Genomic DNA, 72,089 nt, shown 5'->3' with positions numbered 1-72,089 from the left:
ATCTCTGCAAGAGTTTGTAACCAATATAATACAATATCTTTCAACAAGGCCTTCCAAAGAACTTCTGAATGTCCATATTTACTTTTGATCTGAATTGCCAGTTTTATCGCCCACTAAAAGCACCTGCCCTAAGACCTGCCTTCCATTTTAATATTTCCGGGCTTCTCTTGATTCCCTTCTGGTCCAGTTCCACCTATACAAATTCTACACAATCATCAGAGTCCTAATTACATATGATCCTGTTTTAAAAGTCTGTGATACCACTAAAAGAATTAAACCTTTTTGCTCCCATGGGCTCCTTTCCCAACGATGGCACTAATGGACACTGGTGTTTTGTGTTATTCATTATCCTGGATACAGTGAATGTTCTCTGAAGTCTTGTTTATTTTGTATCTTCAAAAACACCTAATTCAGAGCATTGGACAGGATGTCACAGTTATTGATTCAAATCAAATTAGGCTCTCAATTTACTCCAAGCCATCTATTCTCCATGCATTCCATGATGATATAAGGTGAGGAGAAAAGAAGCAAAATAATGACCATCTAATCTTAGCAGCTTTTGTTTTTCAAGCTTTCTCTATTTTTTCTGTTTTCATCTAGCAATATTTTTTCTTTCCTCTGCTTCTTTTTTCCTTGGGCAATGGTAGTGGGGTATAGGCTTTGTTGAATTTCATTACTTTTTCCTATCCTTTGCTACCCTGTATGGAACAACACAATAACTTATTTCATGGAACTTAATGGCAAAATTTTTTTCATTCCTTGAATTCAAAATGTAACTATAAGATTGGACATGTCGTAATTTGGTTTCATAAATTTACTTTCAGAATTTCACCAGATGTAAAAATGCCTCTCTCTATATATATGTATATATGTATTTATATACATATGTGTGTATTTACATATATGAGTATATGTGTGTGTGTGTGTATATATATAATGTGTGTGTACACACACACACACACACACACACACACAGAAAGACAGAGAGGTTCTCACTCATTTGTGGCTTTCCTTGTCATTTTCATGGCCACAAAGGTAACAAAAAATCTCTTCCTTTGAACTATGTATTTTAAATGTATTATCTCTATATTATTGGGCTTTTCTTTCTCTCCAGATTTCAAGGCTATTCTGCAAAAGGTACAGACTCCTAAGTTGGTAATTGTTCACCTATCCCCACCAACACAATCTCTCAGAACCAGCTCCTTCTCAAGCCCCCAGGGAGGACTTCCTCCTTCTCCACACCTTCTTCCACCCCCGATCTCGTTTCTGACAGCTCAAAGTTATTTTATCTACCATCCTCTTCATTGTAGCCTGCTCCCTCTATCTCATAGGAAAGTAGCCTCAGACATTTCATAGAATGATAAACTTCCTTGGCATAACTAATACTTGCCTCTCCCTTAAAATTGATGATATATTACGGATCACTTGAGTCTAGTACCCTAATCCTATGTGTGTCAGGAATATTTTCATTAAGAGGTAGCATTGGTACTCTCCTCATTGCACTGACACTTTTACATCATTAATCTTCCACTTGAGACAGATCATTTCTTCTTTGATATTTACTGTATTTTATTATATTATAAATTGTTATGTTTTCTCTTTTCATTATTTCTCTCTACAAATATTGCAATACTCCCCATGATTCATGAAATATTTGTACACTGAAACTTTGATTCTTTTCTAACCAAACTTCTTCCATTACCATACTTGATTTTGTCTACATGGAGGTCCTCAAGACAATGACTGGGAAATTCCTTGACTTTCATTAATCTCTAGTCCACTTTAATAACCCAGTCTTTTCCAACACTAAGCTTCTATAGTCAGAACACTTACCATAAACTACTATTAAGATCGTGGCCATTTTAGTAAGTCATCACATTTATTTAACTGGGAATAAGCATACTTGCTCTGCTCAAGTTTTAGTACTTGTGGAAGGGTCAAAACACATAATATATGTAAAAATGCCGTAGGCATCATCAAATCTTCATGAATCTAAAGTAATGTGATTTTGAAAACTTCAAAAGCCTTTAGTCCAGTGTTTGTCATTATGGAAGTATAAGATTTTAGGTATTCTATGGAGAGGCATTGATTTTTATTTCAATGGTTGTGAAATTTTCTTGTTGAATTTACAAGCTATACATTTCTTTAATGTAAAAATTAAAGATCTAATATGAAAATAACGGTGTTCCAGTATTGAAATGACACTGTCTGAGAAAATTTGACAAACTCAGAGAACTCTGAAGCTCAAAATTCTAAACCACAAAATCACGTTGACAGTCTTTCTTTTACCTGAGAAAGGAGATACAACCTTTCACAGGAAAAATGATCAATATCACAAAAGTCACACCTAATTTTCACTTGGCTGGTAATAAAATCCAAATTTAACATGGTTAGAAGTGGGAAAAAAAATGCAATTAGAGGAATAAAGGATGTGATTATTTTCTTTAACTATAGAAATATTCTTCCTCATGTTTTCAAAAACATGGTACAAATATATTTATTATTTTATTCATTTATTTAACAAAATATATTCACCATTCCTTGTGGGATGGGGATGTACTAGTTGCTAGAGATAAAATTATATGAATAACCATTAATTATTACAGCCCTTTAGAAACTTTGAATCTAACAAGAAAGAAAAAAAATCAATGAATCACAAAACATGTGAAAACCCACATTTTTGACAAAAGTTAAATAGGAGAACCTATTATAGGATAATTTGACTTGCTTAGGGAGATCCGAGAAGATTTCTTTGAGAAAGCATGCTCCAACTAAGGTGTAAAAGGATAATCATTGACTAGATATAGAGGGGAGAAAAATGTACCAAGTAGAGCTAGTTAGGAAGTACAAAGACCCTGCAGTAAGAGATCTTAGATAATACACAGGATTGAATGACATTTAGTGTTCTTACAAAAGAGAGACGGAAGGAAAACAAAATAAGAGAAGAACTAGGAGTTAACCAACGTATGGATCATGAAAGGTCTTATAAAATTTCACACAGAGGGAAATTGATATAATCATTATCTTAGTTTTTATTTTAAAATTATGTATTGTTTTTATTGAGCATGTGTGTGTATATACATATATATTTATTAATATGGCAACTGATTTGGTTTTCCATTTGTTTCCTCTACTACAATTTACAATAGTGATGTGTACATATATATATTTTTTCTTTTTTGAGACAGGGTCTCACTTTATTGCCCAGGCTGGAGTGTAATGGCATGAAAATGGTTTGCTGCAGCCTCAACCTCCCAGGCTCAAGTGATCTTCCCACCTAAAGTAGCTGGTATTTCAGGCATGTGCCACCAAGCCCGGTTAATTTTTTTTTTTTTTAATTTTTTGCAGAGACGGATGTCTCACCATATTGACCAGGCTGGCCTCAAACTCCCAAGCTCAAATGATCTGCCTGCCTCCCGCTTCCAAGGTATTGGGATTGTAGGTGTTAGCTACCACGCTTGGCCAAATCTTCTCCTTTTGAAATTTTTGAGTGAAAACACTAAGTCAGTTTGAAGAAAAAATAATTTAATAAATAATGATATAGGTGATGCTCAGATATACAAAAACCCATATAGTTGTTACAAGAATGACTAAAGTGTGTGAAACACTGCTTTAGTCTAATATGTGAATTTTTTGAAGAATTGAGACTTTTCAGAGATTGCTTATTATTGTTTGGTATTGTAATACATCAAATTTGTTGAAGGAAAATGTAATGATAACAGTAATGCTGACACCATTTTTAAATATGTTGTGATTATTTGTAAATAGAAATTCTGTATTTTCAGGAACTAATTTTGTCTTATATGAGGTATTGGACCAAACATTGGTCCCTTTATGTTGTTACAGACACTCTGTGACATAACATGTATATTCCTGTGGAAATTTTTGAATGGGTTCTAGACTGAGAGTCCTGTGGCAAAACTAAAGCATAAGTTTGACCATTAAGTATGCTACTTCTAAGGGCTGAAAGTGATCATAGAATCTAGACGTTTTACAGCAATATTGGTTTGGCATAAAATTTTTCAGGCTCATTAAAGATAATCCAGGTAAAGGAAATTAAAATATTGAGAAAATTCTTCTCAAAATTTAACCGTCCATATTGTATTCTCTTAAAGTGTATTTTTAAAAACCAGAATTTAGATTATTCATGCTTGTGGTATCACTTGCTGAGCAGCTGACTAGGTGCCAGGAAATGTACTAAATTCTACAAACTTATTATGTCACCCAATGCAACAAACTGTAATGTTAAGATCTTATTAGCCCAATGTAAAAAATAAAATCATTAAGAATTAGTAAATATCAGTAATTTGGCCAACAGTGCAAGACCGGTAAGTGCCAATGCTAGAACTGGGAATTAAACCCAATAAAATCTAATTCCAAAATGTCTGCTGTTAATCACTGTTTACGATTTCTCTCCTTTCTTTGTCTCTCTTTTTCTAGCACATGCACTCATTTCCATACACTCATGTGCACACGCATATATAAACATGTATAAATATATTCACCTAGGTATTTATAAAATATAAATATCTGGAAATAACATAAACTAATTTCTTGTAAATTCATGACCTTGGATGATTAAATGAAAATTTTAAAGATGGAGCTTGATTGATCATGAATGTGCTTCAGCGATCCTTTACTATTCACTCTCTTGTATCCATTTACTCTGGGATCTACTGCCTACATATTAATTACACAGTATCAAATGTTGTATTTCTACCTGAACAAAACACAAACATGGGCACCAGCAGCCTGAACATTACTAGTTAGTATATAAATCAATGAGAGATTTTAAATTCCTAGTACCTTCAGGTTGTATGTCAGATTCAGGAAGGACAGTTGCCAGAAAGCCACATTGCTTGGAACAATTTCTGAATTACTGGCACTAGATATTGCCATATTGATTTATTGATTAAAACAACAACAATAATCTACAGGCTTAAGTGGCAAATGAAACAAGTGAGTGATTATTCTTGGTATTCATTGTGTCTGTATATTTTTTAAATATAAAATTATTACCATTCACTTAACTTATTTTTATAACAATTATCTTTTAGGGTACTTCTCTGAAAAATCCTAAGGTTTAAAGTGATGCTTTTTCACTGAATCGATTTTTTGAATGAGGATTCTTTAATCAAATTAGCTACAATATCATTATCGCATCTTTAAAATTCCTTGAAATAAACATTTCCTAATTGTTTATCTTTTATTAAGAATGTCTTTGCTTAAGATGTGAATGAAAAGAAGAGCCATATTTTAAGATTAACTGAAATGTCTTTTAATGTCGAGTTTACCACGTACTCTCTGGAACCTTTCTGGAATTTCTTGTTGAAGATCTGTTTTGATTTTTTTTTAACAGAATTTTCTATCCCACATTTTGGGTTTTGCTGATTGCATCCCAGCAGTGTCTTTAGCATGATTTTCTTCCCCTGTATTCCCTGTAATTTGGTAATTAGATCCAGAAGGTTGATTAGATTTGTTTTAGGTGTTTTGGGCAAGTGTACTTTTTAAGTGTGTATTTTCATCAAGAGGCAAATAATGTCTCTAGTTGTCTTCTTGTGATATTATCAGTCATTGATGATTATAGCCTAGATCTTTTATTTCATTACGGATTGAAAAATGATGACATTCAATTTTTAACATTTCTTTTCTTTTGTTGAGTAGAATAATTCTAAAAGGAGGAATGTTCCCATATCAACTCTTTGGTTAACTAGAAGTACAAGTTATTCAGAAAAGGCAGGGTAATTCTTAATTCCTTTCTTTTATGTGCAAGATATATTGTTTCTTGGCATCTTTAAAAGTTGACTAGTAAAATTTTTGGTTTTTATTATCATTATGAATTCATGCAAACACGTTTCATGTATTTTAATACATTGTAGTTATTATTCCTCATAATGCTCAAATGATTTCATCTTTGGCCAGTGAGAGTTTATTCAAGCTTGATCCTGGGTCCTTAAAACATTTTTCTTATAAGTTTCGCTGACATTTTTGCTTTTTGTTATGACAAAATGATACAGATTCATCTTACACATTTCCTGTCTCAGACTTTGAAGCAACTATTTCCCCAAGAACCTTAGATCCTTTCAATGGGAAATGGTATTGAGAGACAACAATTAGGGCACTAAAAGAACTCATTTCTCTTGAGTTGGTCTTTGATTCTAGATCTTTTCAGTGGCAAGAAATAGGAAATATAAGTATAAATCAGTGTGTCTATTTTCTTTTTTATTTTATTTACTTTTCTTTGGCAGAGGGGAGGGACAGAGTCTCCCTCTGTCTCCCAGGCAGGTGTGCAGTGGTGCGATGTCACCTCACTGCAACTTCTGCCTCCCTGGTTCAAGTGAATCTCCTGCCTTGACCTCCCAAGTAGCTAGAATTACAGGCATGTGCCACCGTACCTGGTTAGTTTTTTGTTGTTCGTTTTTTTTTTTTTTTTTTTTTTTTTTTAATAGAGACGGGGTTTCACCATGCTGGCCAGGCTGGCCTCAAACTCCTGACCTCAAGTGATCCACTTGCCTGGGCTTCCCAAAGTGCTGGGATTACAGGCATAAACGATTGTGCCCAGCCCAGTGGATCTATTTTACAAAAATAATATGAATACATTTGTGTTCATTTGTTCCATACAGGGTCACTCTATCACCGAGGCTGGAGTACAGCGGCACGATCACGGCTCACTGCAGCCTCAACCTCCCAGGCACAAGTGGTTCTGTTTTCTCAGCCTCCTGAGTAGCTAAGATGCCTGGCTAATTAGTTTAATTTTTACAGAAATGGAATCCCCCTAGGTTGCCGAGGCTGGTCTTGAACTCCTGGACTCAAGTGATCCTTCCACCTGGGCCTTTCAAAGTGCTGGGATTACAGACATGCACCACCATGCCCTTTCCTCTCCCTTCAAATTTTGATAAACTTAACATTTTTGTGAATATATTTCTGATATTTCCTTTCCCTTCAAATTTTGATATATTTAAAATTTTTGTGAATATATTTCTGATATTTCTTAATATAAACAACTACCTTCACATACCTTCTGAAATTTAATACTTCTTAGATAGTTTGCAATATATTCCATATAATTTTCTCCATCTCAACAGGCACTAGGTGAATGGCTACTCATTCCAGAAACATAATCTTATACAAGAGAGATTTTTAAACATAGTTTATACAAAGTTTACTATTGATGAGTATGTCCATTGTTTCATTTGAAATTTACTTTACTTTTTATAACTATAAATAGCATAATCCATATAATTTATTCTGTATTATTACTATTCAATGACTTGATTTTAATCATAACTATTTTAAGGTAGGTAGTCATTTCATGACACAAAGAAAGACTATTTGTCAGAATATAAAGTGCTATGAAGATTTTAATTGATTGGACCACTGATTGATTAATCTAGCCAAATAACCATAATGCATACTGGTGAAGAAACTTAGAACAGGAGGAAAGTAGCACCTTTTCACATTTAATTTTGTCTGGAAATCAAATCTCAAATCAGCAGCAGAGCCTGTAACAGATGAGAGCAACCTCTCAGCATGGTATCCAGCAGAAGTTTCCCCTAACTAGACTCTTGTCTCGAATTCTCTGATACCATGCCTCTGCTTTTATTGAGCTCATTTATTTTTTCTGTGTTTACCACTTGCCCCTTGCCTTTTTATGTCAATTGTCATCTATAATATACCATTTAAGAGAAAAATTAAAGTTTAATAATTTCAGGACTTGAGCTATAGAGTGAGATATCAATTTCACATTACTCAAGTAACTTGGCACACATTTAAGATACTAAAGAGTCTTCCAGGCACTCCCCCATAGTGATGGGAAAAGAGAAATCTTAACTCTTTAAAACTCTACTTTCTGCCATCCCTCTTCACCTGGTCTCACCTAGATAACTCATCTCCCTTAGAAGATAGCCAAATCTGTTTCCTTCAGAGAACCTCAGCTTTAATGCATGTTTGATAGGGCCATATTACTTCCCAATTTGCCTCAGAGAGTCCTCGTTTATTTAAAGTGTAACATTTGTATTGTGGCTCATTTATCACCATTTTTCTTCACGATTGTTTCTGAATTGTTAGTTCATTTTTCAGTTTGAGTGAAGGTGACCTTTAAATTGAAATCAAAGATGTGATTTTTATGCTGTTAAAATAGTTGAATGGAAACACAAATGTTCATATTAATATATGCATCGGTGAGTCCATACTTCTCCTTGGTCAAGAAGCAACTCATTATTTCTAGAGAATCACCAAAGGCAGGATTTGTTTAAAATTAGTCTTTTTTTAAAATGTTGTAGTAGTTAATAGTTCTAATATAATATAGATATTTTGTTGTATTTGTCCTCCCAATATGCTATCATTTATGTATAATCTTTACATTTGTGTGAATAACACTAATATAAAGGAATGTAAGGTAGAAAGGGATTGACAGGGATGCTTTTTGCACCCTGTCCCTATTTCCCTCAGACACACATTGTCCACTCTCCTTTGCTGCCCTCCAGAAGGTGCTCACGTTTCTTCTCCTTCCATTTTTCTCACCACCACCCCTTTCCTTTATGTGCGTCTTCTACTGCTATACTCCCATCTAGAAAGAGATATAAATACAATTTCCTACCAACCCAGAAACTAGTTTATGTGTTTTAATACTTTATGCATAAGACAGACATCATTTTTCATAGTCAAATTGCTTGTTTTTAGAAAGATTCTAGTGAAGGTCTGGCATGGTGACTTACACCTGTAACCCCAGCACTGTGGGAGGCTGAGGCGGGCAGATCACTTGAGGTCAGGAGTTCGAGACCAGCCTGGCCAACATGGTGAAACCCCGTCTCTACTAACAATACAAAAATGTAGCCAAGCGTGGTAGCTTGTCCCTGTAATCCCAGTTACTCAGGAGGCTGAGGCAGGAGAATCAATTGAACCCGGGAAACAGAGGTTGCAGTGAGCAGAGATTGCGCCACTGCACTCCAGCAAGACTCTTTCCACAAAAAAAAAAAAAAAAAAAAAAAAGGTTCTAGTGAAATAATTCTCAGCCTTGACTGTAGATTACAATCACCTGGGAAACTTTTCAAGATACTCAGGAAGCAAAACAGACCAATGAAGTCAGACTCTCTGGGGGTGGGACCCAGGCATCAGTGTTTTCTAAAGCTCCTCAGATGATTCCAATGTGAAACCATAGGGAAGACCACAAAAAAAAACAAATGCATTTCTCTAAGGATCATACATCTGCTGTTCAGTATCACTACTGATTAAGGGTGAGCCGCTGTTAATTTGAGAGGCAGTCACGACCCTGAGTACAAAAAGTTTTGGGAATCAATGCCATCAGTTCAATAAAACAAGCATTCATCACAAACCTCATTAACCAAACTATCATTTATAATTATGAAATAGTTAAGGTAAAATAATACTTTGAAGAATAAAATAGAACTCTGTATTGACTCTATATTGTGATTAACAAAAAAAAATGTTAAGTGCTAATATTTAAACTACTGATTCAAGTTGCAGAATGAAAATCACTAGGAATGATATTTACCCTACCCAAGGAATTCGAATAGTGTGGCATTCATTACAGCTATCTTCCAAATCCATTTAGACTCTGATATTTCATTTTATAGAATTTTTACTTTTATCTACATACAAACTTCTTTAATGGAAATTGCCTATATGTCATAGAATACATGGTTGACTTATTTTACATTTGCTTAACAGCCTTATTCTTTATTCCATGATTTACAGAGACTTTATAAGGGCAAAACAGTCAAACAATAACTTAATAACATGATGATTTTAAAAGGACACTCAAGGCAAAATGTGAATATGATATTTTAACACTGATTAGTAACATGAGTACAATGCAGATAGTCCGTCTAAAGACTGAATCCAGCACATCAATTTTGTTAGTAATATACATAGATCTTTTTTTCCTTACTAGGTAATGGTAAGATTTTACTCTTTATCAGACAAGTAATTTTTCTAACACATGAAGAATAAGGTAATATGTGTTTACATTTGTATGTGTGATAGAGTTTGAAACTTCAGGTTACTTCTAACTCTCATCATGAAAATATTAAAATTTGTATATTCTTTAATTTATAAGAGGTGATACCAGCTGTTTCATTATGCATTGTATTTGCTCAGGGATTTACTTCATGTGCCTGGGAGCATATGCTTTTTAGAAAACATTTTAGTAAACATTTGGATGTTATCATACTTATAACTCTAGAGAGAAAGTACACTCTATTATTTTAATTATATTTTAGCATGTGGCTGTATGGCATTATATTTCCTGAAAAGTTAAATTTACATATTAAATAAATAATGAAAGTACATATGAATTCACACATATCTATCTATATTAAAACTGATGCATATTAGAATCCTTAGAGAAAATATAGCAAATATCTTTGCTATAAAGGTTATGCCTGATTCTATTTGTTATAGCATAATAGGGAGTAAGTCAAGTACTGAGCTTGACTTGGTCCAAATATCTTGGCTCATTAATGTAGATTTGCTTTGTTTTCGGTACAATTTTAAAAATATTATCTGAGACAACATTGCTAACATGATAAACAAAGATAAACTACAATCTGTTGCTGTTGGAGATCTATTTGTATTAATAATATATATGCTTGCATTCTATTATTTTCAACAACATTCCATGCTATAGACTTCTGCAATAACTGAGATGGAATTTAAGCAGTTGGTATGTGTTTCAGTTTCTATGAAGTTCACATTTTTCGTAATGCATTAAGAACTATTACTAAAAGCTCATTTACGTTATGGACATAGGCAAGTATGACAAGCAAGGTTTAGTTAACAACATGATTGTGCAAAGCCATGAGGAGAGACAGCCTATAAACAAAAGTGTTGCAGGAGCACAGTAAATTCTAGGGGACTCATTCAAAAGCACTGAAAGAAAATCCAATGTGGTGAGTAGAACATTGGAGGATCTGACAGGACACTACAAACCATCACTCAATGAGCAACTTGGCAGCGTAAGATGAGATTACTGGCCCTCTCACGGTAGGTGGTGCAAACAGTGGGGATTCCAGAGGAGATTCCAAAGATAGAGTCAGCATCATGGAATTTCACCAGCTGATGTAAAGACAACAGTCATAAAAGTTTGGAGGAGGATGGAGTAATTTGGAGTTGGAATGGTAGGAGAATAAAACTAGCAAAACCAAACAGTGTCTAAACATCAATTATTGAACTGGGACAGTAGGCAAGGATGATGCATCAGATGTACACAAGTCTAACTAGAGTCACACAGCAGGCCTAGTGTCAGTGTCAACATAAGCATCAATGATTGCAGAGCACCAACATTCATACCTCCTTCCTGACTCAGCCAAAATTGGTTTCGGATATACTGGGGCAGAGTTCAGAACTCTGGGGATGGAAAGGGAAGGGTTCAAGTGGTTTGAGACAGGAAAAAAGAGAAATACGAAGGCTGTGAAAGAGACAGCATTTCATGTGGGTAGCAGAACTCAAGAAACAAATAACAAGATAAATTATATTTGTGTGGATGCAACTTTTAGAAAAATCTGCAATAACACTTCCGCACTGTACGGAGAAGTCAGAATTGGCGTTTTACCATCTTACTGTGCAAGTCTTTGTGAATATTGTAAATAACCAGAGATGTTTATACTAGACTTCTAGCATAATAGAAAATGACTGAGTGTTTTATTCTGTTAAGAAATGTGGGTGTGCACAATTTCTTCAATGGCATGTTATCACTTATATTAAGATAAATACATAAGGAACTCAGATACCCACTTTTATTTTGTCTAGGAAGCCAAAGGACAATGCATTTTCTATAGATTCAAATATACATTACCTATCCTTCCCACAAGAATTATAACTATAACCATTAAAATATTTTTAAATGAAGACTTTTTTTCTCCATCTACATGTTGATGAATTTGAATTATATCACATCCCAAACATTAATTTTATTTTTTCCTGGGATTTATTTGAGAAGATTTGCATTTTGGAGAGAAGCAAAGAATGGTTTATAAATTAGATAATTTAAAACAACCTATATAATCTTAACCAAAATTTTTTTCCTAATGCTATATTAAAAATGTGTACATAGTAATGAAATTTTAGGTTTTGATATATGGCATTCAAAGGAAAAGCAAGATAATCAGTATCAATAAGATCGTTTCCGTTTCTATGAAAATATAAAGCTAAATATATACAAAATTTTCAATAGTGCTATCATAAATATATATTTTTAATTGTAGTCATTGAAGTAAAAGTTTACTTATTTTTCACTACATAATTTTTTTGTAAAAGTACAAATTAATCTTCACAGGTTTCAATATGTAGCACTGCTTTCACAGATTTTAGCAGCCTAATCATTCTTCTGTTGTTCCAAACAAAGAGGCTTTTATTTCATTTGAGCAGACTGTTTCAAATGCTTCTTTTTAAAAATTAAGTTATATCTTTAAGAGAAGCTGCAGTTTTTATATTGCTTATTTAACATCAAGGAAGGAGGTTTTCTTTTAACCTCTTTGTAGCCTACATGTCAATAAATAATAGGTTTCTGCTATTTAACCTAAAAAAACTCATGTATTATCACCTCACTCTTGTCCAACATAAACTTGTTAAAAACTGCAGTTTGTAAATATTTATCATGAGACAAAATGGTTAAAGTATTATACAATTTTAATTTTCAGGTAGCATGCTGGTATTTATGCAATTTAACGTAATTGGACTGCTGAGGTTTAAAGATACAGGCTTTCCTGAATTTGTCATCTTTTGTGAATCTTTCTCTCCTTGCATAGCAAAACACTCTGTTTACTCTCTATGGAAAATTACTCAAAACTCTTTTTTTCAGACAGCTGTAGTTTTGACCAAAGCTTCCACGAGATGCAAAATTGGACCTAGTATCAATGAGGAGAGTAGAAAGAACTATTGTTGTTAATTGATCATAGCTCCTTAAGTGAAAATATTAGAAGACCAAACGTAGGCCTTTGAAATATGAGGTAGTCTTTAAAGATGTGGCTTGTTACTTATAAAATGAAATAAAATTCCACATTCCAGAAACTCAGTTACTTGAAGCTATTGATTTTAGGTCCTTAATCTCTCACACACACACACACACACGCATACACACACACACATATATATATATAATTATTTTTTTTTTTCTCCTTCTCTCTTCATTCCAAAGGCTTTCCTCTGTGTGATCTCTTTCCCCCAAGAAAACTTTCCACTGAGTTGAAAGCTTGGGAACTCTTAAGTTTAGATGAATGATAATGAGCATTGTCAAAGCAGCAGTAAAATTGAGTCCTTGGTTCTGGCTGTTGAGCTGAGAGCTGCAGGAGTTAATTGTGTGAATGGTAATGAGACCAGGGAGGCAGCAGATGCTCGCGTGCCTTTACAATCCAAATCCCACCAACAAATTCCTCCCACAGAAACTTTGAGGGACATCTTGGCACCCTGGAGATGGAGATAGACCCAGCCATAGCCACATGCCACCTGCTAGACCTATTGTTAAAAGAAAAAAAAACACATTACAATAACAAAGTTGTTTGCTGTCTTTTGCAATGACTTTATGGCACCGATTTTACCATACTAGAGGAATGGAACATCTGATTCTTTATGAAGAACTATCTGCACCCTAAACAGTTAATGACTTAACATGGAAAGACTGATGTTCAGTATATCACACATATTCTTCTGATAAGCCATGCCTGCCATTTTCTCTTATATCTTCCCCCGAGGCTGTCTATTCCACAGCAGATTTGCAAAACTATATAGTTTTTGATGACCTTCAGAAAAGGGGACATTTTTGCTCTTACAGAAAAATTTAAAAAAAAAATAGGGCTTAGAGTTATTATAAGTACATATTTTTAAGTAAAAACAACTTTGGAAAAATACTCTGTGAATGACCCATTTTTATTGAGCTTGAGTTGTTACCCACTATCATTTAGTAGTAATAATTTGCTAAATATCTAAGACTAGGAAGGCCAGAATGTCCTCTTTAACAAAACGAATAATCAGAATGAAGGCAAGAAAAATTAAAAGTGGTTCTCACACACTGGCCCTGGAGGTGTGTGTGGCAGTGTTTTCCATATGGCAATTTAGGACTCTCCATGAGGACAGTTAAATGGTGTAAAATTGTAAGAAAGTCTACGATTGATTAGTTACTTTCACTTTTGAGGATGTATATACCTGATTTTTAGAAATCTTGGTATATATTCATTGTATGAAAGAATGGGACCTATTTCCAGTATTAGAAAACAGGGTTCATTTAAATGGCAATGCTGCAGATAGGGCAGATTTGTCCTGTTTACACCACCCCAAGAAAGAGTCTCCCTGTCTCTGCCTAGGTTAAACAAAAGCTGCTTACGTCCTCACTTTTTGTTCAGTTAGTTGACCCTCATTATTATAAAAGCAATTAGTTAGGTTGGAATTTCTGAATTCATTATAGAAAACCTTTGATGACCTGGTGTTAACAGTACAGATTTTAGATTGAAATATTTATATGCTTTGCAAGTTTATATCATTATCATCAATTCAGGTTTTGTCTGCATAAGCGCTGTGATGCTGGATTATTCTGTTTGTAAAGACCCAAGATTCTATAGTAAATAGAAAACTGTGTTCTTTTCATAACAATAAAATATGTGCTTCTGACTTACTGAGAAGTCAGAAATGGAAGCATGTGGGAGCAATATGTAAATGCCAAGCAAGCTGTTTATACTGGGATATGTTCCTGCATAATAATCATAATCCAATCCTAGCAGAAACTTTTTGAATTTAAAACATTGTCGAGCTACAACAAAACAGAAAGAACCACAGCAAGTGTTGTATTTGCTGATTATTTGTGAGAAAGCTAAAATATATTTACTTTTGATTTTTCTTTTTAAATCGGGACTTTCTGTATAAGTTTATCATTCTCCAGTAAGATCATTTTAAATATTTTATTGTGATTTGGTGAACTGCTCTAGAAAAAGAGGGACATTTTGAGATTTGTTTTTATTTGGAAAGTTAAATCCGATACTTTTGGCTTAGCAAGGTAAAGCACATTTGCTTGCCTTTAATTATATTGCCTTCTTTACCAAACATGTTAGAGTCTTTCATTCAGCCTCACAGCCAGAAGCAGAGTTTCTAGAAAAGTCTGTCCAAATAATTAATATAGCCTTGAATACTCAAAGTAAAACTGGGTATCCAGGTGTACTTTTTATGTCTTCCTCTAAAATTTAGGATCCAATTCATTTTTCAAGAAAATATACATGGAGAGTGACTTATCACTGCAAAGACATGATGGTACAATGATAAAACATCAAAGAGCTGCTGAGTGGGAAGTGGGTTTCTTTGATCTCAGCTCAGTATCTCCTGCACTGCATTATGCTCCTCCCTTGTGTCAGTCTCCTGATTGGCTTTTGCTCAAAGTTTGGAGTGTTTCTGATTGTAACATAAATAAGAATTTGAACGCCTACTCTCATTTTTCCAACTTCCCACTTTTTGTTCATACCTTTTAATCTAAAGATGATTCAATTGTATTTCCTTTTGTATGAGCCTAGTCCTAAGGAAGCAGTACATGGTATGTGAAGATATCATACCTAAGGTCTGTGGGGTGTATTTAGAGTCAGTAAAACGACCAATTCTTACCTCCTCAATTTTCTCCCACCTCTGCCTAAAAATCACTTCAATTAAGCCTGTAGCACTGATTATTTTCAATGGTGTCATCCAAAGAAAAAAGTAGATTTTTTTTCTTTCATAGACTGAAATATTATTTCACAAGACAAATCACCTTAATGTATATTGATTGTCTTTATCCCATAGCTTAACAATTTTGGAAAATAAAAGAATTAAAAAATATGATAGCATTTTTCATTTAATGTTTAAAAAACAAGTTGTTATTACTGTATAGAAGTAGATTTTGGAGACAAACGTAAGTATAAAAATTCAATATCTACTATATATTAGCCATGTTTTAGACAAAACTTTGTGAGTCTTAGTTTCCTTAAACATAAAATGATTCTAGGATTAATGTGGCTGACAGAACTTGTTCTCCACTCAATATCCACTCTCTAATCCACTTTGTTAAATGAACACTATATTTTAGCACTTTGCCCTTCAGGAAGTAAGGGAGCTATTCCTGTCCTCCAGGACTGAAACTTTCTAGTCTAGGCCAATTACAACAGCTTTATTCTCTTTGTTAGAGATTGGTTAATAAAGGTCATGTGACACAATTTCGACCAATGAGCTTTAAGAGCATATCAGTAGGAAACTCCTAGAAAACATTTTATTTCTTGATGAAAGACGATTAGGAGATGCTATCTTTTTTGTAACTCTATATTGAGCTAAGTGGAGATATATTTTCTAGAACTGTAGCAGCTGTCTTGGGATCATGAATGAACCCAAGAAAACAGAACAAACCAGCACACTGAATGAATATCAAATAGCAGAAAGATGGGAGAAACCTGGTTTGTGATGGCATTATTGAGCTGCTCAATATTCAGTGTTGAAAATGTCCTATTTCTGTGTACCTCCTGTTTTGAAATAATAAACTTCCTTTTTTTGACAATTTTAGCTGGGTTCTATTACTCATATCCCACATGTTTCTAACAATCATAAACATTTCATTATTAACATTATAGTAAGAATTAAAGGAAATACATGTGTAGCTCACTTGGCACTCAGTATGGTTCAATAACTATTATCTTTATTTTTATTATGTTCCAAGACCCTTACATTCAAATGCTAGGTGAGATGTAACTATTATAGATGGTATTTTGTATATTAGTAACACAGTCTACATATAAACTGTAAATTTGCCCTCTTAACTACATTTTACAATAGGCATATTCTAAAATGCTTCACTGCCTAAATGGGAATCTACTTTGAAGCTTAAATTCTTTTGAATAAAGAATATCAGCTATAATTGATTAGTTTATTGCAATTAAAATAACTTGCCTGAATTAAAAATAAATACTAGATGATAATAAAAGAGGCACTATATTGTTATATATGGTGGCCTGCTATGAGTCTCGAAAGAAATAGGCATTATTTTCAGTGAAGGTCTAACAACTCTCCTCAGTTTTATTCCCTTTGAAATATTTTCTTTTTAATGCATATACATTCTGGTATTTATTATATAAAACCTATATGTGAACTGTTTATTTTCTTTGTAAGTTAGTAAAGAAATGGCAAGCACATGCATTTTCAGAAATCAACTTTATAGCTAAATATCTACTAGATGTTCTAAATCTCTATTTATCATTTATTTCCTTTATTTTATAAAATTTTAGTTATTTCTTGATTAAAGTTGCTTTTGGAGAGAATACTTTGAACTTTTTTCTTTTTCTTGTAAAATTAAGCATCCCTCAATTTTATAACACTGCTCTTAACTATACTACAAATATCCTTGATTGCTCCTTGTTAAAAGTGTTTCAATTGATGGATGATATCCACATAAGATTCACCTAAAGTGAATAACTTCTTACAAATTCTAAGTTAGTAAGAAATTGGACCATGAAGTTGCATGGTATTTACTAATAATTTTTATATATATTTGATACCAGTATTTGTCATTCATTCAAGCTTAACATACTGTATTAAAACCTTTCAAAAAGTTTCAAAACCTTTTGAAAAGTTTTCATCTAACCTAATGTATCCTAAAATATCATTGAGTTTTTTTTTTTTTATTTAAGTGGACGCTCATATTTCTAAGTGATAACAGTTCTCCTTTATATTATGAAAACTTTGTTCTTGAGAGTAGATGCCAGTCTATGAACAGTGTGATACTCCTAGTTGGAACAACAAAAAATGGTTGGATAAATTAGCTATTTATTAAGAGCATCCAGAAGCATCATACAGGAAGCGTATTTTAACATGAACACAATGAGTCAGACATTGGCAGTACACTTTTTGTCACACTTCGATTTGTATTCTTAATTCAGAGATGGAAGTATTTAAGGATAAAATAAACAGTATTCTCAAGATTTGCTTTGCCGCATGGTAAAAGAATGATAAACGAAGGAATGTTGCCATGAAGAAAACATAAAGCAAACTTGTGATTTATATGTACTTGACAGATACAAAACACTCAACCAGAGATTCCTAAACACATGCATATGTACAAGTATACAAATAAATATTATAACATTGGAGATATTTTCACCTTCAGAAATAGCTCTTCTGAAGGTATTATTAGATCTCTTTCTCTAAAAAGCATTTTCCTTGCTGATAGAAACTGTACTACCTAATGGATAAACTGGGTGATAGCTGCTATAAAACCCTAGATCCAGAGGGAAGCTTAATTTTCCTTCTCTTTCTGTGAATTTAACTAAACAGATAAGTTTTCTTATATCACTTCTACTTATATTCTTGAATTAATGAGGTCTAAGCTTTGGCCCTTTTTCTGGTAATCTTCTTCATGTGCCAATTGTCTCTAAACTCCCTGGAGTAGAAAAATATCACAGCACAGAAGATTTAAGTACCATCATGTCAGAAGTTTCACCACTTCACTCAGTAGATTACTCTTAGCAATATCGCAAAATTTAACGTGCATAGGAATCACCACAGGACCTTATTAAAATGCAGAATTTGTTGATGGACATTTGGGATGGTTCTCCATTATTAGTATTAAAATTCTGCATTTTAATAAGGCCCTCTGGTGATTTCTATGCACATTAAATTTTGAGATATTGCTAAATTTTGAGACATTGCTAAGAAGAGTAATCTACTGAGTGGTGAAACTTCTGACATGATGCTACTTAAATCTTATGGATTAAGAAAATGTGGCACATATACACCATGGAATACTATGCAGCCATAAAAAAGGCTGAGTTCATGTCCTTTGTAGGGACATGGATGAAGCTGGAAACCATCATTCTGAGCAAACTGTCGCGAGGACAGAAAACCAAGCACTGCATGTTCTCACTCATAGGTGGGAATTGAACAATGAGAACACTTGGACACAGGGTGGGGAACATCACACACCAGGGCCTGTTGTGGGGTAGGGGGAGGGGGGAAGGGTAGCATTAGGAGATATACCTAATGTAAATGACTAGTTAATGCGTGCAGCACAGCAACAGGGCACATGTATACACATGTAACAAACCTGCAGGTTGTACACATGTACCCTAGAACTTAAAGTATAATAAAAAATAAAAATTAAAAAGAAAATTGCAGAATTTGTTTAAGTAAGTCTGGGGTGCGGTCTGAGGTTCTACATTTCTAACAAGCTTCCAGCTAATGCCCATGCTGCTGCTTTAGTGCCCATACATTGAATGGCAAAGCTTAAACTAAAAATTGAGACTCAACTTGCTTAAGGGTTTAGTCTTCCCACCACCCATTTCCACAAATCTTCTCAGATGCAACTATAGGAAGACGATTTGTAGGCTTAGTTTTTTGCCTCCAGGTACTATCCTGAAAAGAAGGAATTTAAGGAATTCAGATGAATAATCCTAAAAGTCAATTTTGCTGACATCTAGTTTAACTTTGCAATCTGGTCTCCAACTTTGAGGAGAAAGCTTTTGGTATGTGCCTATTTGCAAAACACCGAACCTCTAGGTGCCTGTTTGTTCTCCCCATTTTAATCCTGAATTTCATAACCTGCCTTGTTTGGAAGTCCTGAAGGAAGTCCTATTGTTTGGAATAGAAGCTCACCTACATGTCTTTTATTTGGACTCAATAGATTGCCTTTTGCCAGACCCTAAGTCACCTGTTGGAACTTGGCATATTACCTTTGGCAGAACACCCTAAATACTGATTGCCCACTCAGACAAAATTGACCTAGCACCTGTCACTGTATTTCATGGACTCCAACTCTTCTTGGCCCCTGGTTTGTGTTGCTTCCCGGCCCTAGCACAGCTATGCCTCCAGGTGTGTGGGCCTCCTATGGGTGCTTAGCACATTCAGTTTTGATCAGAATTCGACTAAAGTCTATTTCTGTTACACACATCTAAAGATAGTTTGGGATGTATTTTCATTTCCCAACCTTTTATCTTATGTTGACAAATTTGGTCTCATAAAGAGTTCATATTGTTCAGTGACTTTTCATTATTACATTCTTAAATCTATTAGTAAATGGAATAAAGGAAGAACAACATAGAGAGATGTAATGTGATTGATAAAAGGCCTAACATTGATTTTTAAATACAAATCTTATTTGAAAAATTTTATATTTCCTTGTCCCTGCCAAAATACCTCAAATCATATCCTTTTGTCTTCCTGCTATAGTTTCACATGATATTTAAAGGAACAACTGTTTAGTGCAAAAGGCTTGAGAACAGGCAAACAGTAGATGTGTATACTATCAAATATAAAAGATAAATAAGCACCTGGTAGACTTCTAATTGTATTTTTAGATATGTTTCTATGGTTTAGGGCCTGGAGGTAGAGTTGAGTATAGTTGGTAGGTCTTGGAATTTTCTTCAGGAAAGCAGCAAGTTTTCAAGACCATCACAGTTCAATACTATTAGTTTTGTCAATTATGTTTCACAGGTGACCTTTATAAGTCAAGATGAAGAGAGCTTTATCTTTTCAACAAAAAATTTTGTATGCATCTAAACCAAAAGTCTGAGATGCACCAAGTTCTGTGGCTATAATCCACATTTTGTTTTTTTTCTTCAATGAGTGTTAGGAGGAAAACAGACACACACAAGTTAAGAAAAGGAAACTAACCTTTGTTGTATGTTTACTGGGCCAGCCTTTGTGGAAAGCCTCAGTCACTGAAATTCTTAAAAGAATTTTTTAGAGTAAATTACTACTCCCATCTCACAGAGGATTATACATTTACAGAGAAGTTAAATAATTTGTCCAGGATTATATAACGGCTAACAGGTGGTACCCACAGTTGTTGGGCTCATACAAAAAGCCAAGCAAGCTCTTTATCTTAAGCAGGTCTGAAGTCTTGGAATTCCGTAACTGTACTAACCTTTGTCTGGTAAAACCTTTGTCCCTAATTTCCCAGGATGCAGTGTAATTATTTAGGCTTGTTACAGCCATATGTTGTCAAGCAGGACCATAATTTTCTTCTGTAAGATGTTTCACAACAAACACTATGAGGAAAGATTGTAAACTATATCAATCAACCAGAAGATTGTAAGTCTCATGTCATTGTTTTGATGGAGGGAAAGACATATAGTGAGATAAAAGTGAATATTTATTACCCTATCTTTTATCTCATGTACTCTAATAAAATATAAATTAAGAGCAAAAAATCAAAAAACAAAATACATATCTGCTTGTAAGCAAGAAATTTTAGTGACTTTCATCTTGTATTCCAGTACCAAAAGAGACATTTTTCTTTATGTAATGCAGATAAATTTGAGTCTTACAATTGAGTTCTAGGTTTTCCTTCCTCTTGAATAGGAAGAAAATCATTCAAAATTTAGAATTATAAAGCTTAATTTTCCTTAGAACAAAAGTAATAAAAGTAAATGGCATGGTGAAAGTGTTATTAGAGGTGAAAGGATGTATTGTAAATGCTGGTTGATATCCTTTATCTAGGTTTAGCAGTTTTCAGCTCAATTAAACTGAAGTGGTAAAAGGAGCTTCATAGATAAAATATGCACAACAGGGTGAATGTATCTGCGATTTGCCTGTAGGAGCTTAGAAGCACTTGGCTGTTGTGCTTAACATCACTCAAGAGGGCACAGTCTTCAAGAGGAACCACTTCCTTTCTTTGTCAACAAAGACTGCCATATCAAAAGAGGATGGACTCTAAGAAACATTCAATCAACTCTCCCTTACTGGTTCTCTGAGAAGTAATTTTAGAGGGTCTACCACTTTTTCATGACTTCATGAAATTCCAGAAGGATGAAGTTCAATCAGGTCATCATTATATAACAACTAACAGAAGTTTATCTGTTTTTCTCCCCTGATATACACCCTTTTATGGATAGTAAATAGTTTGGGAGATAGTTTTTTGTTATCTTTTCAGGGATACTAAATGAGGAAAATTTAAATTGTTACAACTAGAGATACAATATGACAAAGAAAAGATTTATTTGTAATTCTGTACTTTTGGGGAAAAAAGTGTAAAGAACAGATCAGTGCATAGCAAGGATAAATCAAAAGCACATCACTTTCAAGTAGATACATGTGACTTCTCAGAAAGAGACTGGCAAGCTGAAAATGAAATAATATGTGGTAAGGATGATATTACAAGTGAAAAAAACCATTGTTGGTGAAAGAATGCCAAGTTCTTTAAATACTTACTTGTAAAAACATATCATTTTGGAGGATATATTAATTTACAACTTATTTCATATTTCAGTACGTTACACTGAAGCTCTTTTTCACAATTATTATTTCTGTTCAAGCCCACTGTCAGAAATAAAAGAAGGACTCTTTTTTATTATTATTTTTATTTTTTAAGCATAGGAAAAAAAATCTGTATCAAGGTAATCAAATCCATTGCTCTTGGAGTTTTTTGGGGGGTAGACTTATCAAATTCTCAAAGAAAATTTTTCTAGAACTAATGGAATTAGGTTACCTTTGAATTCTCACCCCAACTTTGAATAGTGACTAATTCCTTTCTTTGCTCTTTTGGTGTTTGCAAAGGGGTTGGCAAAAGCCTGAATTGATATAATTATTGGCTAGATTGTTAGAGATCTAGGCCAGATGGCTATGGGTTTCTAAAGTCCCCCTTGCTTGTGGTAGTTTTCCTAGTTTGCCTATAGGGTTTGGGGATCAGCAATTTGAAAGGGCTACAAACTTGTAAAACAGTATTATTCATGGGGGCAGAATGTTCATCAGCGTGACCCAGTACTAAATACATTCATTATAGGCATTTCTATTCTGCACAATTTGCCACACAGCACTGGTTTCAGGAGGGGGAAAAAAAGACAATGGCTTATAAAATGCTTTCGAATGCCTAAGAAGAAGGAGAATTCACACTGAGACTCCTCTGCTTTCTTTTTTGGAAAGAGCCTTCTTAGTGACTTTAGCTGAGCTCTGCTGAGAGTAAGCAAAGTGGAAAAATCAGAAAATTACTTTTTTTATATGTTTCTGGGGGGCAAAATAGAGTGGGGAAAAAAATGGTAAAAAGTGACAATGAGATTATGTGAAACAGCAACTATGCGAGCGGATGAAGACAGCTGAGGAATAATGCAAAAGGTATGAAAAAAAAACAGCAAGAATGGAGCCACGATGATACACTTAAAAGGAATTGCAGAGCAGAAAGAACATCATAAATAATCTTATTTTCAAATAAGAATATCATATCAGTTTCTGTGACCTGGATAGAGCACAAGCCTCCCATGATACTTCCTAGCATTTTGATGCACACAAAATGCAATTTTCAGCTCAGGCATTTGATTTGTCAGTGTAAACAAGCTTTGGGGTTTTTAAAATACGTATCTGAAGTGTTTTCATAAATAATGCATATATTATAAAAATTTGACTTGTAAACTATTGAGTCCATGTCCCCCCAGTATTCACTGCGAAGACTAGCCATGTATAGGCAGTGCCTTTTGGTAGAAATTGGCATGCTAAAGCTTGCAGTGTCTTTTACCCAAGATAAATAGGATTTTTTCGGAAGTACAGGACAAAGAAATATTACAAACAGTTTTGCCCAAACTCAAGGAAAGAAGTCATTCAAGGTAGAGCTATATTGTTAATTAGTTCCAAATTCTGAAGTGCTCCTTTAAGTCTTGCCAATTAAGAGAAATCAAGAGTGCAAGATAGCCCTTTTCTTATCTTCAAAGAATAAAGATGAAAGAAAACAGAAAATGAAACCTCTTTACTCGTTCTCTTCTTTAAAAACAGAGCCCCAAGACAATCTGCTTGTGCTCCTAGAAGGAGCAAGGCCCAAGTATTTACAGAGGGAGTGGGGAAGGAGGCGGTCTGAGAAGCATAATTAGAAGCAAGTTTTCAAATTGTATTAAATTCCTCCACCAACAAAACGCACTTAGAGGTATTTTAAGTTAAACTAGCACTTAAGGACTATGAAAAGCAAGATGATTACACGTCTGTGGCAGAAGAAAGAGCAATTAAGAAAACAAGAACAATTTAACGTGCCATATAAATAAAGGCGACCAGAAGTTGACTTAAAGTTTTTCTTCTGTAATTTGTCTCCCCTTTGTCATGGCACGCTCAGAGAAAGTGAATGCAGTAGATTGAAAGGCGGAGGGGGAGTGGGGAGGAAGAAGGAAGGAGCAGGGAAGGACTGGCTCCCATCTCCTCCCCCAGCCCCCACCAGCCCGTCTCCCCTTCTCTCCTTTGCGCCCCCGCCCCCTCCTTCCTCCTTCTCAGTCTCTTTCTGTCTCCCACCCTCCGCTCTCGCCCTCCCTCCTTGGGTGACTCCATCAGTTTTTGATTTGGAAGCACGCTGATTGGCTGGAAGCGATTCAACACACGCTGGGCAAGAGCTTTGTCTGAGTTGAAGTGAAGTTGTACAGATTTTAGACTGGAGTCAGCAATCACGGGTGTTTAGTCTGCAGCCGAGCAGCGAAAGGGAGAAAGAATCTCTCAGGAAAGACACACTGCAGACTCCGCCGGCACCCTGCAATAGATGGATTCCGACTACACAACGGCGAAAACGCGGAGGTGACACTCTTCTGCCTGGAAAGAGGACGAACGACCAAACAAACGCAAGGACTGGACTCCATGCCGAAGGTATCTGGAAGTCGTGACACGGTGTGTATAAAACAAAAGTTTGCGAGCTGTTAATTGCTGTGCTGTGTTATTAAGAGACGCTTTCAAGTATCAAGTACCAAATGTAGCTTTAAGTTGCCAAAGGAAGTTGAGGGGATTGCTTTGCTGTTTTAACTTGCTCTGTGAGGGAAATCTCATAAACTGACCAATGCACCAAATGAATGCTAAAATGCACTTTAGGTTTGTTTTTGCACTCCTGATAGTATCTTTCAACCGCGATGTACTGGGCAAGAATTTGAAATACAGGATTTATGAGGAACAGAGGGTTGGATCAGTAATTGCAAGACTATCGGAGGATGTGGCTGATGTTTTATTGAAGCTACCTAATCCTTCTACTGTTCGATTTCGAGCCATGCAGAGGGGAAATTCTCCTCTACTTGTAGTAAATGAGGATAATGGGGAAATCAGCATTGGGGCTACAATTGACCGTGAACAACTATGCCAGAAAAACTTGAACTGTTCCATAGAGTTTGATGTGATCACTCTACCCACAGAGCATCTGCAGCTTTTCCATATTGAAGTTGAAGTGCTGGATATTAATGACAATTCTCCTCAGTTTTCAAGATCTCTCATACCTATTGAGATATCTGAGAGTGCGGCAGTTGGGACTCGCATTCCCCTGGACAGTGCATTTGATCCAGATGTTGGGGAAAATTCCCTCCACACATACTCGCTCTCTGCCAATGATTTTTTTAATATTGAGGTTCGGACCAGGACTGATGGAGCCAAGTATGCAGAACTCATAGTGGTCAGAGAGTTAGATCGGGAGCTGAAGTCAAGCTACGAGCTTCAGCTCACTGCCTCAGACATGGGAGTACCTCAGAGGTCTGGCTCATCCATACTAAAAATAAGCATTTCAGACTCCAATGACAACAGCCCTGCTTTTGAGCAGCAATCTTATATAATACAACTCTTAGAAAACTCCCCGGTCGGCACTTTGCTCTTAGATCTGAATGCCACGGATCCAGATGAGGGCGCTAATGGGAAAATTGTATATTCCTTCAGCAGTCATGTGTCTCCCAAAATTATGGAGACTTTCAAAATTGATTCCGAAAGAGGACATTTGACTCTTTTCAAGCAAGTGGATTATGAAATCACCAAATCCTATGAGATTGATGTTCAGGCTCAAGATTTGGGTCCAAATTCAATCCCAGCCCATTGCAAAATTATCATTAAGGTTGTGGATGTTAATGACAATAAACCTGAAATTAACATCAACCTCATGTCCCCTGGAAAAGAAGAAATATCTTATATTTTTGAAGGGGATCCTATTGATACATTTGTTGCTTTGGTCAGAGTTCAGGACAAGGATTCTGGGCTGAATGGAGAAATAGTTTGTAAACTTCATGGACATGGTCATTTTAAACTTCAGAAGACGTATGAAAACAATTACTTAATCTTAACTAATGCCACACTGGATAGAGAAAAGAGATCTGAATATAGTTTGACTGTAATCGCTGAGGACAAGGGGACACCCAGTCTCTCTACAGTGAAACATTTTACAGTTCAAATCAATGATATCAATGACAATCCACCCCATTTCCAGAGAAGCCGATATGAATTTGTAATTTCAGAAAATAACTCGCCGGGGGCATATATCACCACTGTTACAGCCACAGATCCTGATCTTGGAGAAAATGGGCAAGTGACATACACCATCTTGGAGAGTTTTATTTTAGGAAGTTCCATAACTACATATGTAACTATTGACCCATCTAATGGAGCCATCTATGCCCTCAGAATCTTTGATCACGAAGAAGTGAGCCAGATCACTTTTGTGGTAGAAGCAAGAGATGGAGGAAGCCCAAAGCAACTGGTAAGCAATACCACAGTTGTGCTCACCATCATTGATGAAAATGACAACGTTCCTGTGGTTATAGGGCCTGCATTGCGCAATAATACGGCAGAAATCACCATTCCCAAAGGGGCCGAAAGTGGCTTTCATGTCACAAGAATAAGGGCAATTGACAGAGACTCTGGTGTGAATGCTGAACTCAGCTGCTCCATAGTAGCAGGTAATGAGGAGAATATCTTCATAATTGATCCACGATCATGTGACATCCATACCAACGTGAGCATGGATTCTGTTCCCTACACAGAATGGGAGCTGTCAGTTATCATTCAGGACAAAGGCAATCCTCAGCTACATACCAAAGTCCTTCTGAAGTGCATGATCTTTGAATATGCAGAGTCGGTGACAAGTACAGCAATGACTTCAGTAAGCCAGGCATCCTTGGATGTCTCCATGATAATAATTATTTCCTTAGGAGCAATTTGTGCAGTGTTGTTGGTTATTATGGTGCTATTTGCAACTAGGTGCAACCGTGAGAAGAAAGACACTAGATCTTATAACTGCAGGGTGGCCGAATCAACTTACCAGCACCACCCAAAAAGGCCATCCCGGCAGATTCACAAAGGGGACATCACATTGGTGCCTACCATAAATGGCACTCTGCCCATCAGATCTCATCACAGATCGTCTCCATCTTCATCGCCTACCTTAGAAAGAGGGCAGATGGGCAGCCGGCAGAGTCACAACAGTCACCAGTCACTCAACAGTCTGGTGACAATCTCATCAAACCACGTGCCAGAGAATTTCTCATTAGAACTCACCCATGCTACTCCTGCTGTTGAGGTAAGATCATAAACCGCATCAATTCATTGCAATGTTAGGTGTTAGTGTTCAGGAATTGTGTTTACTAGTTCTTAAATGTTTTCAATAATAAGTAACAATACTAATACCGTGCAAATTAAGTAGGATATAAGTTACATTGTGAATATGTAGCAAAGATGCACACTTTAGCATACTGTTTTTAGTTTTCCTTAAGTAATTAACTTGCATGTAATATATATAATATCGAAAAAGAAATATGAAGCTCACAAAGGAGTATGTAGTTAGAGTCCCCTTACTTCCCAGATTAAAATAATGGGAAGCCAAAAAGTAGAGACTTGCTTTATTTTCAAGGTTATAGTCTTTACTGAACAGATTAAAAAACTGAGGCCTTCAGGCTTTTATTTCAATGCATGTTATGTTTGTCCAAGTTTGGAAGATTTCCTGACGTTTTTAAACTACATGCGTTATAGTGTTGTATTTTACAGTATTTTCCATATATTTTTACAGGTGGTCACTTTATCTGAATTACAAAGAAAATAAATCAGTTATTTGAAAGGGAGTCTTCTTTCACAAAGTAAAAGTCAGTTGTATTAGATCATTCAAATCTCTCTGAGATATATTTTAGTTATAGTTGGCAGCTAGCTGCATGGTCCACTACAGTCCAGCATTTGCGAATCTTAAATAGAGATAATATGTTCAATTACTTATTTGAAATAGCAAGTAACTGTTTTTCATGCTTAAAGATTGTGAGTATTTGGAGGCTTGTTTCCAGGAATCAGTTCTGTCTATTTGATTTCCAGCAGGTCTCTCAGCTTCTTTCAATGCTTCACCAGGGGCAATATCAACCAAGACCAAGTTTTCGAGGAAACAAATATTCCAGGAGCTATAGGTATGAATTATTCTTGTGTTACCTATTAAGTCTCAGCATAAATGCTGAAGAGTAAAAACTGTAATTTTTTTTTTTCTGATTTATCTTTCCAGATATGCCCTTCAAGACATGGACAAATTTAGCTTGAAAGACAGTGGCCGTGGTGACAGTGAGGCAGGAGACAGTGATTATGATTTGGGGCGAGATTCTCCAATAGATAGGCTGCTGGGTGAAGGATTCAGCGACCTGTTTCTCACAGATGGAAGAATTCCAGCAGGTAAGAGGGTAGTGATAGATAAATCTTTATTTTCAGGTCTACCGTGATACCAGTAAAATGAAAAATTTCTCTCATGCTTATATTTCTTCTTTATTTGTCCCTTGCACTGAAGTATTTATAATATGTTTTATAGTATATTCATCACTGTTTAGTAATGAACAGAAACTGAAACATTTTAACACTATTTTCTTAAATTTCATTAAGCAGTTGGAAGAGAAAGAGTAAGCATGACAGCTTCATAGGACAAGAAGAAAGGGGTGGGGAAAAATAAAAAAAAAATTAAAAAAAAACACTTCCCTCCTCTTTCCACCTCATCCAATACAGCCATAGAACATGGTTGTGCAACTCTTTGCAAAATTATGGGGTGGTGGTTTTTATTCAGTTAAACTGTTTTGGCGCAGAGTGGTGAACTGGACTGTAATTTGGAGGATGCATTTCCTGTGATGGGCACCAACTCACAAAATCAGAGACTAAAATACGCTAGAAATTGTACACTTCAAGCATTAAAAATAGGAGAAGGAATGCATCTTTGTAGGGGGTAAGCATAGAATATTTTTGCCAACATTTCATTTTGCTGTAGTAGAAGAGGAACAAGGACCCAAGAGTGGAATTTTTAAGTACACATCTAGATAGAAAAGATGCCATTAAGTTTCGAACCATGTTTTCCTTAGAGTTTCTTCCCTCTAATTCTGCAACAGAAACTCTCTGAACTGAGTAAATACTGATTATATTATCCTAGCAGCACCACTGCTAAAGACTTCAATATTAAATCAACCTTAGGAATACATACATGTGTTCCTTTGGCTACCTATATTTCCAAGTTTCACTGAATGTGGATCAATGACTGCCATTTGATATATGAAAGACAGAACAATACAGTATCACCCATTTTAGTTCCATTGCACCTCTGTTTTTAAATACAGATAAGTAAGAGAGTTTAGGAAATAAACATGAGGGAGCCTCAGACAGCTACAGGAATTCAAGAAAATCAGTATAGCTGACATTCCATATCTGCAGGTTCCACATCTATAGATTCAACCAACTGTTAATCGAAAGTATTTGGATTAAACAATAAAAAATATTAACACAACAATTAAAAAAACAAATAAAAAACAATACAGTATAACAGCTATTTAAATAGTATTTACATTTATTAGGTATTTTTAGTAACCTAGAGAAGATTTAAAGTATTTGGGAGGATGTGCGTAGGCTGTATGTAACTGCTATACCACTTTATATAAGCAACCCAATTTTGGTATCCACAGGGGGCCTGGACCATCCCCTTTGGATACCGAAGGACCACTGTGAATAGAAACTCGAGCACTCATAAGTGAAGTAGTGATGGCAGTAGCCAGAGCGGTATTAATATTAGGAATAGTAGTAGCAATAGTAGTTACCAACTATGCCCCCAGGTTTACTCCAGACCCATGCAGAGTTTGATACCTGCATTGCCTCTTCTAAGGCTTTGCCAGAAATTAGTAGTAGTGACAGTAGTAACAGGCTTCTATTTTGTTGTTGTTCTTGTTGTTGTTAAGATTTGGAAACTGAAACTTATAAAGGTTAGAAAATGCATCTCAAATCAGGCAGTATGTACACTGGAGAGTGAGATTTGGAACAACCCCCACACTCTTAAACAGTAATCAATCAAGTATGTGAAGTAACAGGTTTTTGCTATTGTAGCGATTGTTTTTAAATAGAGTGTCCTAATATTCTTATGTTCTAGAGATGACATACCCCATAACTATTAAATGTTGATTATTTACTTCTGTTATTACAGTAATAGATACTATAATACATCTTACAGGATGAATGTATAGGGGGAACTTCTAGAGACAATAAGGCATGCAGTGTACCTGAGAGCCTGTTTGCACAATCATGGTTTCCTTTTTTTGTTTCTGTTTTTAATGCATAGACTTTCTTGGCCAATTTGAAGAGAAATCTCTGAAAATTTAGTGGAATATATTTAGAATCAGACACGTTGCTCAAAGAGAATCAGTTTCATTATTCTTACTTGTGTAATAAAGGAGTTGGCTAAACTACAACTTTGTGCTCCTGACAGAACCCTAATTTTGAGTATTAATCCTTGATTTTAAATAATGTAATTTCATTTCATTAAACAGAAAAGTAACATAGTGGGCATGACATCAATATTGTATTATATATTTTTACATTTGCATAACATTTATTCATTGAAATTTAAATTTATCAGCATAGATAACTGAATAACTGCTCTAATTACATAACCTTGGTATTTTCGGGACTAAATGATTCTAAAGTCCCTTTTAATTCTGAAATTGTATAAATCTAATAGCTAATTGTAAGTTTTTTTTTTTTTTAGGTCAAAGTTCTTTTACTTTTTCTTATATTTTCTAAGTTGCCACCTCCATGTAAGTTTGTGGCAAGAAAGTTTTCTAGCACTTGGAGTAAATAATAATAATAATGATAATTGCAATAATAATGATATATGTTAAGGAATAATGACATTGGGGAAACAATAGGTAGACATAAACTGTAGAAAACAGTGAATTGTGTTTAGTGAGTGACGTTAAGCTCCATCAGTATCACATTTCTTTTCAAAATTAGGAGTTCACCTTTATATCATCATTAATAATTCCACTTATGAGATAATTTTTTAAAAAAACAATCTCATATTTGCACAACACATTTAACTGTGGGTGTGGTTGGAGAGTTATTTTGCTCATGCATAACATTTTATTACAACAAAATATACTATAGTAGATACATTTCTGCCTTACTAGGTACCTACCTCCATCTGAGGTGTGGTCAAAGCTATCCTGGAGGCATAGAGCACCAGGAGTTCACCAGTGGGCCACAAAGTATATTCGTGTTTGACTACTGTAGACTCCAATACGTGTACTGAGTATCTATACAAAGATAGCTACCCCTTATTTATATAATTTTGATGACACATATTCCAGTTTATTATTTAACCTGGCAACTTCTGGAGGCACATTAGGGTGTAAAGCCTGTGCTTTGTAAATTTATATTCCCAGGAAATATCCCAAGTAGAGAGAAATGTAAGTCCACATCTGAAGGCCATTAAAAGAGATCAGCACAGTTTCCAAAGCATTTATATTTCTAGGACTAAAGTGTCTTGGTCCAACTGTTTTTCTGCCTTAGACTTTGAACAAATACAGATTATGTTATGTTGCATTGCCTGCCAACAGGGTCATTTCTGGTCATTCATGCTATTAATTCCCACACAAATATCCTGCATTTTGAGCAGTTAAATCGGTATGCATTTTTTGTCTGTTGGCTCATGTTTGCCAACATACTTTCTTACTCATTCAATTTTGAACTATAACACTAAGCATATGCCTGCAAAAATCCCCATTTTCCATTGCATTCACTTCACCAAGATGATTCATACAGCCGTTTGATTTTGTTTCTTGTGATACTCATTTTTCTTGATTGAGTCCAATCCACTTTTCATCAGTCTGTCATCTCTGAGTACTTACTTTAAACATTCTTTTAAAATTCTATGTTCTCTCCTTTCTCATGGCAGGTATCCATGAAAGCCCATCCGTTCTGGCCTTTCTTCCATGACTGTGTATCAGTGTGCAAACTGATATTCACTCTCTAGTAGTTCCTCCCTTTGTCAAATCTTTCTTTCATACAGCTTGAACAACATTTTGAGAACATTTTAATCTACATTTTTTGGCTCAAAATCAATACTTGTTGCCCAGCAACACTGAACTAAATAAACTATTTATCTTGGCATTCAAAGGTCAATGGGATCCTCTCTTAACTTATTAACTCTCCTATGTTGCCATCTTTGTATCTTTTGTTATAGCTAGAAGCATCTCCTCACTTCACACACTGATGCTTTGCTCCTGGTGTCCTTCCTACCTGAAAAACTGACTTCTCGTCACTTTTTGCAACTGACTCCTATTCATCTTTCAAAGTTTGTCTTTCTTTAACTATTTCAGCTTCACCTCCACCTTTTTTTCCTTTCTTGACATGCCCTTAGCATCATCTAATTTGACACTTTACTTGTGCTTATGACCCCATTTGCTACACTTTACTTATAGCTATATCTTTTCAAAACTTTTGAGGGCAGGGTGCTATTGTTGCACTTCACATGTAGCAGACTCCTAATGGATAACTGATTGATCACCTGATTACTAATGGCTTGATAGAAGCAAGGCATACATATTTCTTATATATCTGCTTTCTGCCCCACCAATAAGGTGCAGTGCAGTGACAAAATCCATAGTCTTCTAGTGGTAAAGAAGATGCTCTCCTTTCACCATGTTCCTCCTCCCCAGAGGACACTTAACTACCTAGCAGAGCTTTCAAGGAGCAACAGAAAGATTAGCCACTTGGAACACTTGTCAACAAGCCCTGATCACTGGGATATAGTATGGAACATTTGTGGCACTAAATTACTTACAGATTGAGAATGTTTTCAGTCACATCCCTGGGGAAAAGGTTGACACTATCAATGAAGTTGCAAGAAATGCCCTCTTCTGCACCATTACTCTTCTCTTTCTCTTATTTTTTTGTCATCCTTCCCTCCATTAGTGTTTCCTCATCAATTTTTCTTATTATTTTTCATTTTTAAGTTAATTTATTATTTTATAATTAAAGCTCCACTTATTTATTGGGATGAAGTTGCAAATAACATTCACTGTTTAAAAATTTCTATGACCAAACTTATTTTTGAGCATGAACTTTCAGATTGTGTTAGTTACCTAGATTGTATTTTTCCACTGTATTGTTGGTTTTATGTTGTATTATATTTAGGTCTTTAGAAAACTAGGTCGTTTTCAGTATTCTTAGAAGCCTGTTAATTTATCCTTTCCCTCTAATCATTAAGCATTAAAATAAAGTGAATCAAACAACTAAGCCCTTCCCAAGCTTAAAACTACTGAGTTAAAGGATAGAAAATAAATGAAGAGGTGTCAGCAGGTCTGTTCTTCTTCCTTCTAACAGGATATGAGTAAGACAAGAGAGATAGGTCTAAGTTCCATTTTCAGAGACCTGGGGAATTAAGAAGGCAAAAAAAATCATTACCACTATGATTGTTATTTCGCTGCTGAGGAAACCTCATTGCTATTAAATTATTCCAATGACTTTCAACCCCTTTCGTTTTGTCCACATCAAATTAAAAAAAAGAAAAGTTGGTAAATATTTCCAAGTAGTAATAATGCATGAAGTCAGGAAATCTAGACAAGCTTTTATTCTTAAATCATCCTTGTCTATTTAAATGTAACCGTTCATAACAAATAGCACAATTTTTCTTCATGCTTACCCTCTTTCTCTTTCCCCACCTTGATTCACATGGAATTGATGTTCACACTTTTCTCCACTTTTTTTCTACTTCATTGTATTTCTAGCTTTCTTAGTGATTCAGCTTTTTTCTCACTCACAATACTTGATCTCATTTTGTTCCTCAAATTATCCCCTTTTTCATTAAAACTTGAGGTCCATATTTGGGACGCTTGCAGCTTAAGAACAGAATTATCTCAAAGATTCAAGCAGAGAAAAGCAGCAATTTCTACCCCTTCAATCAAAGACTATTACTTCTTCTTCTTCTTTTTTTTTTTTTTTTTTTTTTCCAGAAAGTCAACATTATTTTCTTCATGTTTTATTTAGAAAACATGTAGTGAATACCTACTGTATGCAGGCACTTTATCAGTTGCACTTTACCACAGTAACTGCAATAGACAACTTCTTTCCTCTAATAAGTGAACAGGTTTCCTTCAAGAATCACCCTTTTAGCAATAATTTGGGAGGAAGAGGAATCTTCCTAAAATAGATGGATCTACAAAATTAGCTCTTAATATATAAGTATAGCTAATAACAACCTAATGTTTTAAATCTAAGAGAATTATTTTGCATTTTCTGCATTCTGCTGTTTGCTCTAAAATGAAATCATAATACTGAAGAGACTTATTTTTCACTGAAATAAGTCAACCGTTTGTAGAGTATATTTTACATCTTTTCATTTCCTTGTCATGTAGCTTAGTTATTGTATTTGCCAAATATAGAGAGGTTTTTTCCTCTTTCTTTTCCTGCTTTTCTCATATCATCTATTTTTTTTTTCCTATGAGTGTGGCCACTCATATTCCAATAGAGCATTAGAACATCTGTAAGAACTAACGATTGAATTTTTCATATTCTTCATCTTTTGATGTCATTTTCATATATTTGAATATCAATATATTTTGAATCTTTAAAAGAAAACTTCTTAACAGGGTAATTGCAGATGACCACCCAGTGGCTCAGGATACTTTTCACTACTGTTTTAAGTAATAAGTCAATAAATAATTTGTAATATCTTTAAGAGAGATTAATAAGTATGATTACCTTATAGCTTATTATATTCTCATTGCTTCCCTTAAAACTAAAGTAATATTGAGAAAGTTACACAAAGGTATGTATTACACAAGAATTATATGGGTGGCATTCTAAAGTTATAGGTTTCACCTTACAAGTCTGTTCTTTAGAATTTATGATCAGTACTTATTTCTTCACTCACACCTAGTTCTTCCCACGTATACGTTATCAACCCGTCTTCTCATTATTTGAGTAGCAGAATGTTCTTATTTGACCACTAAGGAAAAAAAAAAAAAAAAAACACACACCAGAAGATAACACTTATGGAGGTCTATAAAACTAGTGTTCAAATTAAAGCCATAATTATAGTCCAGTTTATGTGTATAATAATAGGTTGGCATCATGGCAATAGTTTAAAACTGTCTCATTCTATTTTTTATTATAAAATTGCATTTTTGCATTATTTTGAATCGTGCTAAGTATAATAATGAAACCCCATTGTTTTTCTTGAGTGCAGCTATGAGGCTCTGCACGGAAGAGTGCAGGGTCCTGGGACACTCTGACCAGTGCTGGATGCCACCACTGCCCTCGCCATCTTCTGATTATAGGAGTAACATGTTCATTCCAGGAGAAGAATTCCCAACACAACCCCAGCAGCAGCATCCACATCAGAGTCTTGAGGATGACGCTCAGCCTGCAGATTCCGGTGAAAAGAAGAAGAGTTTTTCCACCTTTGGAAAGGACTCCCCAAACGATGAGGACACTGGGGATACCAGCACATCATCTCTGCTCTCGGAAATGAGCAGTGTGTTCCAGCGTCTCTTACCCCCTTCCCTGGACACCTATTCTGAATGCAGTGAGGTGGATCGCTCCAACTCCCTGGAACGCAGGAAGGGACCCTTGCCAGCCAAAACTGTGGGTTACCCACAGGGGGTAGCAGCATGGGCAGCCAGTACACATTTTCAAAATCCCACCAACAACTGTGGGCCGCCGCTTGGAACTCACTCCAGTGTGCAGCCTTCTTCAAAATGGCTGCCGGCCATGGAGGAGATCCCTGAAAATTATGAAGAAGATGATTTTGACAATGTGCTCAACCACCTCAATGATGGGAAACACGAACTCATGGATGCCAGTGAACTGGTGGCAGAGATTAACAAACTGCTTCAAGATGTCCGCCAGAGCTAGGAGATTTTAGCGAAGCATTTTTGTTTCCATGTTTATGGAAATAGGGAACAACAACAACAACAAAAACCCGAAAGAACTGGCATTGCCAAATAGTTGCATTTATCATAAATGTGTCTGTGTATATTGAATATTAAATACTGTATTTTCGTATGTACACAATGCAAGTGTGATTATTTTAATCTGTATTTTAAAAATACATTTGTACCTTATATTTATGTGTAATTTAACAAACAAATTTTATTTTTTTACTCCCATGACAGACATGTTTTTCCTAATCATGTAGAAACTAGCCACTGTTCAAATCTGATATACTATTGAACCACAAAGTGTAAAGGCACTGCTCTGCTTAGATTAGTTTTGTTGGGGAAGAATTATTATGTTGTATGAACAACCCCACTAAAGCATTATACAATTCTTAATTCCATTAAGTGATCCCACTTTTTTTCAATAACTTTTTAGAAATTAAGAATCATTAAAATTGTTAGGCTATTTTATTGTTATTTTCGCTACTTTCTACTAGCCCCAATAGTTGAACTCTTACAGCAAAATCGAAACATAAAGTGAAAGTTTATTTCAGGACTGAGAAATATCTTGAAGGTTATTTATTAGATGGCTATCTCAAATGAACTTTTTATAGACAACGAAGAAAACAGAACTAAAGTCAATGTTTCCTGACTCCCAGGCTCCTACTATTCCAGGCCATCATACTGGCCTGTTCCTGAGAATATTTCTCTCAGAATATTATTATCTACTTATAATTAGGGTAAACTATAAATTTTATTCTATCCTTGTAGTATGAAACATGCTCCAAGGAAATGGAATCCGTCCTTTAAATGGATAATAGTATGTATTCTAATGGCATAAAATATTACTGGATAAAAACAATTATGTCAGTGTCTCTCCTAGGATAGTAAATATAATTGACTTATTCTGAACCCATTCTATTTTGAATCTTCCCCCTTTCCTCTCACAATACTTGAACATTTTAATCTTTTGGAATGTTGTCTTTTTTTGTTATAACTATTCATTTTTAGCTTTTGTCTCCAGTGCATGATCTCATATTTTTGCTTTTATTTTTAGTATAAGAACATTTATGAAATCACATTTTTGTTATTTCAATTGTTTTATTTGTTGCGTGGTAAATGAGAAATCCTTTATTTATTGTGCTGTGATCTCTCTGTGTGGAATGCCTTGGTAAGCGAGATGCTTATTATGACTATTATCATTTCTGACCAAGCTTCTATTAATGTTATTTCTAATAATACACTATCTTGATTGTACTCTTCAGAAAATTTTACTGTCAGTGAAAATAAAAGAAAAATTAAAGTAAAGCTAAGGAACTGTCTATAAGTCAGAGTCCTATTCCTACATATTTGTTCAAAAGCTTGGCACGCAGCATGCCCTTCCTGAGAGGGTGATTCAGTGTTGAGTTTCAAATAATAAACATGCAGCATTCAGTTGGCTGGGCAAACAAGAAAAACACAATTCAAAAGGAATGAGTTTGAGACTTGTAATGGGAATGAAAGTAGTAAGCCATATTCCAGTTAAATAAGTTAAATGCATTTGGGGAATAAAGAAAAAAGAGTAAGCAAGCAATAACTGCTTGAATATTTTTCAAATTACAAAAAAAAAAAGAACTTTCTCAGGACATTTTGTATTAAATTGTGCAGGATAAAAAGGTATTCTCACAATGTTTCCAGGAGGCAAGAATATTATCCTCCCTGACTTGCTAGTCGGAAATTGAAACACTGGGAAAGTTAAGTAACTGAAAAGTGACTAAAATTCAGATATCTGAATTCTCAAATGAGTACCACATTAAACAGAATATATTACCTCTTTCAACAGGCACATTTTCCTTTATAGGAGGGATTGCAATTACAAGTGGAATTTCAGTTTATTTTTCAGTAGATTACACACAAAACGCTAACCATATTTAAATACATTCTGCCTTTCAACTTCACTTCCTTTCAGTATATATTACCATTAAGAAAAAGACTTTTATATCCTCACTGTTCTTAATTTAAAGCACCAGCAGTAATATGGGAAGCTATGCTGAAAATCGCTATTTTGAATCATGTGAAATAAATAAAATGCAATATTTCATTCAATATAAAATTTTTGTACATTGTCCATATTCCAAGAATTTCATGTCTCAAATTCCCTTGCTTCTCCAGTCATCTCCATTTATTATTGCTTCCCATGTCCACAGATTAAGAGAATAAAAGTGCAAGATTTCAGCTTTTTGCTTCTGTTCCTTTCACCAAGTAATATCCTTTTAGTGAAAACTGGGATGTCTGATGCTATCATAGCAACCTAATCTCTCATCAAGTTTATATCACCTCTTTTTTGATAACCTACCCTTCCTCAGATTGAAACAACAAAGACATTCTTTCTTAAACATTCTTTCCTCCATTTATTATTTTTAATCCCTTTAGCTCCACTGGATTATTTGAAATGTTCTTCAATGATAATCACATATTAAGGAAATTATCTTCCAAAAATGTAACTCAAAACTGAATCTACTGCTTAACAAATCCTCCTTAAATGCTTGTTTATAAAATGATGAGAATTAGCTTTCTTCAAATTCTTACAAGTTATTAACATTGTTATTCATTGCTCATTGATTTACTTATTGATCTTAGTAGATGGGGCTTATAACATTGCTAATCATTTAAATTATTGCTCCTCCTGTCTCAAATATTTAAATTTGCTACTCACCAATAGATAACTATTAAGGTAAAGATGAGTGAGTTATTAAGTTATTGTGTTATTGAAGTCACTGAAGAAGTCACATTTATGAAAATCAGCTTAGTTTCTCTGTTTCATTCTTTTGATACTGATGGTCAGAAAATATTCAAAGATGAATTTGAAATATTGACACATTAAAATTTAAAGAATTGTAGATCTATTTTAAAAATAAGCAATATTATACTGGATTACTTGTACGAGCAAAAAGTGCATTGTCTGACATGGCAGCTTTCAGTAAGGCAGAAACTAATAGAATTGTCCCAAGACTGTCTTACATGTTTTGATATTTCTGTTCCATTTCAGTATATCTGGAAAATGTATCATCACAAGAATGAAACAATAAAACTAAGCTGATTTTCATAAATGTGACTTCTTCAGTGACTTCAAAACTTAAGGATATACTGAACCTGAATAAGCAATACATATTGCTGTATAAAAATTAAAATCTGGGCCAGGCGTGATGGCTCACACCTGTAATCCCAATACTTTGAGAGGCTGAGGCGGGTAGTCAAGAGTTTGAGACCAGCATGGCCAATATGGTGAAATCCCGTTTCTACTAAAAGTACAAAAGTTAGCTGGGCATGGTGGTGCACGCCTGTAGCCCCAGCTACTCGAGGGACTGGGGCAGAAGAATCACTTGAACCCAGGAGGCAGAGGTTGCAGCGAGTCGAGATTGCACCACTGCACTCCAGTCTGGGCGATTGAGCGAGACTGTCTCAAAAAAAATAAATAAATAAAAATAAATAAAAATAAAAATAAATTAACCAGGTTAGGTGGTGTGTGCCTGTAGTCCCAGCTACTTGGGAGGCTGAGGCAGGAGGATCACTTGAACCTGGGAAGCAGAGGTTGCAGTGAGCCAAAATCAAGCCACTGCACTCCAGCCTGAGCGACAGAGAAAGACTGTCTCAAAAAAAAAAAAAAGAAAGAAAGAAAGAAAGAAAGAAAAACCACAGTCAGATCACCTGAGGTTGGGAGTTTGAGACCAGCCTGGCCAACATGGTGAAACTCCATCTCCACTAAAAATACAAAACTTAGCCCGGCATGGTGGCACATGCCTGTAATCCCAGCTACTTGGGAGGCTGAGGCAGGAGAGTCACTTGAACCTGGAGGGTGGAGGTTGCAGTGAACTGAGATTATAGCACTTCACTCCAGCCTGGGCTACAGAGTAAGACTCCATCTCAAAAAAATAAATAAATAAATAAAATCCAACCATATGAGGCTAGGCACGGTGGCTCACGCCTGTAATCGCAGCACTTTGGGGGGCCAAGACAGGCAGATCATCTGAGGTCAGGAGTTCAAGACCACCCTGGCCAACATGGCGAAACCAAGTCTCTACTAAAAAATACAAAAATTAGTCGGGCGTGGTGATGTACGCCTGTAATCCCAGCTACCCAGTAGACTGAAACAGGGAGAATCGCTTGAACCTGAGAGGTGGAGGTTGCAGTGAGCTGAGGTCGAGCAACTGCACTCCAGCCTGAGCAACAGAGCAAGACTCCATCTCAGAAAAAAAAAAAAAAGAAAAAAAAAGAAAAAAAATTCAACCATATGAAAGTCTTAAAGATTTGGGTCAGTTTAAAAAAGAATAAAAACAGCGCAAGCATTTCAAAAGAACAGCACATTTGAATTCCTTAATTGCAGGTTGAATGCCCAAAATAAAGCCACTTTTACATTTACAAGCTGTTTTTGGTTGTGACAGTGTAAGATGTCATACTGATTGTAGTCATTTATAATAGTTGGATTTCTCTATGAATTATAGCAATAATACTGTATGAAGTTTTAATTTGATAAATTAGGCTATTTGGGCCACTGAAGGATCATCTGGTTCAGTTAAGTTCCTAGAATAAACCTAGTCACTGTTTCTGAGATAATTAAATGATGTTTACATGGAAATTGAAAATACTGTATTGCCTAAATTATGGTTTCATTCTCTATCTGTGTAACTAGAGGTCATAGTCAAGTATATACATTCTTACTACCAGAAAAAATAGAGACCCTTAATATGATCTAATACCAAAAAATAATTAAATAGGTAGACACTATATAATAGATGTAGAAGTGGTAGTGAATATTCCTTATTAATTTATTATATTTTTATTATATGCTAGCAGATATAACTTGTAGCACTGTTGAACACATTTTATGAGGAGCCAGCATCACAAAAATTGCTACCAAAATTTACATACTTTCTGACTTTTAAAATTGCAATAACACATCCTACTCTGGCACTTTAAAATAATAGTTTTCTATTTCCTTTTATGACTTCTGCAAGATGCTCCTAATTCTTGTTTGCTTTTTCTGATTTTATCTCTTCAATGTTTTTATTTAATGGTATTCTTCCTTGATAATTCATAGTACTGTCCACATTTTATAGCATTCTTCTCCAAATTTTCACATTTGTAGGGTTCCTCATATAACCACCTAGATTTTATATTTTTTTATGTCTTTTCTCTGTTATTGATACAATAGGGATCATAATTTTGATATATAAAGAGAATACATTTTGTTCTCAATAAAACTTGCTCCTATGATTCATTGGTTTAATGAGAAGGTAAATTCATGCAATCAAGAACAAAGGGTCATTTCTTTTTTTTCTAAGTTTTAAATTAAACGTTTTCCAGTGCCTAGAAAGAAACTAGTGTAGAAAACGTGGCTTATTGAGGGAGGAATCATTTTGTTTTAAATGTAAAACACTTCTCTTTTTGTATTAAGGGTTGGAACGGTGAGGCTGGAATTTTACTGTAAATCAAAGTGAAGTGCAGGAAGAAAACAGAATAGCAAATAAGAAAAGCCCCTTGCCACAGAACAGAATGATAACTTAGCTAATTGTTGGGAGGATAAAGCCCTAGGGGTGAATAAATTGAGAAGGATAAAATCAGATGTTAGTATATTTTTTATTCCCACTGCCAACGATCTCTAGAAGAAATTACAGAACAAATCTTTGAAAGTGATAATTTTTGTTTCCCTGACCCTCATGGCACAGGAGAGCAGACATGGAAGGAAGTGGTGCCAAGGGGTTTGCCTCTGGGAAATACCTTCCTCCTCAGTGCCTTTGGATGGATGTGTGGCCTATGAGAGACTCAGACTTTACTCCTTGATGAAATGGGGGAAGGGTTGATACTATAAGCCCTATTATATTTCAAAGTGCTTTTATCTAAATGACGGCAGACTTTCTAAAATCCCAGGTACATTCCTGTTTTATTAAAAGGTACTTTCTACAGTTTAAAATAGGTAACCACAAAATATTCTAGACATAAGAAGCATAGACCTTTCCTTTGGAAGTAGGCCTTTGTGTTAGACAATGCTTTAGGTTCTAAATTATCTGCAAAACTGCCAGTAAATCTTGTTACATACGAAGCAATAAATCCCAAATATGCAACTAATAATGTTTTATGAATTCTAACCAGAAAAATGTTTTGCCAGTCCCTGCTTTGTGATTTGTATTTCTTCTGCAAACTCATGCCTAGAGGCTGTCAGTGTGGATTTTGTGAGCTTCCTCTACAAACTTTTGGTATTTGTTGAGCGTTTTGGGTGGCAAATACACAAGATGGTAATGAGCAAAGTGTCTCTATGGGAGATGGCTACGGAGGACCAGCTGTACCACTGACTCAGTCCACTCACTGCTTTTTCTCCCATGCCTTTGTCCTCATTTTCTCCTTGGGTGGCATCTAGTAGAAGGGCAGTGTATAATGATTTCTTTGTTCAATAAGTAATTATTGTGCACTTACTATGCCTGAGACACTGTTGTAGGTGTGCTGTAATACACTGATGAACGAAACAGACAAAAAAGAGAGGAAGAGCAAAGCCTGCAGTACCAGTCCATGACTGTCATGACAGGCCAGGCCCACACCATCATATCAGTACAGGAAGACACTTCCCATCAGGTATAATGAGCAGTAGAAGGACAGAGACATGACCCGAGGTCCTGCTTTGCTTACCAGTTCATCCCTCGACCATTACAGATGCTTAACAAGTATGTTGAATATGTCAATGACTGTATGCTTCATGTTGAGCCCATATGCTACCTTGGGAGAAAGACTAAAAATATGACTGCATTCCTATCATTAAAAACTGAGTTATTACTTAAATGCTCTTAGATATTAAAGCAGGGGGAACTAGAATAACATTGATTGACAGCATTCAGTGTTTTCTGCCAGCAGGAGGAATTGGAAATCAAGAAAAACTAAGACCAGAAAGAAGGATATGTGTCTACTTCTTTTTCACTTTTCTAAGGACAATTCAGATACTTGGAATATTTACCCTTTTCTCTGGGTGTTTTTCCTAGATTAGGTGGTGTAATAGAAATTTCTAAGTTGATGTTTCAGTTCCACCTTTTATGGCAGTGTGACTGATCATGTCACACAACAAGTGTATAATTTGATTTCCACATTTGTACTGCAATGGAAATAATGCTAATAACACTACTCCCTTCAAAGGACAGTTGTATTGGTCAAGTGAAACAAAAAATGAAATCTAAGTAAGAATAAGGACATGGAGAATTTATAACAGGGACATTTTGTTTTCTTGTGCAATTTTTCTACAAAAGGTCTCATCATCTCAGGTGTAGTTACAGGAAATTAAACAACAAGGTTCTTCTCCATCTGAGATTTCACCATTTACAATTTTTTCTACCCATTTGTAAATGGATGAAAAGAAAAAAATTACAAAAAGTAGAAATTACAGTCAATGTTGGTATTAATTGGGAAAGGCTAACAGTTACAAAAAGTAAACTCAAAATGAATATTTTTTTCATATTTTTAGAAGTTTCTTTCTGCACACATAACAGCCAGTCTTGAGAAAGTACAATTTCTGAGAGAGTGACATTCTTTTGTGAGATCTTTTGGGGACCTGTACCATAGAGACTCTGCTATCATTGACCCATCATTTGGGAGGGATCTCATTTCCAACCAGGCACAAGGGAAATGATCATGGAGAAATACAACTAGGAAGTCATTAGGGACCAGCCTGAAAGTGTCATATGTTCCTTCTACTGATAGTTAATTGTCTAGAAACAGTCACATGACCACATAGGGAGGCTTATGCTGGCCACTGTATTTTGGTGAGCCACGCAGTTCTTACAATGCAATCTTTAGGATTTCTAGCACCTTCAAAATGTCATTACAAGTTATTTATATAACTTCTACAGTAATTTTCAGTTTACTTCGCTAAGTTGCACATTAGAATCTCAATACCTAGAGAGAAGGAAGAGTATATTTTTATTTTCTGTTAATTTTTTTTTTCTACAGAGACTAGTAGAGTTTTGATCTGTCAAAGGAACTCAATCATGAGTAAGTAAACATATAAGGAAAAAAAGAATGCCATTTGAATCCTACACAGATCCTTCACAGTAAACTTTAATGGCTGGGAATGGAGAGTGAGGACAGGCAGTAGAATATAATAGGGATGGGTCAGTATATATAGTAATTATCAGAATCAAAATATTTTCAAAATAAATGTGATCACTTGTTCTCAAATTCTGATAGGTATTGGAAAACTGACTCCCTGATTGTGGGGGTGGGGGTTAGGGAGTATGGAACCTGCAAAGCAGATGAAGGGAAATGTTTAAGGTAGAGAAAGTGCTCTCTATATTGATTGGGGTGGTACATCACATTAGTCAAAGCTCATCAAAATGTACATTTAACATCTGTGAATTTTCTTTGTAAATTTTATTGCATACAAATCATGCCTCCATTGAAAAAATTGAAAAATAATTCGCAACTTAAAAATATAATGAATTAGCAAAAATAGAGAAAAATATGAAGACTTCTCACTGAATTCAAAATCTATTTGAATTTTTAAAATTTTTATTCATTTATGTTTTATTTTTAGAGATGAGGTCTCACTAAGCTGCCCAGGCTGGTATCAAACTCCTGGCATGAAGGGATCCTCCTGCTGTCAGCCTCCCAAATAGTTGGGATTACAGGCATGAACCACCATGCCCAGCCAAATCTATTTGTATCTAATTCAAAAAGAAGTCACTTCAGGGAAAGTCTCCAACAGTATATTCTCTATGATGTTGCATTGGCAGCAACTCAATTCTGCAACCCAGTCTTCTTTCTCTTACAACATTAGGATTCTTAGGGGAGAGGGTGTCTACTTAGAGCTAATTAGTGTGACTTCTGCACCATGAGTTGTGACAAGGGGAACAGTGCTGAAGAAACTATCATGAACGTTGAAGACCAAACTTCAATTAAGGAGTTTTCCTATATTTAGGAAAAACCTTATGATTTTTGTTTTATTTTGACAGAAATTGTGCTTGTCATAGAAGGAAGAAATCTGCATCCATTGTCAGGATAGCAAATATTACGGCAAAATAGGTATACAAAACAACCCTACTTTGGGTTGAGATTGAGACAGAGAGGGAGAAATAAATGTGATGTGTGCAACAGAGAGAATTATTTTTGTTTGTCTTGTTTTTGCTTGTTTGTTTTTGTGGGTTTTTTTTTTTTTTGAGACAGAGTCTTGCTCTGTCACCCAGGCTGGAGTGCAGCTCAATCTCTACTCACTGCAACCTCCACCTCCCGGGTTCAAGTGATTCTCCTGCCACAGCCTCCCAAGTAGCTGGGATTACAGGCATGGACAACCACACCCAGCTAATTTATTGTACTTTTCTTCATAGAGACAGAGTTTCGCCATGGTGGCCAGGCTGGTCTTGAACTCCTGGCCTGAAGTGACCCACCCATCTTGGCCTCCCAAAGTGCTGAGATTACAGGCGTGAGCCACTGCATCCGGGAACAGCAGAGATAATTCTTATAGGGTTTTCCAAAACTGCTGCTGGAGTATTTCATTGTCGGTTACAATGGAAGAAAAATCTGAGACTTATCCAGAACTATCATATGAAGTTTTTGAACAGCAACAAGATTGTTGCTCCAAAATTTTAAAAATGAAACAGCTACCAAAGCTATCAGAATGTGCAGCAACCCCCAGCCAGTAAGTGAAGACCTTATGCCATTTGTTAGGTTGCAAGCCTCCCTAGAGACTGTTAGGGAATGTATCTGGAATGAGGAGAGCTCAGAAATGTTGGCAGAAACCTTGTTCTCCATTTCAGTGAGTCATTAATGAAGCCTTTGACTCATAGCTAAATAAATGAGAAAGAAGCAAAAGCAAAACAAAAGAAAAAGAGCACAATCTTCCACTCCATGTCTCTCAAACTTTATTACAATGCATCCAGTCTTACAAAAGCAAAGACATGCTGTATATATAATTTCTGTCCCAGATTAAGGACCATATAATGTGAATGATTTGGGAATACCTAGCCTTCTACAGTAGAAATCTGTCAACTCCATAATTTCTTTCAAAGAGAAAGCATGCCTTTTGCTCATTTAACATGAAAAGTCTCCATTGATATGTAACCCGCTGAATTTCCGTGAAAATAGTCTACTCAAAACTACTCACTAATTGCTCATAGTTTTGATGGTGGTTTAAACTGTGACGCAGAATAATTCATTTTATTCAACAATATGCAATTTTTCTGAAAGAAATGTTTTATTCTGAGAGTCTTTCAATTTTGTTTTTTTCTGATAACATGCCTTCAAAAAGTAATCACTCTTTAGAATATCATATCCTGAATATTACCCTCTTCTGGGAGAAAGAAAATGATTTAATCACATCTTGACTGTTTGCACTTTTCTCGTTTGTTTCTCATTCAGACAAAAAGCTACTGTGAATAAATCGTTCTTTCAATTTTTAAAATATTTTTTTCTATGCAGTTTTCAACTACGCTTATTATTTAATTTTTTTACTAACATTTTATTAAAATAAAATTAATATCATGTTAAGCAATTGGGTGGTTTTGTCAGAGGTATTTAAACCAGAGCAACTCCTTCTTGAATAGAGGCTTGGCAAAATAAGGCTAAGAACTGCTGGACTGCATTCCCACGAGGTTAAGGCATTCTAAGTCACAGGAGGAGATAGGAGGTCAGCACTAGATACAGGTCATAAAAACCTTAATGATAAAACGAGTTGCAATAAAGAAGCTAGCCAAAACCCACCAAAACCAACATAACGGGAAGAGTGACTTCTGGTCACCCTCACTGCTACATTCTCACCAGCGCTATGACAGTTTATAAATGCTGGGCTGGCACGGTTGCTCACACCTGTAATCCCAGCACTTTGGGAGGCCAAGGCAGGTGGATCACTTGAGGTCAGGAGTTCGAGACAAGGCTGGCTAACATGGTGAAACCCTGACTCTACTAAAAATACAAAAATTAGCCACATGTGGTAATTTTTGCACACCTGTAGTCTCAGTTACTTGGGAGGCTGAGGCGAGAGTATGACTTGAACCTGGGAGGTGGAGGTTGCAGTGGCTGGAGATCATACTACTGCACTCCAGTCTAGGTGACAGAGCAAGACTCTGTCTCAAAAACAAGAAAAAAACAAAACAAAACAAAACAAAAAAAACAATGACGACCAACAAAAAAAAAATGCCATGGCAACGGCAGGAAGTTACCCTATATGTTCTTAAAAGGGGAGGCATGAATAATCCACCCCTTGTTTAGCACATAATCAAGAAATAATCATAAAAGTGGGTCTATGGTGTAGTCATTCTTTATTCTTTTACTTTCTTAATGAACTTGTTTTCACTATGTTCTATGGACTCACCTCCAAGTCTTTCCTGCACGATATCCAAGAACCCTCTCTTGATGGTCTGTCTCTGGACCCCTTTCTTGTAACAATTTCAGATTTTAAAAAATAAAGAAACTAATATTAAAGTAAAGGATAAATGCTGTAGTGCTTAACAATAGATAAACTGCCTTTCTATTCAGTACCATGCTGTTTTAATTATTTGAAGTTCAAAAATAAAAACAATGAGAGAAACATAATTCTCTCCCTTTCTCTTCTATATCTATTTTTAGGACATTTCCACTATTTTATTCTTATTATATCTTTTGGAATCAGTTTGTCTACTTTTCAAAAAAATATACTGTTGGTATTTTAAACTTGGATTACTTAAATTTACAGATTAATTTGAGGAAGAACTGAGATTCTTATGGTGTTGCATTTACTATTGCAAGAGTGTGTTTTTCCTTGTGTTAAATCCTTCTTTTGTGTTCCTCAGTGGCATCTACAGTTTTGTCACAGAAGATTGTAGGTGTCTGGTTAAGTTTTGTATTTTATCTTTTGATACTTTAGTCTTGTACCTAGTTACTGTTCATATGAGAATCTCCTATATTGCTATAAATTAATTTAGAACACTGCCCTATAACTGATTTTTCTTATTATTTACAATGGTCCTCAAATTGATCCTTCTAGGCCGGATGCTGGGCTCATGCCTGTAATACCAGCACTTTGGGAGGCTGAGGTGGGTGGATCATTTGAGGTCAGGAGTTTGAGATCAGCCTGACCAACATGGTGGAACCCCATCTCTATTTAAAAGAATTAGTCAGGTGTGGTGGCATGCAATTTTAGTCCCAGCTACTATGGAGGCTGAGACAGGAGAATTGCTTGAACCTGGGAGGCAGAGGTTGCAGTGAGCTGAGATTGTGCCACTGCACTCCAGCCTGGGTGACAGTGCAAGGTTCCATCTCAAAAAAATAAAAATAAAAATAAAAATAAAACTGATCCTTCTAGATTTGCTAAGGAGAAAAATATATTATTTTCAAAAGTTAGTCATTTAAAATTCTCCTTTCTGATTTTTGTTTCTAAATTTATTCCTCAATCTATTCCACAATTTCTTTGTTTAATCTAGAATAATTTATAATCATAATATTAATAGCAAATTTTGTTGCATTATTATTGATCTTAAAGAGAATGTTCTAATGATTTCTCAATTAGCATCTATATGCTATTTTTCATGTATATAAATATAGTCATATCAAAACTATTTTATTTTATTATGATTTAGAAATCAATAATAGATGTTGAATATTATTTAATTTTCTTACATCTAGTGAGATTTATATGATAATCTCATTTGACTTGCTGAATATATTGATTTATTTTTATAGCTATCCTAGTATTTAACCACGCTAACATTTTTCCAGGAATAAACTCCAATTGCTTTACTATTTATTTAATAAACAGCTAATTTTTACCTAGTTATTAAAAATGTTTTTATCTTAATGTGCTTGAACAAGCGGTTCTATGTTTGTTTTGTGCGTGCATATATGCATGTGTGCGCATTTACCTTTAATGGGATTTGGGGATCGTGTGATATATATATTCTAAAAGAGTTAGGAAAATTTTTCTTTTTTTCTATACTCTGAACAATTGAAATTTAATTGCAGCTATCTGTTACTTGATGTTTTGGAAGAATTCCCTTGTGAAACCATCTGGGCAATAGCTGTTAGACTTTATCTCCTGAATGGTAAATGATCTGTGTATTATTCCAAACCCACTTTCTGGAGTAAGTTTGGTAGTTTATATTTTCCAAAAAAATAAAGAAAGAAATGCAGTTTTACACCTGTTCTGAGATATTTCTCAGACATGCAAATATTTGGACACTTTTTTTTTTAAAGAATTCTATCAATTTTTCCCAATTCTACCAATGTCTATAGTTATTCCTTTATTGTCATTGAAAAGGTTATATTATTGTTTCTCCTCTTTATTCATGTTACTCATGAATAAAATAAGCACAGTGAATGATGGGAAAGGCAAATGATATAACATTTTGCAAAATTAGGATCCCAAAAGAAAATGAAAGAGCAATAGGATTTATTTCTTGATTCTAACATTTAACAGTTTATGCTTAAGCAATTTTTGTTTCATGTTTATTTCTAGTCCTTTAATTACATTTGTTCTTTTTCAAATATTTAAAATTGGATGCATAGTGTTTTGATATTATATATTATGTTTTGTCTGTGCTTTATTTAAGCTGTTATACTTTCAGAAATGTATGTTTCAATTGGCATAATTTTCTAAATCATTTCTAATTTTGGTTTGAGTTCCTCTTTTCTCTAAAAGAAATGTGTAAGAGAGAAATTTTACATTTTCTATGGGAAAGATTATTACTCTTTCTTGTTATTAATTTCTATTTAATTGTATTTGGATTATATTAACTCTTTGGAATTTATTAAGCTGTTTTTGGAGGCCCAGTATGTGGTCAATTTGTTAATATGATTTAGGAATTTGAAAAGAACTTGTTCTCTTAGCTTTTGGAAATATGCCCCCATATTTGTGAGTGTGTCTATAAATAGACACACACACATATATACATACACACATACACAAACATTTAGTAAGAAATACGTAATAATGTTCATAATATTATATTTAAAATTATTTAGTTTTATGCTAATTTTTGATCTTTTGTTTCTGTTATACGTTGCAGAATGAATAGCTCTTAAAATTGGCTAATATTATTGTGTTTCTATCTATTTCTTTTAGTTTTTTCCTTGTGAATTTTGCTCTGTTAATGTTAGACTATGTTTTTGGTGCATCAATAAGTGTCTGGCATGCATTTTCCCGTTTTTAAATTTTTAGCCAGTATAAATATCTTTGTGGTAACAATGTTCATCAATTATAGGATGTTTTGATCTGTTGTCCAACCTGATAATTTTATTTTTCAAATAAACAAGTATAGTCTATTTACATTGAGTGGTATGATATATTTTTTGATATATACCAGTTGGTCAAACTCAGTGTTTAGGTTACCCTATTTATGATTTCTTTTCATGATTTTTGATATCATTTAGTTTTATTTTTCTTATATTATAAAATGTTTCTGTTTACACATTTATAATTCTAACTGTATAATAAATTCAATTCTCTTTCTTTAGGCAATGTCTATTATAAACAATGACATTAAATATAATTCAATATTTTTATTTTTATTTTCTAATTCTCAGTCTTTTCTTATTTCAGTGTTAAATGATGCTGTGACAAACTGGGAGCCCAGAATAACTTTATTTCCTTTACAGATAATTTGATTTTCTTTTGCCTTCATTCCTTAAAGATTATTTCCTTGTAATTTATTCTTGGTATAGTAAAATCTACCAGGATATATTTCAGTGCAATGGTTAATTTTATGTGTCAACTTGACTCTGCCATGGAGTGCCTAAATAAGACATTATTTCTTGGTGTGCTTGTGTAGGTGTTTCTGGATGAAATACGTATTTGATTCCATGGACTCAGTAGAGCAGACTGCCCTCCCCAATGTTATGGGCATCACTCAATATCTTTAGGATTTGAATAAAACAAAAAGCAGAAGAAAGACAAATTTGCCTTTTTTGTTTCCTGCTTGCCTGCTCGAGTTGGGATATTGGTCTTCTCCTGCCCTGGACTGGGAAATCAACTCCTACGGTTCTCAGGCCTTTGAGACTTGGACTGAAATTATACCACTGGTTTTCTTGAGTCTCCAGGTTACAGATAGTAGATCATGAAATTTCTTGGTCTCCATAATCATATAAACCAATTCTTCATTTAAAAAATCTCTGCATATATTTGGGTATATATCTATCTGTCTCCTACTGGTTCTGTTTGAGAATCCTAATATATTTCAGCATTTATATATTGATTGTACTGTGTCAGGGTTTCCTGGATAGGTGTCTTTTCTTAATCTATACATTCACGTATATTTTTGGAAAGTTTTATTTTTTGGAGAAAACTTTATATATATTATTTTATTTTATTTTGGAAAGTTTAACTTCATTATATCCTAAGACAGTTTTATTGTTTTGTTTTCTAGTAATCAATTTATGTTCTTTTGGAACCCCAATTTTGTAAAATGTATCATTTGCCTTTCCCATCTTTCATTGTTGTCTTTTTGACCTCTTTTCATCTACACTTTATCATTCATCACATTTACCTCCAAATCCTATCATCTATGTCAGATTCTTTGTCTTCAGCAGTGTTTAATTCATTAGTTGCTAAATCCAATGAGACTTCATTTCCCTGATGGTTTTCTCCATGTTTGTATGTATATTTGCATTTTTATGGGCTTTCTTCCTGTGCTTTGCCTGTTGATGTGGTTAGGCTTTGTGTTCCCAGCCAAATTTCATTTTGAATTGTAATCCCCATAACCCCCTAGTTTCAAAGGAGAGACCAGGTGGAGGTCATTCAATCATGAGGGTGGTTTACCCCATGCTGTTCACGTGATAGTGAGTGAGTACTCACGAGATCTGATGGTTTTATAAGGGGCTCTTCCCTGCTTTGCTCAGCACTTCTTCCTGTTGCCTTGTGAAGAAGGTACCTTTCTTCCCCTTTGCCTTTCACCACAGTTTTAAGTTTCCTGAGGCCTCCCCAACTATGAAGATCTGTGAGTCAATTAAATCTCTTTTCTTTATAAATTACCCAGTGTTGAGCAGTTCTTTATAGCAGTATGAAAGCAGACTAATACACTTGTCATATTTCACTGTTCTTGAATTCTCACCATGATTCCCCTGAGATTTTTTTAACTATACTTTGCATTTTCTGTTTTTATTAAGGTGCTCACTTCACAATGTTTGAGAATGTTTCCTGCAAATAATGACTTGTGTTTGTGACTCCTTTTTCATTCCCGTATTTTATGAGTCCTGAGGCTTTATTCCAAAGCTGTTCCTCTAAGGTCTGACTGTCCACACAGGTTTCCAAATTATTGCCTGATTGTTGAACTGTTCACAGAGTGGGCCCTTGAAGAATGTGATCTGGATAATTTTCTCAATGTTTAAGCCAAATAGATTTGTATTCGTTTTCTAGAGGATTGTCATAACAAATTACTACAAACTGGTAGCTGAAAACAACGGAAGTCAGTTTTGCAGGCCAGAAGTTTGACGTCAAGGTATTGTCAGGGCCATCCTTCCTTTAGAAACTCTTAGGGAAAATTCTTCCTTGGCTCTTCAAGCATTTGGTGGCTCCTGGCTTGTGGCACCATAACTCCATACTCAGCTTTCATCTTTACAAGGGTCTCCACATGGCCTTCTGCCCTTTTCTTCTCTTAAAACGATAACTGTCATTTGGATTAAACACTCAGCCCCAAACCAGGATCTTCAAATTAGTTACTACAAGGACCATTTTTTCCAAATAAGATCCTATTTAAAGGTCCTGGGTAGACACATTGTTTTGCGGTCCACTACTCAATCCACTATAGGAACTTAATGTCTTCCTATTTACCTTTTACTTTGGCTAAAATCATAATTCTTTCTTCTTGTATGGCTTGGGGTTATGAATATCTCCATGAATAGTCAAAAATTGACTTTTATTTTTGTTTTTTATAACTTTTTGTTAATTTTTGGTGATATCCAAAATGGGGGAAAACTTCTGTCTATGTTACTATTTTTAAATGTCCAGTTTCAGTTTTCTGTAACATGTAATTCAACTTTATAGAAGTAATATAAGCAATCAAAGTGACATTAACTTTTTGCATGCAGATTCATCTGCAACTGCATCTGTAATTTCTATTCCCTTTTAGCAAGAATGAAGACAGAGCTCACCACCACTTTTCTGTAACCTTTCCTCCTGGGTGTTTTGACTTTTTGATTTTTCTTTCCTTGTATTTTCAGATTCTCTATCTGTCAAATCCTATACTATTAATACATTATCTTGTCTATTTCCTCTTAAATTACCCTCTGTTTATCTTGAACTACTTCAGTTACGATCCTCTCTTCCTCCTACACTCCATAACCAAATTTTTAAAATACATTTTTTATACTCACTAGCCATGTTTACATGCCCACTTATAAAAGATACATTCTACCGTTCATTTCCTTTTATTCGTTTGTAGTCCAAATAGTTATTCTAATTAGAAATTCCAAAGAACTTTATAAGAGATGACTAGGTTTTATTATTTTTAATTTTTGCTGTCTGTTTTTCAAAATGAGACATAGACGAACAATTTGAAAAGCACTGACTTAACAAATATTGCTTGTGAGGGTAATTTCTTTTTGAGAACACTACACATTACATAAGCAATACTATTTTGAGAAAAAAGATGACAAAATATGTATATTCCTATTTTTTTGTGTTGAGAAGATGGGTAGAGCTTAATAAATGTAGCTGTTGTAGTGGGACAGAAAATGAAGACTATGAATTGTCTGCAGCAGAGAAAAAGGTATTTAGCTGTTATTGTGAAAACCTTTGTCTCTTTGCTCCCATATTTTAAAGCTAACATGTCTTAACAATTTAAACTTTTCCCCAAAGTGAAATTTTGTCTTGATATTTTGAATCTCTGAAACATCGTGAAAAGATCACTACCCACTCATCTTTTTAAATTGAATTTTCAAAGAACACAAATCTCTAATTCGCACTCTACCCAACCCTGGGTCACTAGTTCTCTCAGTTTTACACTTCTGCATTGCTATGTTCACCACTCAAATAATAGGCTCCACATTACCTATCTGAGAGTTTCTGTTTTCTGAGTGATCTTATTTTCCTCTGGCATAAATACCAAAGCAAAAATGTTGACTCTGTACATTGATGGTTATTTTTAACTTTCTGTACTTAAAAGAGATAGTTAAGTGTATGACAAAGTAGCAAAACAAAACAAAGAACAAATCACCAAACTTTCCTTTAGCTGGTTAGGTAATAAATGTTTAATGTATTTTCTTGCCATTTGCAAGATCTACCATAGGAATCTTAGCATTAATTTTTTTTTTCTCAGATAATGTATAAAAATGGCAAGAGGTTATTTCAGGGCAGATTTTTGGAAAATATTTTGAATTAGCATAAAGTTAACATTTCCTAAATGGTTATTTCAGAAACTAGATCATTAATCTTTAGAAAAGACAAAAAATATATATTGGAAATTTGCCTTATTATTATTGGCTTCAGACAGAATTTGGAATAAGAGGCATATTTCTTGGACCAACTTAAACCAGTACTATTTATGAGAAACATAAAACTTCATAACAAAACACTCTTACTTTAAGGTAACTCCATTCAATACATTAAAAAGTATTATCTAGAGTTATAAAATAAAATAGCATGAAAAATTAGAGCTGTGTATTTTTGAAGTTAAATCAGAATATTTCTTCTAGAAAAAATTTATGGAATTTAATGAAAGGAATAGACTGTAAAGAGAAAGTATAAATATATAGATGATGAAGTAACAGTTTCATAGAAAAAACAAAAACTTCTCAAAAATATTCTATAAAAATTATACAGAAAAAACGTGTCACACAAAGCCTTCAAAACTAAATAAATAGCCTACTTTTAAACTGAGTCAGACTTACATATATGAGTGTGAATGCCACAGCATTGCTACAACAGTGTTAGCAAGTGGGTTGAAATGATAAGAGTTGCTGATAAGGTAGGAGACATACTGACTACCATTAGGAATCTGGAGTTTTGACTTAGAGTTAAGGATTGATTTGTCTAAGTGGGAATTGTCCCCTTACAGAAAACAGAAAATTAAGACCTATTCCATGGACATCAGCTATAGAAATAAGAACTAAGAATTCATGCTAGCAAAATGCTGAGGTGATGAATCAGGGCTGAAGTCACTGGTACAGCCCATCACATTGCAACAAACTGTGTTTGCAGGTGTGCACTCCAGCTCCTGATCAAGGTGGTGAAGGTGCTTATGTTCCCTCTAATATGAAACTGTATGAATAAGTCCACTGCCCAGAGGGACTGTCTCCCTCTTCCAGAATCTAAAATCTTGTCCTACTCTTGGATTATGGGAAGCCTTTGAATGTGATGAGCAGAAAGAAAATCACGTAATTGCTGTCCCTATCCCTTTATTTTCCCCAATAATACTGTTTCAGGTTCAGTGTTCCTATTTGCTGGTCAGTCAGTCTTCTTTGCTTACCAGTCACTTTCGGAAAGAATGGGGATATGCTTTTGGTGCTCAGTGACTCAGAAATTTTACCTATGATGCATATCTCGTAAATGAAATGAGAACGTGTTAACATGTTAAGATGTTGAAGCAGTTACTGGTTACCGTCATCTTTTCATTACTAGATTTTAAACTCCTAGAACAACAACAACAACAAAAAAGCCTTATTCATTGAACAAAGCTATTTATTTATTTTCACATTATGCCACTACAAAAATTATTGTGATAGACTCCAAGGTGGCTCCCGATTATCCCTGCTTTCTGTTCATGCTTTTATGTAATCATGCTTTTCCTTGAGTGTGGATGAGATCTGGGATTTATTCCTGTATTAGTCTCTTCTCACACTGCTAATAAAGACATACCCAAGACTGGGTAATTTATAAAGAAAAAGAGAGTTAATGGAATCACAGTTTTACATGGCTGAGGAGGCCTCACAATCATGGTGGAAGGCAAAGGAGGGGCAAAAACACATTTTACATGACAGCAGGCAAGAGAGCGTGTGCAGGGGAACTGCCCTTTTATGAAGCTGTCAGATTTCATGAGATTTATTCACTATCATGGAAACGGCATGGGAAAAACCCACCTCCGTGATGCAATTACCTCCCACCAGGTACCTCCCATGACATGTGAGGAATAAAGGAGCTACAATTCAGGATGAGATTTGGTTGGGGACACAGTCAAACCACATCAGTTCCTGATTCATAGAGTAGGATAAAGATGATGGGGCTTGTTACTTTTGTGATTATGTTACCAAAGATTGCAACCTCTCTCTTGCTAGTAGACACTTAATATTGACTTTTTCTGTCTTTGATTAAGTAAGCCACCATATAGGAAAACCTAAGTGATGAGGAATTGAGGGAACCTACAGGTGGCAGCCAGAAAGGAGCTGATATCCTCAGTTGGATAAGACATACTTACTGAATCCCACCAAAACCATTTAAGCCTGGAAATGGGCCCTTCCTCATTTGAGCTTCAACTGAGGCCCCCAGCTTTGTTGGCACTGATTTCAGCTTTGTGAGAGAAGCTGAAGCGGAGGACCCAGGCAAACTAAACCTGGATCCCAGACCCACAAATAATGTAATACTTTGTTATGCAGCAATAGATAACTAATGCATCTGTACATATTTAGTCATACTTAGCTCCACTAATTGTGTTTTGTTTGATAAATTGACTGCATTATATTCATACCAATTTTTTAACTTATTGGATGCAAATCAGTAGTCAAATGAGAATATTTGCTATTTAACAAGGTCCCGTATGGAGAGTGTTCCATTCATTTAAACCTAGCAAAGAGCAAAGAACAGCCCTTTGTTGGAATATCAACCATGAAATTTCCAGTATTAGTACTGAGCCTAGTTCTTCCTATTATCCTATAGGAACAATCAGAAATAAATGAAGATAACTATGTCTTCCTTCTTAATATTCTATAATTAATCACTCTCTCAATTTGAACTTACCTTGGCACTTAAAAATATTATCTTCATTAAAATAAGTAAGTGCATAAAGCACATGTGGGGATGCCTATAATCCAAGCTTCTCTGGAGACTGAAGCAGGAGAATTGCTTGAACCCAGGAGGCGCAGGTTGCAGTGAGCCAAGATTGTGCCATTGCACTCCAGCCTGGGCAATAGAGCAAGACTCTGTCTCAATAAAAAGAAAAAAAAAAAAGCAAAAGTTGAAGTAATGATAGTCAGTGGAACTATATATACATAGTTCAAACTGGAAGAAGAATAAACAATGTTGGTTGCATCTAGTTTACAGAAACATGAGTTTCTTCTTTCCCTTACCCATTCATCTATCTATATTATTCTTACCACTACTTGAAATTAAAACATCACATAACTACATAACTTTAGCTTTGTGCAGTGGCAGTATCATAGCTAATGAGGGTTTATCTAAGGCATAATTATTGCTAATTAAATAATTTTGAATAAAGAATAAAAGAACAGATCTGTCTATCTATCTATCTTTATCTATCTATCTATCTATCTATTTATCTATCTATCTAGTCACAAAGTATGTGTCTGTTCTAGTGGTGCAAAATACTTTGTTTTCTGGAAGTCTCATTCAATATTTACACTTTGGTTCTTGATTTTTTTCCTAAAAGTTTGATGCTTTGAATATTTTATTTTTTTGTTCCCAAAATTATTAAGACTCGACTAAGGGGACCATATTTATGCTCACACCAGGTCCCTTAAGATTACTTGTACCATTTCTGTGTGTCTGTTTCCTGATTTTACTTTCCTTCCATTGTTGGAATTGTGTTGCTCAAATTTAGAGAGAACAAGAAGTGCCTGTGAGGTTGCACTGGTGAAGAGGATTGACTGATAACAGTAGTACAAACCCCCAGCTCTGTTGCTTCTCACAATGATAAATTTGAGATGCAATGTATTCATGGAACAACCCACCAGGATCAAGCTGAGGGTGACACTTTGCCTAAAACTTGTATCACTGCTAGGCTTCGGCTGCTTCCATTTCTGCTTCTTACCCTCCCTTTGTGGTTTTTCCTGGGACTATTTCTTCAATATATTACTTGCATGTAGATACCTCTCTCAGGCTGTGAGTCTGGAAAACTTGACCTAAGACACAAATCATGACTACAACACTCTACTTTGAAAGAGCTTGTCCCATGTCTCTAGATTTATGTTTATACAGTTGTAAGATTAAAAATGGAAAGAAAGAAACTGTATTTCTACCAAATTAGAACGTACATTCCAAAAAAGTGGGTCCTTTGTCACTATATTATAGGAGGCTACCAGAAGACCTGATTCATAGGAGATGCTAAATGAATACTTTTTCAATGAAAGTCTATGCCTAATGAAAACTTTACTAGTCAAAAAAGTAAACTGATATGATTAAAAGACAAAGTAATATTTAATATGAAAAAGGGCATGCTGAAATGTGTTCTTATGTTAATTATCTAATGCATGGTGATATATGTGCATGTTAATTAATTATTTAATAGAAATTACCCAAAAACTTAGTAGATTAAAAAACAATCATTGTTATTGCTTCTTATGACTCTGTAGCAAAGGAACTTAGACAGGACACAGTAGGGATTGCTTGCCAGTCTGGAACTTCAGAGAGAAAACTCAAAGATGGGAGCTGGAATTGTCTAAAGGCCCAGTCACGTGTTAGAGAGCTTATGTGGCCTGTCAACTGAAACCATCACACATGGACTCTATATGTAGCTAGGACTTCATCAAAATATGGTACCTGCATCCCAAGTACAAACATCTCAAGAAACAGAGAAACAGAAACACACACAGAGACTGCAGGTAGAAGCCATATAGGCTTTTGGAATTTGTCCTCAAAAATTATACAGCTTCACTTCTGGCATATTGATTGAGACAGCTACAAGGTCCACCCAGGCTTAGGGGAGGTAACAGAGATGTTATCCCTTGATGGGACATGTTAATGTCACATTGTACTTTTGAGGGTATGAAATAAGATACATATTGGTACAGCCATTTTGGGAAGAAAAATCTGCCACATTGTCTCTAACAATAAAAAGTAAATTACTAATTTATTTATTTAGTAAATGCAAGGAGAAAGATTACTGGCTGGGAAATTAGGCAAGAGATTGGCTTTCTTCTTTAGAATTCCTAATTTACTCTGTAAATTCTATTAATTTAGAGCTTTGTTTTTATAAAAGTTTCTTTCTCTATGTAAGATCCCTCTAGCTCTGATTCCTAATATATTTCAATATTATCTTTAGTTGAAATGTAGCAGCTAATTTTCAATAGAAAATTTAATAAAGATATTGTAGTCTCAAACTTTCTATGGATTTTGTAAATGTGAGTAAAACATTTTCTTAAAGAGGAATAAGATATTTTTCTTATATAATCTGGGTTAAATCACAAGGAAGGCTACAAAATATAGATGGTAATTTATCAGTAGGGTTCTGAAGTCACCTTGCCTGCATTGAAACCCCTGCTCCTTCATTTATTATCTGTTTAAATTGGAAATATTGCATTTCTGTGTCTTTGTTTTCTCATCTATAATATTGGCACAATAATACTGAATTTGTGGAGTTTCTGTGAGAAGCAAATGAGTTAAAAAAGCATGACTGGCACATATAATGAAATTTAATATATATTAGCTATCATAAGTATTGTTTTTAAATAATTCACTTGAGTGTACACCACTGTATTAGAAGAGATAGGCAGGTAGCCATTAAAAAGGAAAATGTAGCATGCCCATTAAATTCATAAATAGCACAGTATAAGAGTCTAAGTGGTGATAAGAGTTGAATTGGGTTGATTTTGGCTGTTTTCCCCAAAACATGTACCCATGTCCTAACCCCTAGAACCTGTGAATGTGACCTCATTTTGCAGATTTAATGCAGTAAGGATTTTGGCATGAGATCACCCTGGAGGATTTGTGTGGGTTCTAAATCTGATGAGAAGTATTTTTGTAGGAGATGGAAGAGAAGACAAAGAGAAGAGGGAGAGAAAAAAAGATGAGAAGGTCATGTGAAGACAAAGGCAGAGACTGGAGTTAGGCAGCTACAAACTAAAGAATGCCTAGAGCTACCAGAACCCGGAAGAGGCAAGGAAAAGATTCTCCCTATAGGCTTTGTAGAGAGCACAGCTTTGCTGACACCGTGATTCTGCACTTCTGGTCTTAAAAAGGGTAATAGAATAAATTTCTGTTGGTTTAAGACACCAAGTTTGTAGCAATTGTTACAGCAGCCCTAAGCAACTAATACAGTGGAAGATCTGGTAATTCTACCCTTCAGTACACACGGGCATATGACACTTTGTCCTCTGTTTTCTTGCCGTCAGTAAAACTAATGACAGGCGACAGCTACCATTCAATTTCATAGACTGGTAGCTGAATCTGCTAAGCGTTTTTGTTTAAACTGCTATGTGTGGCTATCTTTGGACCCAATTTAAAAACTAGAACTTAGGATATTTGTTTTGCCTACAACACACGTTCTAAATTGTTCTTGGTTCAGTAATTCAACAATAATGGGTAGTGACGTGGCATATAGCAGTGAGGGTGCAGGTTGCTTTGAATATGATCTACCTAAGGCATTTTAATGCCCCTAAAAGAAATGCTGCTTTTGTTAAAATATTTTTATTTGCCCGTAAGAGAGTCAAACATTTGTGAATATGTCTCTAAACTGTTCTTGATCATTCTTTCCTTCCTGAAAGGTAATATGACATTTTAATTTGAAATTAGTTATTAATATTACTAGAAACTGTGTTGCAGAAACTGAGTTGAATGGATGCTATAGATGAGATTTTTTAACTCATCATTTATATTTATATTATTTATATTATTTTTAATACATGAATATCTGAGTGTCCAAATATAGAACAAAACATCGATGTATGTCTCTTCCATACACACACAACTTGTAGTTGAATTTACCTGGATGCATTATTTACAGAGGTTATTTGTAGAATTAGGGACTTTGTTTCCTACATTTCTGATCAATTTACCTTTACATAAAAATCCAGTTAGAAAGCCAAACTGACTGCAGAAAGCCTGTCTGCAAAAATGAATGCTGAAACATTACAGTAGTTTCCTTATGTTACCTTCATTAGATCTTAAAACAACTCTCTGGCAGAGGCTCTGGAAGAGCAAATTTTCAAATCTAATTTCTTACCAACCTTAATTATGGAAAGTGTCTATACGTAAACCATTAAAATCATTCTAAATCATATTTAAAAATAAATGTGCTGTCTTAAATTCCTTAGAGTTTCTTAAATTTATTATTATAAATTGTGAACTAATCCTTGATCTCTTCACTTTTTATTCTGTGTGCTAATAAACAGGAGAGTAGAAATGTTTTCTGTAATAATTACAGTAAAAAACATTTTATGTGTTCAATAAATATTTGTTAAATAAACGAGAAAAAATAATTCACATAGTTATATCCATAGGGCACTTCAAACTAATTGAACATAAATACATGAATAAGAATTTTAATTTTTGGTTTATAGTAAGAGTTAACCAGGAATGTTAAGATACCTTTTTTTTATACAGAATGTTATGTTTTAAAATTGTAACAATGTCACCTAAAAGTAAGTACTTTTTTAGATGGTATGGATAGGTTTTTGTGGTTTTTTTTTTTCAGTCTTTCCATTTGTATCCATATTTTACATGTTCTATAATTATTTTCATTAATGAATTTTTTAATAGGGATTAATTCTGCAATTCAGTTGCATTGGATATTAAAACAATGTAAAACTAAAAAATAAAGAAAAATGTAGAATAAATCTTTTTTCAATAATAATAACTGAAGATTTATGTTAATCTCTTAGGCTTTTCAAATTAATATACTCTCATTTTGTCTTTAATCAAAGGATTAATTTTCTTTAAAACCATAGTCATAGTTCTGACTTAGGAACGTTATTAGAAAAATATCTATTTTTAGGACCTGGGCGTCATTGCTCATCCCTGTAATCCCAGTACTTTGGGAGGCTAAGGTGGAAAGGTTGCTTGCAACCAGAAGTTAGGGACTGCAGTGAGCTATGATCATGCCACTGCACTCCAGCCTGCGTGACAGAGGAAGACCCTGTCTCTTAAAAAGACAATAAATAAATAAATAAATAAATAAATAAATAAATAAATAGAAAAAGAATATTCATTTTTTTAGCATTAGGTTTTTTTTAAACAGAGCTTAGGTTAAAAGTTTTAAAGTGAGGCCAGGCACAGTGGCTTATGCCTGTAATCCCAGCACTTTGAGAGGCCGAGGTGGGTGGATCATCTGAGGTCAGGAGTTTAAGATGAGTCTGACTAACATGGTGAAACCCCGTCTCTACTAAAAGTACAAAAATTTGCTGGGTGTGGTTGTGGGCACCTGTATCGCAGCTAGTGGGGAGGCTGAGGCAAGAGAATTGCTTGAACCTGGGAGGCGGAGGTTGCAGTGAGCCGAGATTGTGCCACTGCACTCATGCCTGGGCAACAGAATGAGATTCTGTCTCAGAAAACAAAAACAAAACAAAACAAAACTTAAAATGGTAGAATTTCATATTGGGTAATTTTGTATTTTTGTAACACAATCTCAGAAATAATTTATACATAAGAATATATGATTCTTGGAGATATAATTATTTGGAGAACATGGACACTAAAATCAGCTAAGAATTCATACTCCTAACCAAAGTAATGTTCATATGTTAAATGTGTTAAACTTGCAAATACTATAAAGTGTTTTTTAAGAGAGCATAATCTCTTGGGATAATGAAAAATTTTGGAGATGGATGGTGGGGACAGTTGTAGAACAATGTGAGTGTACTTAATGCCAACAAATTGTACACTTAAAAACAGTTAAAATAGTAATCGTTATGTATATATTATCACAGTTAAAAAAGATTATGTCCCTGTCTGCTTTATCACTATTATAATAGATGTGGTCTCTTCTCACTGTACCACTATTAGACTGTCCTCATGAGTGTTACAATGTATTAACACACAATGAGTGGATTAAGAGCAGAGTCTTATAAAATTACTTCAATTAGCTTTTTTTTTAAATTTTTGAAACATATACTTTCTGAAAACTTGATGTAATTTATGGATCACGTTCTCAGAAAAATGCACATGTTCATAAACTCTTAATATTCAAATTCAGCATTCAATTTCAATTAGTATACAATTTCAATAGAGGGTCTTTAATATTTATCCATGAATGTTTGAGTTAAGAAGGCTTTCCAAAATAGACAAAATATGTCTAGGCCAGTAAAGCATGATGACTATATGATTGCATAGGCTGTATTTACAACCCTAAACACTATTATGTCAGTTAAAGGGGGTTAATCAATATTAGATTGTAAAGAAAGTTGAATCATCTAGAAAAACAATAACACCAAGAGAAATTTCTCTAACTCAAGAACTCCACTATGTCTTGTGGTGATGGATATATGGGGTATTCCTAATCTGATGCTACAAAACTGCATTAATGTAAGCAATTAATACATTTACTTTTGCTTGGGGATCTATATTCAACAAGCAAATTTTGGACTTAGAGAAAATTCCTCACACAGATTGTCTGTGTGGCACTAATGTACTAGCCAGATGATATGGCCAATTTTATTCCCTTGAAAGTTTATAGTTCTAAATGTCCACATATAAATCTTATCCTGACAATTCTTGCCAGTTCCTTAAAACAGAGATGAGGTTGCAAGTTGAGTTAATGTTTTCGTCAAACCACCTTTAAGCTTTTTTGTCACCCACGGCCACTTCTTGCTTCTGAGCCATAGCTTCTAGACATTCAGGTAAATAAGGAAATTATTCGGTTTTCATAAAATAGATATTAGAAAAGATAAGACAAACTCTCCAGCAAGATCTTCTTATGTATTAGGAACTGGGAGGTTAAACCTAATTTGACTTAAGAAATGTACTTCTTACTTAGCTTGCTTTCTTTAAAAAAAAGAAAAAGATCTGTATTGTAAAAATATGTATTAAATATATATTTAGTGTAACAATTCAAACTATTGACATTAATTTTTTTTTTTTTTTTTTTTTTAAGACAGTTTCTCTGTGTCACCCAGGGGTATGATCTCACCTCATGGCAACCACTGCCTCGCAGGTTCAATTTATTATCTTGTCTCGGCCTCCCAAGTACATGGGATTACAGGCGCCCACTACCACACCTGGCTAATTTTTGTATTTTTAATAGAGACAGGGTTTCACCATGGTTGCCAGGCTGATCACAAACTCCTGACCTCAGATGATCTGCTCGCCTTGGCCTCCCAAAGTGCTGGGATTACAGGCATGAGCCACTGTGCCTGGCCTATTAACATTAATATTGAGAACAAAGAAGCTAATAAGTTGTTCTGAAGAGGCAGAAGAATGTTAGGGCTGAGCATAAGAACTCTGAAGTTAGTCTGTGCTTGAATTTCAGCCTAATTGTTATATAACATAGAGCAAATTACTTATCCTCTCTGTGCTTATGTTTCCTTACAAGGAAATGATATTATTTGCCACATGAAGTTATGAGTATTACACATATAAAGTTCTTAGAATAATTTTTAGAATATAGTAAATGCTCAATAATTAGCAATTAACTAGTTGGAATGTAATTTTGGAATTTATCTAAATGTGTACTACTACACGGAAGAATAATCACAAAATCTAGAGAATTTACAATGGTCATTTTAGTTATTTTTTCAAGTTTTATTCTACTACATCAATGACTGTTCACTGTAGACACCTAGCAGATCAGAAGGAGGTACCAAGATGGCTGAAGGAACAGCTCCAGTCTGCAGCTCCCAGTGTGAGTGACACAGAAGTCGGGTGATTTCTGCATTTCCATCTAAGGTACCAGGTTCATCTCACTGGGGCTTTTCAGACAGCAGGTGCAGCCCACAGAGCAGGGCATGGCATCGCCTCACCCAGGAAGTGCAAGGGGTTGGGGAATTCCCTTTCCTAGCAAAGGGAAGCTGTGACAGATGGTACCTGGAAAATCGGGTCACTCCCACCCTAATACTGTGCTTTTCCAATGGCCTTAGCAAATGGCACGCCAGGAGGTTATAGCCTGTGCCTGACTCAGAGGGTCCCATGCCTATGGAGCCTCGCTCACTGCTAGCACAGCAGTCTGAGATCAAACTGCAAGGCGGCAGTGAGGCTGGGGGAGGGGCAAACAGCATTGCTGAGGCTTGAGTAGGTAAACAAAGTGGCCGGGAAGCTCGAACTGGGTGGAGCCCACTGCAGCTCAAGGAGGCCTGCCTGCTGCCATAGACTCCACCTCTAGGGGCAAGGCATAGCTGAACAAAAGGCAGCAGAAACCTCTGCAGACTTAAACATCCCGGTCTGATAGCTTTGAAGAGAGTAGTAGTTCTTCTAGCACAGAGTTTGAGAATTAAGAACAGACAGACTGCCTCCTCAAGTGGGTCCTGGATCCAAGAGTAGCCTAACTGGGAGATACCTCCCAGTAGGGGCCGACTGACACCTCATACAGTCGGGGGCCCCTGTGAGACAAAGCTTCCAGAGGAAGGATCAGGTAACAACATTTTCTGTTCTGCAATATTTGCTGTTCTGCAGCCTCTGCTGGTGATACCCAGGCAAACAGGGTCTGGAGTGGACCTCCAGCAAACTCCAACACACCTGCAACTGAGGGCCCTGACTGTTAAAAGGAAAACTAACAAACAGAAAGGATATTCACACCAAAATTCCATCTGTATGTCACCATCAGAGAAACCAGAGCACAAAAGCTGAAAATTCTAAAAATCGGAGCACCTCTTCTCCTCCAAAGGAACACAGCTCCTTGCCAGCAACAAAACAAAGCTGGACAGAGAATGACTTTGACAAGTTGAGAGAAGAAGGCTTCAGATGATCGGTAATAACAAACTTCTCCGAGCTAAAGGAGGATGTTTGAACCCATCGCAAAGAAGCTAAGAACCTTGAAAAAAGATTAGATGAATGGCTAACTAGAATAAACAGTGTAGAGAGGTCCCTAAGTGAGCTGATGGAGCTGAGAATCATGGCACAAGAACTACGTGATGCATGCACAAGATTCAGTAGACGATTTGATCAAGTGGAAGAAAGGGTATCGGTGATTGAAGATCAAATGAATGAAATGAAGCAAGAAGAGAAGTTTAGAGAAAAAAGAGTAAAAAGAAACAAACAAAGCCTCCAAGAAATATGGAACTATGTGAAAAGAGCAAATTTACGTCTGATTGGTGTACCTGAAAGTGACGAGGAGAATGGAACCCAGTTGGAAAACACTCTGCAGGATATTATCCAGAAGAACTTCCCCAACCTAGTGAGGCAGGCCAACATTCAAATTCAGGAAACACAGAGAATGCCACAAAGATACTCCTCGAGAAGAACAACCCCAAGACACATCATTGTCAGATTCACCAAAGTTGAAATTAAGGAAAAAATGTTAATGGCAGCCAGAGAGAAAGGTTAGGTTACTCACAAAGGGAAACCCAAAAGACTAACAGCAGATCTCTCAGCAGAAACTCTACAAGCCAGAGGAGAGTGGGGCCCGATATTCAACATTCTTAAAGAAAAGAATTTTCAACCCAGAATTTCATATCCAGCCAAACTAAGCTTCATAAGCTAAGGAGAAATAAAATCCTTAATAGACAAACAAATGCTGAGAGATTTTGTCACCACCAGGCCTACCTTACAAGAGCTCCTGAAGGAAGTACTAAACATGGAAAGGAACAACTGGTATCAGCTACTGAAAAAACATGCCAAATTGTAAAGACTATCAATGCTAGGAAGACACTGCATCAACTAACGAGCAAAATAACCAGCTAACATCATAATGACAGGACCAAATTCACAAATAACAATATTAACCTTAAATGTAAATGGGCTAAATGCTCCAATTAAAAGACACAGACTGACAAATTGGATAAAGAGTCAAGACTCACCAATGTGTTGTATTCAGGAGACCCATCTCATGTGCAGAGACACACATAGACTCAAAATAAATGGATGGAGGAAGACCTACCAAACAAATGGAAAACAGAAAAAAGCAGAGGTTGCAATCCTAGTCTCAGATAAAACAGACTTTAAACCAACAAAAATCAAAAGAGATAAAGAGGGTCATTACATAATGGTAAAGCAATCAATTCAACAAGAAGAGCTAACTATCCTAAATATATATGCACTCAATACAGGAGCACCCAGGTTCATAAAGCAAGACCTTAAAGACATACAAAGAGACTTAGATTCCCACACAAAAATAATGGAAGACTTTAACACCCCATTGTCGACATTAGACAGATCAATGAGACAGAAAGTTAACAAGGATACCCAGGAATTGAACTTAGCTCTGCACCAAGTGGACCTAATAGACATCTACAGAACTCTCCACCCCAAATCAACAGAATATACATTTTTCTCAGCATGACATCACACATATTCCAAAACTGACCACATGGTTGGAAGTAAAGTATTCCTCAGCAAATGTAAAGAACAGAAATTATAGCAAACTGTCTCTCACACCACAGTGCAATCAAACAAAATTCAGAATTATGGCTCTCACTCAAAACTGCTCAACTACACGGAAACTGAAAAACCTGCTCCTGAATGACTACTGGGTACATAACGAAATAAAGGCAGAAATAAAGATGTTCTTTGAAACCAATCAGAACAAAGACACAATATATCAGAATCTCTGGGACACATTTAAAGCAGTGTGTACAGGTAAATTCATAGCACTAAATGCCCACAAGAGAAAGCAGGAAAGATCTAAAATTGACACTCTAACATCACAATGAAAAGAACTAGAGAAGCAAGAGCAAACAAATTCAAAAGCTAGCAGAAGGCAAGAAATAACAAAGATCAGAGCAGAACTGAAAGAGATAGAGACACAGAAAAACATTAAAAAAATCAATGAATCCAGTAGCTGGTTTTTTGAAAAGATCAACAAAATTGATAGACCGCTAACAAGACTAATAAAGAAGAAAAGAGAGAAGAATCAAATAGATGCAATAAAAATGATAAAAGGGGATATCACCACCAATCCCACAGAAACACAAACTACCATCAGAGAATACTATAAACACCTCTACACAAATAAACTAGAAAATCTAGAAGAAATGGATAAATTTCTGGACACATACACCCTCCCAACACTAAACCAGGGAGAAGTTGAATCCCTGAATAGACCAATAACAGTCTCTGAAATTGAGGCAATAATTAAGAGCCTACCAACCAAAAAAAGTCCAGGACCAGACAGATTCACAGCCAAATTCTTCCAGAGGTACAAAGAGGAGATGGTGCCATTTCTTCTGAAATTATTCCAATCAATAGAAAAAGAGGGAATCCTTCCCAATTCATTTTATGATGCCAACATCATCCTGATACCAAAGCCTGGCAGAGACACAACAAAAAAAGAGAATTTTAGACCAATATCCCTGATGAATATCAATGCAAAAATCCTCAATTAAATACTGGCAAACTGAATCCAGCAGCACATTAAAAAGCTTATCCACCATGATCAAGTGGGGTTCATCCCTGGGATGCAAGGCTGGTTCAACATATGCAAATCAATAAATGTAGTCCATCATATAAACAGAACCAAAAACAAAGACCACATGATTATCTCAATAGATGGAGAAAAGGCCTTCGACAAAATTCTACTGGCCTTCATGCTAAAAACTCTCAATAAACTAGGTATTGATGGGATGTATCTCAAAATAATAAAAGCTATTTATGACAAACCTACAGCCAATATCGTACTGAATGGGCAAAAACTAGAAGCATTCCCTTTGAAAACTGGCACAAGACAGGGATGCCTTCTCTCACCACTCCTATTCAACATAGTGTTGGAAGTTCTGGCCAGGGCAATCAGGGAAGAGAAATAAATAAAGGGTATTCAATTAGGAAAAGAGGATGTCAAATTGTCCCTGTTTGCAGATGACATAATTGTATATTTAGAAAACTCCATCGTCTCAGCCCAAAATCTCCTTAAGCTGATAAACAACTTCAGCAAAGTCTCAGGATATAAAATCAATGTGCAAAAATCACAAGCATTCCTATACACCAATAACAGACAAACAGAGAGCCACGTCATGAATGAACTCCCATTCATAATTGCTACAAAGAGAATAAAATACCTAGAAATCCTACTTACAAGGAATGTGAAGGACCTCTTCAAGAAGAACTACAAACCACTGCTCAACAAAATAAAAGAGGACACAAAGAAATGGAAGAACTTTCCATACTCATGGATAGAAAGAATCAATATCGTGAAAATGGTCATACTGCTCAAGGTAATTTACAAATTCAACGCCATCCCCATCAAGCTACCAATGACTTTCTTCACAGAATTGGAAAAAACTACTTTAAAGTTCATATGGAACCAAAACAGAGTCCACATTGCCAAGACAATCCTAAGCCAAAAGAACAAAGCTGGAGTCATCATGCTACCCGACTTCCAACTATACTACAAGGCTACAGTAACCAAATCAGCATGGTACTGGTACCAACACAGATATATAGACCAATGGAACAGAATAGAGCCCTCAGAAATCATACCACACATCTACAACCATCTGATCTTTGACAAACCTGACAAAAACAAGAAATGGGGAAAGGATTCCCTATTTAATAAAAGGTGCTGGGAAAACGGGCTAGCCATATGTAGAAAGATGAAACTGGATCCTTTCCTTACACCTTACACAAAAATTAATTCAAGATGGATTAAAGACTTAAATGTTAGACCTAAAACCATAAAAACCCTAGAAGAAAACCTAGGCAATACCATTCAGGCCATAGGCATGGGCAAGCACTTCAGGACTAAAACACCAAAAGCAATGGCAACAGAAGTCAAAATGGACAAATGGGATCTGATTAAACTAAAGAGCTTCTGCACAGCAAAAGAAACTACCATCAAAGTGAACAGGCAACCTACAGAATGGGAGAACATTTTTACAATCTACCCATCTGACAAAGGGCTAATATCTACAAAGAACTTAAACAAATTTACAAGAAAAAATCTAACAACCCCATCAAAAAATGGGCAAAGGATATGAACAGACACTTCTCAAAGAAGACATTTATGCAGCCAACAGACACATGAAAAAATGCTCATCATCACTGGCCATCAGAGAAATGCAAATCAAAACCACAATGAGATACCATCTCACACCAGTTAGATTGGGATCATTAAAAAGTCAGGAAACAACAGGTGCTGGAGAGGATGTGGAGAAATAGGAACACTTTGACACTGTTGGTGGTACCGTAACCTAGTTCAACCATTGTGGAAGACAGTGTGGCAATTCCTCAAGGATCTAAAACTAGAAATACCATTTGACCCAGCCATCCCATTACTGGACATATACCCAAAGGATTATAAATCATGTTGCCATAAAGACATATGCACACACGTATGTTTATTGTGGCACTATTCATAATAGCAAAGACTTGGAACCAACCCAAATGTCCATCAATAATACACTGGATTAAGAAAATGTGGCACATATTCACCATGGAATACTATGCAGCCAGGAAAAAGGATGAGTTCATGTCCTTTGTGGGGACATGGATGAAGCTGGAAACCACCATTCTGAGCAAACTTTCACAAGGATGGAAAACCAAACACTGCACGTTCTCACTCATAGGTGGGAATTGAACAAGGAGAACACTTGGACACAGGGTGGGGAACATCACACACCGGGGCCTGTCATGGGGTGGGAGTAGGAGGGAGGGGGGAGGGATAGCATTAGGAGATATACCTAATGTAAATGACGAGTTAACAGGTGCAGCACACCAACATGGCACATGTATACATATGTAACAAACCTGTACATTGTGCATATGTATCCTAGAACTTAAAGTATAATAAAAATTAAATTAAATTAAATTAAAAAGTAAAATAAAGAAACCTAGCAGATCATGACATAATAAGTCAAAAGTGCCATTCTATAAAAGGTCAAATTGACCATAAATTTATTTGAGTTTTTTGTTAAGTTTAATTTTTTTTCTCCAAATTTAGTCACCTTTTAAAGTAGAAAGCCTCACATAAACCAACACTTGGTAGTTGTTTATGTTCCTGGAAATTTTCAATGGTATTTTGGCTGTCCCTGAATCTCGAGATGAGTGTGAAATGAAGGATATGCTTCTCCTCGTCCTCTTCCTCCCCTTCCATCTTGGAACCAGATTACAGAGTTTGTATATCCTGTCCTTAAAGTCCTTCTAAAACAAAAGTCCTTTGATCAAATCTTGTGCACCATGGTTCTTTAACATTCTAAACCTGCTATGGTTGCTGGAATAGTTTATCATAAAAAGAAAAAGACAAGAAACAAAAAAGAAGAAAAATCCTGAGCTCACAAATAGGCTATTGTGGAGCTAGAGCTTAAAGAGGCTCTGCTATTAGGTGTATTTCATAATATGAAAAGACAGGCTGATTTTAGCCCCCTCGCCTGGTGGGATCAATCCTGTCAGTGCCATTTATTTGCAATCCCTTGTGATTCCTGTGTCCCACACTTTTGCATGAAAATGAACCAGTCAAAACACCTGCTTTCCCGACAAGACCGATTAATGCTTCGATTTATCCCTTTAAGTATAAGCTAGCCTGCTGCTACAAGGGCCTTGAGGTGGCATATAATTCATGAGACTTTGAAAGTCTTCTTTTCTGTTTCCCAGGGTTTCTTTTGGGTGTCTTTTGCATATGCTGGAGACCTCTATTAACTTCCAGAACACTCAGTAAAGCTGGAAGCCAGAGTTTTTAATCAATATTGATTCAGGTATCTTCAGTTATTAAGTGACTGTAAATTATTGGCGTCATTTGAAAGGACTCCAGAATATATAGATAGGCATTTCTCAGGGCTTCATTTAACTCCAAGAATCCAGAAAAAGAAAACAGGTATCCCATAGTTTACTTCAAATTTATTCTCTTTTTAGTCTTCTAAAGTTGACACTTGTCTTATTTTTTGTGTGTTATAAACAGGCAAGCTTGAGAGTGGTGTTCATGTCATTGAAGCAGAACACAGTACTCTTTCTACTTCTGGACACGGGGGATTGACAATCTCCTTTAGTCTCTTTATCTCTTAGGAAAGGAAATGGATCTACAACGCCATTAAACTTGGGTAGAATACTCATATTATATTACGGGATATAATTGCAGATTATAATATATGTAATTGTAAGATTAGTTAATCTTGAAAATTAAACCAATATGCCTGAGTTCAGAAGACATTACTTGGTAAGATGCCTCTTTCCATTGTTATACTTAAAAGAACGAATTTATTTTGTCTTTCCTAATTGAACTCTTTAAATACATTCCTTTTAACGAGACGTGGAAAAATATTTTCTTCCATTTAATTCCAAAGGCTTTCAAGCCTTTTTTAGAAATTTGGTACTTGAGACTGTATCATTTCAGCTTAAATAAG

The 72,089-nt window shown here is 35.3% G+C and overlaps 1 protein-coding gene and 1 pseudogene across 3 annotated transcripts; both read left to right on the top strand.

Moving 5' to 3' along the window:
* The first annotated feature begins 24,273 nt into the window (after positions 1-24,273).
* PCDH18 (protocadherin 18) lies at positions 24,274-37,190 on the top strand. Of its 3 annotated transcripts, none has more exons than XM_007999805.3 (4): positions 24,274-27,235; positions 28,015-28,103; positions 28,196-28,359; positions 35,175-35,279. In XM_007999805.3, exons 1-4 carry the CDS (start codon positions 24,749-24,751, stop codon positions 35,183-35,185), a joined length of 2,751 nt encoding a protein of 916 aa, XP_007997996.3. In that variant the 5' UTR covers positions 24,274-24,748; the 3' UTR covers positions 35,186-35,279. The 3 variants fall into 3 exon arrangements, with proteins under 3 accessions (XP_007997996.3, XP_007997994.3, XP_007997995.3); XM_007999803.3 differs by having other exon boundaries at positions 24,279-27,235; positions 35,180-37,190; XM_007999804.3 differs by having other exon boundaries at positions 24,280-27,235; positions 28,018-28,103; positions 35,180-37,190.
* A 19,945-nt stretch (positions 37,191-57,135) lies between these two features.
* LOC119623914 (U4 spliceosomal RNA) lies at positions 57,136-57,217 on the top strand (annotated as a pseudogene).
* Positions 57,218-72,089: the final 14,872 nt, after the last annotated feature.

Source organism: Chlorocebus sabaeus, chromosome 7 (assembly GCF_047675955.1).
Source record: "Chlorocebus sabaeus isolate Y175 chromosome 7, mChlSab1.0.hap1, whole genome shotgun sequence".
NCBI lineage: Eukaryota > Metazoa > Chordata > Mammalia > Primates > Cercopithecidae > Chlorocebus > Chlorocebus sabaeus.
This window is presented reverse-complemented; position numbering and strand designations above follow the sequence as displayed.

What these genes read in the sequence shown, in the direction of transcription:
- PCDH18 (XM_007999803.3), top strand. Translation starts at nt 24,749, where the DNA reads ATGCACCAAATGAATGCTAAAATGCACTTTAGGTTTGTTTTTGCACTC. An exon ending in ATGCTACTCCTGCTGTTGAG is followed by an intron (nt 27,236 to 28,014) that starts GTAAGATCATAA and finishes TTTGATTTCCAG; the next exon opens with CAGGTCTCTCAGCTTCTTTC. An exon ending in AAATATTCCAGGAGCTATAG is followed by an intron (nt 28,104 to 28,195) that starts GTATGAATTATT and finishes TTATCTTTCCAG; the next exon opens with ATATGCCCTTCAAGACATGG.